At 45.2% G+C, this 72,089-nt stretch overlaps 2 protein-coding genes across 2 annotated transcripts in view; both read left to right on the top strand.

The window, feature by feature from the left end:
* The first annotated feature begins 5,865 nt into the window (after positions 1–5,865).
* On the top strand, positions 5,866–57,777 carry LOC130371137 (serine-rich coiled-coil domain-containing protein 2-like). The gene is made up of 16 exons (XM_056576799.1): positions 5,866–6,057; positions 6,536–6,670; positions 22,495–23,900; positions 24,621–24,770; positions 25,213–25,395; positions 26,083–26,156; positions 26,556–26,735; positions 37,455–37,545; positions 38,244–38,325; positions 38,623–38,706; positions 38,841–39,006; positions 41,172–41,273; positions 42,085–42,171; positions 45,897–46,040; positions 49,834–49,936; positions 57,590–57,777. Exons 3-16 carry the CDS (start codon positions 22,538–22,540, stop codon positions 57,682–57,684), a joined length of 2,904 nt encoding a protein of 967 aa, XP_056432774.1. The 5' UTR covers positions 5,866–6,057; positions 6,536–6,670; positions 22,495–22,537; the 3' UTR covers positions 57,685–57,777.
* Positions 57,778–71,605: 13,828 nt separating this feature from the next.
* LOC130371601 (uncharacterized) overlaps positions 71,606–72,089 on the top strand; it is a 3,625-nt gene continuing 3,141 nt past the window's right edge. Inside the window, exons 1-2 of the mRNA XM_056577428.1 lie at positions 71,606–71,767; positions 71,935–72,089. The exon at positions 71,935–72,089 is cut by the window's right edge and continues 500 nt beyond it. The gene's annotated coding sequence lies outside the window, so the exon portion shown is untranslated. The remainder of the gene's footprint in view (positions 71,768–71,934) is intronic.

Here is a 72,089-nt window from a genome sequence, read left to right on the forward strand (position 1 = left end):
GCAGAACTGTTCTCCCAGTTGGACCTGTATGGTAACCTTACTAAAACGAGGAAACAACACATAAATCATGTTTTTTTTTTAATGTAAATGTGTTAAAGGTATTACGTGTTTTACACAATGTATTTTACCAATTGACACTTTCTACACAAAATGTGATCACATTTTTTTCTAGTACTGCTGGCATTTATAGATTAGGCAACATAGGACAGTATGGGAGAGTGGCACTTTTTTTTTGAAAGTTTCAATGGTCAAAAAGATTTGATTTATATATATTCAATAAATTATAATTTGTATTTAATAAACAGGATTTATGTGTAGCACTCGTACCATCCTGTGATCCAGTCAGCTGGCTCTTACTCAAAACAATATCAGGGGCCGTCGCAAGGGTTGTGCCAACCGAGCAGCACAGGGCCTCGCGGTGATTGGGCCTCGCTCCTGGCCAATAGAGGGCTGCAGATTGATGCCTATACTAGGACTGTTCTCCAAAATGAAGAGAAATTACCAGGATAACGCCCTGCAAGTTGCGCTGTTACAAGCCATTACAAGCTGCTCTGCAATTCTGCCTCTTCTGACATTACAAGTGGGTGTGACCACTTAGATGTGTGCTGGATAGGTCAGTCTTGTGTGGAGCAAACGTTGCTCCTCTATATGTCATACATCAGGGTGGACACGCCCGCTTGTGATGTCAGAAGAGACAGATTTTTTAAACTGCTTGTTACTGCTAATCACACTCGCACCTGGTGATATAAATGTCACCTTTAAAGCCTGAAACTGTTTCACATCGAATTTGAGTTACGTTTCTCTTGGTTGTTCACACATTAGTTAGGCTACGCCATCCCCTACTCAGATAATTTCGCTTTGCATTTATACAAAAAAACGGCGTGCACCATCAACGCAACATCAAACATTCTCTTGAAACTGTGTATTATTGTTATTGGCAAGATAAAATTTATTTTCTTTCATTATTGTTTTATAGGGACGAACATTAACAAATTTCTCCAATTGATAAAGATGTATCTATTGAACGGAGAGAGATACATCTGAACAAAGAACCCTACTTTACTTTACACAACTGACCACAGCATTAGCCTGCTTAATGCCAAAGATATATTTTAAGCATTGGACTGAATGCCACATAAATATAAAATTACGTTTTTGACCGTAAGGAAAACCGTGAGGAACTCGGATTAGAGCCGCTGCTCCTTTACTTAGAAAGGAGTCAGCTGAGGTGGTTCGGGCATCTGGCAAGGATGCCCACTGGGCGCCTCCCTTGGGAGGTGTTTCAGGCACGTCCAGTGGGGAGGAGACCTCGGGGAAGACCCAGGACTAGGTGGAGAGATTATATCTCAACACTGGCCTGGGAACGCCTCGGGATCCCCCCGTCAGAGCTGGTCAATGTGGCCCGGGAAAGGGAAGTCTGGGGCCCCCTGCTTGAGCTGCTCCCCCCCGACCCGACCCCGGATAAGCGGATGAGGATGAGGATGAGGTTTTTGACCGTTTGCAACGTTTAAACGGCCTTACAACCATTAACACGCCCAATCTCGTCTGATCTAGGAAGCTAATCATGGTCAGGCCTGGTTAGTACTTGGATGGGAGACCGCCTGGGAACACCGGTAAGTGGTGTCGGTTGGTGGGGAATAGGTGTCACTCTTCCCTCTGGCCTTAACATCAATCCCGATGCCCCAGTCCATTGACGGGGACACTGTGCTGTGGAAGGTGCCGTCCATCGGAGGAGACATAAAACCGAGGTCCTGACTCACTGAAGACATAAAACATTCCAGGGCACTTATCGCAAAGATTAGGGGGTTCCCCCGTGTCCTGGCCCAACCAGGCTAATTCAATCTGGCCCCCTAATAATCCTCCTGTATAATTCACTGACTCTTTTCTTCCCTCACTCTCCACCTCAAGCTGGTGGGTGGTGAGCATTCTGGCGCAGATTGGCTGCCGTGCATCACCCAAGTGGGTGCTACACACTGGTGGTGGTTAGTGAGGTCCTTCCCTTTACTGTAAGCGTCTTTGGGTCAAGCTGTGGAAGACATGCTGCAGTCGGGCGTTATTCAGCCTTATAACAGTCCTTGGGCATCTGCCGTCGTCATGGTCCCCAAAAAGAACAGCAAATGGCGGCTCTGCCCAGACTACAGGCCTGTGAACAGGGTGACCAGAAAAGACTTGTACTCCTGCCGCGCATTGACGAGTCCCTGGACATGGTCTCAGGATCATCCTGGTTCTCCGCCTTGGACCTCAGTAGTAAGTACTATCAGGTGCCCCTCTCCCCAGAAGCAAGACCCATGACAGCTTTCTGCACAGGCCGGGGTTTGTGGCAGTTCAAGGTCCTTATTTTCGGACTGTGTAACGCCCCAGCCACATTCGCACGGCTGATGGACCGGGTTTTGTCAGGCATAACCCCACAACAGTGCCTGGTGTACCTGGATGATATCCTGGCACACTGCAGCTCCTTTGAATCCGCACTTGAGTCGCTGCGTCGGGTTCTTGAACGAATCCGTGCTGCAGGCCTGAAGCTACACCCAGAGAAGTGCCACTACATGCGCAGGGAGGTACAGTTCTTGGGACACACGTGGGGGGTGGGAGGGCATCAGCACAATGGAGGCAAAAGTGCAGGTGGTGGCATATTGCCCCTCCCCTACTAACCAGAAGCAGCTGAAGAGCTTCCTGGGCCTGGCTTCTTATTACACAAAGTTTGTACGGGGTTTTTCATGTTTGGCTGCGCCTCTTTATTGTCTGCTGCAAAAGAAAAAGAGACTGTGCGGACTGAGCTGTGCCAGGGGGCGCTTACCAGCCTTCAGCGCGCCCTGAGCGAGGCCCCCGTGCTAGCCCAAGCCGACCCCTCACTACCCTTCATGCTGGACACCGATGCTAGTGTCGTTGGGTTGGGAGGGGTTCTGTCCCAAGGGGGGCTTGATGGAGAGAGAGTTGCGGCGTACTTTAGCCGGGCCTTTAACAATGCGAAGCTGCGCTACTGCGCAGAGAACCGCAGAGAACTTTTGGCCGTGGTGCTCTCCCTCCGGCACTTCAAGTATTACCTCTGCGGCTACCCTTCACCGTGAGGATAGACCACTCAGCTCTCCAGTGGCTCATGACCTTCAAAGAGCTAGAAAGGCAGGTGGCTTGAGGAACTATAGGCCTACGTCTTCGGAGTGGGGCACACCAACGCCGACGCGCTTTCTCTGCAATCCTGCGCTGCAGAGGGGTGTCGTTGTTGCGACAGGAAGGAGGCCAGCAAGAGAGAACTGTGAGCAGAGGAAGAACGCTGCGCCAGGGTTCAGTGGATGGAGGTCGTCTGCCGGGAGCTGGTGACCATAGAGGGAGGCAATTGGAGACAGCAGCAGGAACAAGATACTGACCTTCGGCCAGTATTGCAGTGGGTGGAGGCACAGCAAAAACTGCCATGGGAAGAGGTGATAACTCTCTCCAAGGGACTGTGGGCCAAGTTTGGGGTCCTGCGTCTCTGCCTGGATGTGCTACAGCAGGCCTGGAAGGAGCCGGCCACAGACAAGGAGAGGTGGCAAGTGGTGGTCCCCAAAGGGCCTACAGGGGGCAGTGCTCAAGGCCATGCATAGACGCTCCGATGCCCACGAGTTTTTACTGCGGCTGGTCCCGGAGGGACGTCGAGGACTTTTGACAGCGGTGTGTGACACCCAAATCGCTCGTAAAGGTCCCACAGGAAAATCACATGCTCCCCTTCAGCAGTTTCTGGTGGGCGCACCCATGGAGAGGGTGGTGGTAGATAAAGTGGGGCCGCTGCCCTGCTCGGACAGGGGTAACCGCTATGTTCTCACGGCCATCGACTTCTTTACCAAGTGGCCAGAAGCCTATGCCATCACAGATCAGGAAGTGGATATCGTGGCAAATTCAGCCGTTTCGGGGTACCAGAGACCTTGCACAGCGACCCGCACCTCTCCCCATAGGCATCAGAGTGATGGGCTGGTGGAGCGGTTTCACTGCACTATGGGCCAACAGCTGGCCATTCTCACCGCACAGCACCAGAGAGACTGGGATAACCACCTACCCCTGTCTTGCAGTGAATATCATTGCAGGAATCTACGGCATGCACCCCGTCCCTTCTCATGCTGGGAAGAGAGCTGCATACACCTGGAGAGCTAGCGTTTGGTCGACCACCCGATTCCTCAGACAGTTCCCCAGGCCCGGAGTATGCCAAGAGACTCCAAAATCTCCTGGAGTCGGCCCACCTTTTTGCCCTGGAACAACAGCAGAGGGCGGGGATGAGGCAGAAGAGAAACTATGACTTGACAAGCGAAGGCCGGCACTTCCAGGCGATAGAACTAGTTTGTGTTTTCAATCCTAAAAGGACGAACTGGACAGTCCTTGGGTAGGTCCCTGTCGGGTTCTGGAGAGGCTGGGTGAGGTGGTGTACTGGTTGCACTTACCATCTAAAGGAAGGAGGGGGTGCAGCCCCTCTGGCCCAGGGGGGTTCAGTGTCTCCTCGCGGTCATTCTGCCTCCCCACAGCCCATATACCCAGCAGAGCCACGGAGTGTCTCCCTGCCCCCTGTAGGGCTACCACCCCTTCCCGGTATCTGATAACCTTGGCCCCCTAGACGCATTTCCCTCCCGCTCCCCAGTGACCGATCCCCTTTGCCGCCAGTCCCCCTGTCCCCTTCCAGTGACTGAAAACCTCATACCCGGCAATTACCCCTGATCCCGGATAGGGGGTCCTCGACAGCCAAGGAGGCCCCCAGGAGACTTAGAAGACTCTGTCTTGGACAATGTTGTAAAAAAAAATGTACCGTTGTGTGGCAATGAGCCGTTATGTTATTCTTATGGCCATTATTCAGTTGGTTCCTCGGGGCGAGGAACTTTGTGAGGAGGTGGTAATGTAGCGACACAGGGTTTGGGAGATGGGGGCGGGCCTTAGCCGGGGGAGCTCTCGTGGGGATTCGAATTTGCAGGGTTTATTGTTGTTACCGGTCTTGTGTGTGTTCCAACGGTTTATTAGCGGTGGTATCTTATAAATCGCAATAATTCATTCACTGTCTCTTCCGTGGTCATTACAATATTATAAATACGGCCCTGCGTCAAAGCAATGCATGGAAAACTAATTTGCTCCTTTGTTTTATTGTTGTTTTGGGCTCAGTATGACTCGGAGAGTGGTAATTGTTCAACACATGGTTTATTCAGAGACACAAGGTTAACACGTTTGTGTTCTGGAGGTTGTTCATGAGCATCTCTCGAACACATAGGTAAGAATTCTGTTTATATTGGAAGCAGGGCGAATGGTAAATAAGCCACGCCCACATGACACCTTATATGGTGTTGTCCACTATGTGACGAAGAACCCATTCATAACTGATGTTAGCTTGAAACATGTCATCAAAATGAAGCCTATCATAACATCCCAACGCATGGTAAAGCAGAAGCCAAAAAAGACAGTGTGCACACGAGTTACCAGGATGACTTATGTCAGAACACAGAGCCTATACAATCTGAAGTCCATCTCATCCCGGGATGGGAAACATTGGTCAGACACTGCTTCTTTTAATGGGCAGAATTCAGACAATGAAGACTTTTGAAGTTTAACAATGAACAACAATGACGTTTCTCTTTTTTACTGGTTTATTTTTAATTATTTTATGATATGGGTTTAATGTGGGTTTCCTTTTTATAATTCATTAGTCATCCTTTCACGTCAAGCGCATACTAAATTGAATTAATTATTTAATAATAATTTAATGAGTTTAGCCTACTATATTACAGAGGTCACCAGAGGAAAAGAGAGTTCTGTTTACAGTAGGCCGCTGACGTCAGAGTCAGCTGTGGGCTCAGGCACTGTGTGCGTGTGTGTGTGTGTGTGTCTGTGTGTGTGCGCGCGCGCTGAATGATTCAGCGCAGTACAGCAGCAGCAACGGGAGTAACCGTAGCGGAGGACCGTAGCAGCGGTAATAAAGCCTCGTTTAACCGGGGAGAAGGACCGTAGCAACGGTAATAAAGCCTCGTTTAACCGGGGAGAAGGACCGTAGCGGCGGGAATAAAGCCTCGTTTAACCGGGGAGAAGGACCGGATAGAAGGACCGTAGGACCCGGTAATGAAGCCTTGTTTAACCGGAGAGAAGGACCGTAGGACCCTGTAATAAAGCATTCTTTAACCGGAGAGAAGGACTGTAGAGAAGGACCGTAGAGGATAGCGGCGGTCACAGCCTTGTTTAACCGGACAAAGGGACTGTAGAGAAGGACCGTAGCGTTGGTAGAGGAGGACCATAGCGGCGGTAACAGCCTTGTCAAGCCTTGCTTGAAACCCATGCTCACGTCAGTCTCCGGCCCCGATACCCGCTCAGAGCTCGGCGGTGGAAGTGGAGAACGAGTTTTGACTGCTGCGATTTGGCCATATATATATATAAATATATACATTTATCTATAAATAGTATCTTTAAGGACTACAGACCTCCAGGTGTTGTCTGTACCGAGCTGCTATACCAGTAGCCTAGCTCTCCACCCTTGACTAATTTTTCCTTGTTTTCACCTTCATATTGTGTTTTTTAATTTTGTTTTCTGCCTTTTCAGGTTTTCATTGAATATCACGGTGTGTGTGAACGGGCTGACTGAATTAATAGCATTAGGAAAGTTCATCCTTTACACCTGAACTTCCGCCCGGAGACAGGCTGTCAATCATTCCAATGGTCATCTTATCTCACAAGGGTAAGCACACACACACACACACACACACACACACACACACACACACACACACACACACACACACACACACACACACACACACACACACACACACACACACACACACACACACACACACACACACTGTATGGACAACTGTTACATTGTTTTGTGAATATAGGACTTATAGGCCTAACTGTATGTTATGAAAGGTACGAGTGTACCGACCTTGCTTCATTTAACTCTAAATCGGTGGGACATTATGTCGATGTATAAGCCTACTCTGTGTGATAGTCTGGGCCACATTTCTTGTTGTTTTCCTTAACAAAATGACCACTTGCCCCACTGTGGAAGGACAACATTCCATGCTGTAGATGCATTTTTTGCAACTCATTCGGGCCATTGCGCATTCAGTTCTCCAGTGGTTATAAACCACCGTGGTGGTGGTCCTAGGAAGGCCTTTATGTTGTATCCTCCTGCCTTTGTACTGCACCCCACGAGCAGTTGAGAGCAGGACCTGTGTGTGTGTGTGTGTGTGTGTGTGTCCAGGACTGGGTGGGGTACCCATTAACACTTTTTCAATTTAATAATTTAGTTCCTCAGAATCCCAGTGTTTTTATATTCCTGTATCCATTGTGTGTGTGTTTTATAGTAAGTAGTATACATAGCAAAATATCTCCCTAGAAATGGTATATTCTTCTTCTCTTCCATGGTACTGTACCCCCCTCAGGATCACACCCTCAGAAAGATCACAGATCATCCGGAAGGGTAATCCGGTTAATCTGGCCTCTATTCTTGTGCCTTGTGGCCTGTAGTAGCATGTAGCCCAGAGGCTAACAGGGCGATCAATGGGAGTGTCTCTCTCTTTCCCTCCCTCTCCCTGCAGACATGGATGATGACAATGCAATGAGCGAAACATAGACAAACAGACAGAGAGAGAGAGATCTCAATTATTAGGTATTTATGATACAAAGCACTATCATAAAAGGAATTGGCAGGCATTCAGCAAATGCAGCTGATAGACTCTCGCATTCAAATACTGTATAATAGGCCATATATTGTAATAGGTTAATCATTCATCATAATTAATGTCTGTTCATATTAGGTGAAGTTGTATGACCCTTGACCTCTTGGTTAAATGGTCAAGCCTGGGAAGAGCTAACTTGTTTTACCTAACATAACTAATGGCAGTTTTGAGGGAATTATCTTAGATGGACAGAATAAATTAATGTTATTATCCAAGCAGCCAAAACGGCTTCTTATTAACATTTGCACAAAATTATTTCAGTTTTAATACTCACTTTTAAGACGGTGGTAATGACTTAAGAAACGCTGGAATAATTGTACATTATTTGTAATAATTGTTAGTCATTATGTTACGCAATGGTAATAGTAGTGAGTTTTTCAGAGAGAATTCGGCGCATTCTCAGCTGCTCAATCATATAGAAACGGTATGTCTGCTTTCTGAGACACTTTTATTTGAAAAGCCTTGAGAGTAGCCAGCTCAATACTGAGAATCTATGGTGTACTTGGACTTGTATGACTAACGATGTACTGGCTGTGAGTCACTCGAGCTTGTCTACGTAGTATATAGCCTAATGCCCTGTTTCCTAATGCCCTGTTTCGCCACTGACGATGCACTGGCAACCAGACACTGATAAGCTGTCTTGCTAATGCTAATCTGCTAAACAACTTGTTATGGTATTCCTCTATGTTAGAATAACACAATTATCCAATTGCTCATGCTTATTATGAAAACACATATTATTCACTCCGTTTGTTGAGTTTTTTTTCTACAACTGAAGTTTATGTAAAAAGTCTATTACCAGGCACATTAAGCTAACAGAAGCATGAATCATAGTTTGTTTGAGGTATAAAAGCAATCGGTATCATTAGTATCTGGGCCTCGCCTTCTGGGTGATGAGAATGGAATCCCTCATTAATCAACATACCCGTACAACACCACTGAAACACAACAAGAAATATCATTGACCATCGCCATAACTTTAACTTATCCGATATTGTTTGCAGTTGAAATGTAAGTGATTGACTGCTAAGCTCTCTTGACTACGACGACCTGTTTAATGCAATAACAGCACAAAGATCTCTGGTTAATGATTAATCTGTTTAAGGAGAGCCTCTTATCCACGCACACGCCCGCTGGCGGGTGGGCGTGTGCGTTCAGAACAATATCGTTGTCTTATGGGCCCAAGGACAAGATTTCACGCATACGCCCGCTGGCGGGCGGGCGTGTGCGTTCAGAACAATATCGTTGTCTTATGGGCCCAAGGACAAGATTTCTCTGGACCTTGGTGTATCCGACCCACCCTGTGAGATAACTGTTTATGATACAACTGATTAAGATATAAGCTGGTACTGCTAGAATATGCTTTGGTGCGCTGTGTGAGCCCGCGTCTTATGTTCTCTTGATCATACTCGGTAATTAGGACTCTTGTCGCACCATTTTTGGAGGCTAATTTATGGATTCAGTTTTGGTTAAGTTTCCGCCGCACTGTTTAAAGAATCATGAATAGGAAATGGTCTTCAGAACTAATTTCCTGTGCGACACTCATGTTTCAGTGGTCTATTTCACATCAGTCCACAAATCATATGGTACTCCTTTTAGAGAAAGCCTGATGCTGACAGATCAATGCTGGCTTGCTCCCTTGCATGTATGTGTCGTTTCACCCTGTCTTTATGCTGTTTATAGAGCTCACTTCCTCGCTAAAGATAACTGTATATTATGAGCGTGACAGATGTCAGATACCTCAGGAGGCCTACTAGCATCGCACTGCGTGTGTGGTCTGGTGAATAGCTTAGAAGCTTAGTTTAGCTTGGTTAGCTATTTTAGCTAGCCTCTATTCTTTTATAGCATTGCATCATTTAGCTAGCTTCTCTTTTATTTTATTTTTATCTTGGCCAAGCTGAGCTAAATTTATTTGAGTAAAGTTAAGCATTGCTTAGCTTAGCCTCCCTATCTGATCGGAGAGGAATTCCAGTACATAAGAAAAGGCAAATGCTGCTGATGATGGTAATGATGGTTATGCAAGCATTTGTCTCTCTTCTCTAAACGCTTCCTGCTTGGTGGGGCCATGAGGTCATCGCTTGTTCACATATTTAAATGATTGATTTCCTGTATTCTCCTTTTTGTTTATTTTACTGTTGATATGTTAATTTCTCTTTCTCTTTCTCCATCTCCCTATTTTATCATGTTGAGCCTCAGATGCTCTTCAATCTCAATCTTTATTTCCCCTCCATTTCCTTTTAGCTTCCTCCTCTCTGACTAGTTATTACGACACAGAGTCTATACTGAGGATGAGGTCTTGGTAAAATAGTGGATCATATCTGTATGGAGATGAAGTGTTTACTTGGGGTAAGAGCGTTGCATGGGTGTCGGCTGTGTACGCGTGGTGGGAGAGTGTGGCAGCGAAGGAGGCCGCAGCCAGAAAGAGCTGCTTTGTGTGTGATGTGTGAAGGGCATGCCTGTTAACTGGAGAGGGTATGGAACACACACACACACACACACACACACACACACACACACACACACACACACACACACACACACATCATAGTGGTCTTTAATAATTTCCCTCCTCCCTCTTCATTTAACAAACAAGCACACACTCCGGCCCCAGGCCCCCCAGTGCAACAGGGATTTTGTGCTGGTTGCTCCGAGCCCCAGGGGGCTGTATGAGGCTTTGGAGGGGTGAGCTACCGACCCTAAATAATAGAGGGCCTTTAGAGAGTGGTGCCAACCCCCTACTCCTAGTTAATTCAAAGCCAAAGAAAGACTTGTCTTAAAGGAGTACTGCCTTCGTTTAAAGCTCATATAGGTACTCTACAATAGAACTCGTAAGTCCGCCCCTTCCGATAGACCCCCATGGGACCTCTGAGATGGTACAATTTGAATGGGTTTCAATGGAGAGAAAGTCATTATTTTCTGGTCCCAGTCTTTATATGCCCTGGATTACACATATGTTGTTTGTGGATTTAAATGATAATCTTTCATGTAAAGAGTTTGACAGTTTATTGTGCAATTGTTCAGTTAGAGGCTGTAGAGAAAACAAAATGAGAAAGAATCCACGTCTCTTATGTGACGTCACGCTCCCTGCGACTGGCGTGGACAAGACAGACATAACTGAAAATCTACACATGCCCCGACTTATAATGGTTTTCACCTCTTTCGATGCTGTTATCCTCCCCTTGGAAAAAAGAAGTGGAGCAGAGAGATCGCCATGTCTGTACCAGAGTGGTGGTTACGTATATCATTCGCGTCGAGAGCACCGAGGGGCTGTAGTTCACAGAACAGCCTCACACAAAACCTAACATTATCAAACTTCTTCTTTGCATGAAAAATTATAAGTTAAATCCACAACCAACATATGTGTAATCCAGGGCATAAAGACTGGGACCAGAAAATAATTACTTTCTCGCCATTGAATCCCATTCTAATTTTCCGGTCCCATGGGGGTCTCCCGGAAGGGGCGGACTTACGAGCTCTATTAAAACATCATTCAGTTTTGGTCTTGAACTGTCTCTCACTCTCTCTCTTTCTCTATATCTCTCACGACTCTCTTCCATTCTCTCTCCTTTGCCCTCTCTCTTGCTCTTTCTCACTCTTGCTCTCCCAATCTTTCTCTCCCTCCCTATCTTTCTCTCTCTGGCTCTCCCCACCTTTCTCTCTCTTGCTCACCCCCATCTGTCTTTCTCTCACTCCTGCTTTCTTTCTCTAGCCTGCGGCCTGCTGAGCCCCTCATCAGGAGGTTAGGACAAATCATTAGATAAGGCAAACCTGTTATTCAATAATTAGGCCTTTTATAATACTAGGTCGTGCAAATCACTCATTACGTGGAGAAATTATCAGATAATATTATCTGTAATAGCATCCTTTTCGACATGGACTAGGTCTGTCTTGGGAGCTCTTCCTTCATAGCATACTTCGTTTGTGGAAAAAAAAGGTCCTCATTCCCTTTTTATGTAGCCTAGTTCCCTATCAAACAGTATGTTTTTCAATAGTAAATATTAAGGAAAGGACAAGCCACAAAAGTGAATGCATACTTTTTTGTTGCAAATTTTCACACTTCTCTCTTCTCTTTCGGCTTGTCATGGTGTTATGGAGTTATTTTATTGCCAATTACATTCGAAGGATAAAGCAAGATTTGAGACTGGGATTCACTTGACATACAGTTTGACACGTACAAAAAAATGTAGTTTTGACCAACTTCTAAATGAAACCGGCCATATCCTGGAGGAATTTGCTGGCACTAGCAAATTGTGACAATTTGTAAACAGAGTACATGTGTTCAGTGCTGCTGTAGTTTGCGGAGGAGGGTGTGTCTGTTGGTTCATGATTGACAGTTGTGTTTTGATGCGTCACCTTTCCCCAGGGTGAGGGTGTGTGGGGTTGGGGTTGGGGGTCGCATACACTATTATTTTCTTATGTACAGTAGGCATAGACATTATTGTTAAAAAGCATATTGAAAGTATAATTGAGGAGTCAGAACCATGTTACCCATAAAGCCTGATGTTTAGCAGGCTGTGGAGGGGAGGGGGGGGTATATATATCAGAGCAGCTGAGTCAGGAAAGTTCATGTTTCTTCTACCCTCTAGGGATGTTCTTACTGATCTGCGATGTGTGTGTGTGCGTGTGTGCATGAGGGAGTTGGCAGAAAGGCCACAGTTTTGAAGCTCGTCCTCTCGTGGGAGATGGATGGTTTGACAGGCTGCTGCTGTCCCTGGATGGTTTGACAGGCTGCTGCACTCCCTGGATGGTTTGACAGGCTGCTGCTGTCCCTGGAGGGTGTGACAGACTGCTGTACTTACCTAAGTGGTTGTAGTAGTTACCTAGTAGTTGTAGTACTTACCTAGTAGTTGTAGTAGTTACCTAGTAGTTGTGGCGTCACTGATGTAGCCTTTGTTGAACTCAAGTTCAACCCCTGGGAGGAGGGCGTAGAGAGCAGATGATCAATGCTGCCGGTATCCTGGTCTGATTTGATCAGGAACAGGCCAAAGGGGAGTTAGGAGAACACAAACAGATAAGCAGGACATGTATTTTTGCTATATTGGTCATGTTTTGCCTGTTACTATCAAGGGTAAATGCCTGGTTTATTAATAGTTTGAGAAATCTTCATATCGAGCTCTTGGAAATGAAAATGTCCCATTTATATATACAAATATCAATGTAAACATCAATGCAAGACTTGGATGCTGATATTTAATCCCGGTTTTCCAAGCCAGAAACGTTTATGTGCGTGCGTTAGGGCTGGGCGATATAGACAAAATCTTATATCACAATATGAGTAATTTTATATCACGATATGGGTATATATCACGACATGGTATTTTTGAAGTAAATTAAAATAATAAATGGCTTAAAATAACCATACTTCACATTTGATCAGTTTTTTCTTTTATTTTGAACTTGAATTTCCATGCTTACAAAGGAGTAAGTAGCGAACAATCTGTCATTAACTGCAGTGTCATATAGTGCAAACATCTTGTAAACATTGAACTGTTTTTTCAATAAAAAAAAAAAAAAAAATTTAAAGGTGTGCTTCACACCTGCCTGGCTGTCAGTCAGTGCAGTGTAATATAAAATAAAAATCACAGCATAACACAAATATTTTAAATACTAATTATACACTTAAATAAAGTTATGTGCTGTGCAAATAGCTGGTGGTAAAGTTTCTTCAATACAAATGAGATTTTCTTTCAAGTTAACAGGTGAGTATCACACCTGCCTTGCTTCAGTCAGTGCAGTGCAATATAATTAATTTTTTTCTTTTTTTTCTCTCTCGATATAAACGATATGGCCAAATCTCTCCCGGTAGACACTTTCAAACCGTCCACGGTATGATATCGTCATATCGCCCAGCCCTAGCGTGCGTGTTTTAGAAGAATATTGTGTATGTGCCACGAGGAACGGGTATATTACTGGTGGCCCTTTGACCCTCCAAAGCAGACGTCGTCTGTCCTCACAAAGAGGATTCTGACATATTTGTTTGTGGTTATCGTATGTTAGGAATTAAGCTTGTGTGGTATTTCCTATCTTGTGGTAAAGTATCTAGAAGAGTCTATCAATTTGAGATCAATTATGCTGCAGGCCAATACACAATTAGGGGGTATTACTAGAATAGGGTTACATGCCTGTATGTTAAAAATACTACTTATTATTCTCACAGTGATCATTTCTGCAAAACCAATTTCAACATCATTCAAAAGGTTTTTTCAAGTCTGTTTTGTGTCATGTTGCTTTAAGGACCAGGTCCCAGTCTGCTGTGATTGGTCAGCACACCCACTCTGTTGCGATTGGTTGAACGTGTCGGCAAATTCACCCCCTCCCCCCCGAGAAGTTTGAGCTTGAGGGTATTCGGGGCACAAATACCCCTGATTTCGATTTCATTATCTCAAAAGCATGATGTCACCCCTTTAAAATGTTTTACATGGGAAATATACCATGAACTTTATACAATAGCCTAATTGAAACCAATATTAGACAATAAACCATATGCTTTTAAAATTCCTGATTATACTTTTATATTATTACATCATACAGGTTAGGATCAGATTCCCAGTGGATGTTGTTGGTGTCTTGCTGAATCTCGCGCATGTGTCACCTCAAAGCCAAACCACTGACTACCTTCCCTGTGTGATGTCGTCCCCATCTCAGAGAGACGTCAGAGGCGTCCTATGTTGTTGGGCTGTCTTTGGTTTTTATCCCCGCTGCACGCAGTCATACTATATGCAGTATGTTTAGCTTGCCACTGTTATTTTTAATTTCCCAGTGAATGTGATCCTGACAGGGAGTGCTAGCAGCAGCCAGCGGGTCAACCGATCGATAGTCAACTGAGTGCTGGATCAGGTTACCGTTAAGTCACTTACCAGGGGGAGTGGGAGGTTTAGAAACACGAATCTTCCCTCTGATGCCCAGCACTCTGGAGCCTCTTTAATGGAGGTATTATGAGATCTGAATCCAGAGTGCCATATAGTGACTTCAGAGACTTAAGACTCTCCCATTTGGGGATCAAACCTTTTGGGATCAAACCTTTCAGCTGGGATCACCCGAAACGCTGCGCCCGCTTTTACCTTCTTTATCTCCTTCACCTTGTGATTGTGTTAGAATGGTCAAACAAACGGCTAGTTGGCGTCTACGGTCTAGTACTATCTGCTGCTCATATCTCCGAACCACCAGACCCCCACTGGCTCTTCTGTGCTCTGGCCCCCCCCAGACCCCCGCTGGTCCGTCTGTGTTCTGGCCCCCCCCGACCCCTGCTGGTCCGTCTGTGTTCTGGCCCCCCCAGACCCCCTCTGGCCCGTCTGTGCTCTGGCCCCATGACAGTCTGCTTCTCCGAAAGCCTTAAATTGAATTAGATACGATTTGTATATTTGTTTTTTTAAATGAGGGGCGGAGATACATGCGGATTGTATTTCTTAAATATAATTCAATCAATTATTGTATGTAGTGTATGTATTTCGGCGGTAATGATGCAAACCTACTTGCGTTAAATTAAACAATTTTGTTGGAACTATAAGTGATTTAAAGTGTTTTATTTCCATACACATTTAATTGAGTCAAGTTGATGACCAAAAATTCTGTTCAGGGTATTTCCCCTTGATGCTTGTGTTTGATTGTTTTGACCCTTGCTTGGATCACAGTTAAAATACAAATGTGCAAGTTTTTCAATATCAAGCCACACCCCCCTAATAATCTTTCTGAATAAAGCATATGGTTAAATGTTCTTTGTTTATATAGACGCACGATTTAAGACACACGTTATGTTCCCAACCACCTGTTTCATGCGGTTGGCGAACCACAACAGAAATCTTGTGGGGGCTTGGCTTGGCTTCGCTCACCTTGACGCCAAGCCAATTTAAATGTTACCCCTGGAACTCTATCAGAAATGGCACATGGTCAAACAGACAACGCTCAAGTTCACACCTTGAAGCCTGGACTTCTGGATCTGAGGATTGGTCGGACCAGATCCATCTTAGCCATCAGGCAGACATCTATTCTTCTGACCCCTCTCACATATTCAAAGTTTGTTTCAATCACAATTCATTAATCCTTCCAAATTATGAACTAGTCGAGCTGAAACCAAGGTGGCCCATGTTTATAAGAAGTTGGTGCTTTAATGGTTTAACTTCCTTTGCTCCTTGACCTAATTTCGTACATTGTTACTTCATTGTACTAAATATCCAAGAAGGGTAATGGAAATGCATTCAAGATGAAGGACCATCCATGTTTTTTACTAGTCTCTGCCCCTCTACCAAAGTGACAAATGCAGACCTTATTGTAGGTCTCTCACCTCACTAGGCTGGGAATTGGAGCAGAAATATTGATGTGCATGAACCCTACTGTAGTGGGAGGAGGTGGAGGTGAGGAGGGTGAGGAGATGGAGGAGGTCAGGCGTCAACAGAAGGGTGAAGGAGATGAGTAATCGAGAGCGAGAGATGAGGGCAAGAGAGGAAAATCGGGAAAGATGTGATTTGGGTGAAAACAAGGAATGGGAGGGTTGACTGAAAGGAAGACATAATTTTGATTGTCAACTTAAGGAGTGAATTAATAAATCTGAAGCCCAGTTTGATGCAGTGAGAGGAATCCCAGGCCGTTATCCCAGGAGACAAACTCATCATATATTTATGCGTTTGTTCTCTCAAAGCCTGCTGGAGAGTTGCATTTCTTATCTGTCTGGTGTTGATACAGAAAAATAGAAAACAACAAATTGTTGTTAGTATTTGGTTCATATGCCAATGTTTCTGGAAGCTGTTTACAGTCTGTTCCATTTGTTGCAGTGAATTTTGTGAGGAAAATGACCTAGTCCATCTCCTAAAAGGGTTTTGTGGTTTAGGGTGGCTTTCAAGGTATTCCTTTTAGACAAGGTCCTTCTTAGTCCTAGTGTTAGTGTTACGTCTAACTAATTGGTTGGTTAGACAAATAAACAGGAAACCCAATCAACAACACATGGGTAGTTGGAATATTGCTCTCATCTTAGTGGTGTCTTGTTTGTTTTAGAGTAGCCGTTTCTCAGGGCTATAGATTAAACCTAGTCACTCATTTAGTCAGACAATATCAATGCACTAGCAAAGGGCCAATTCAGCGACCAGGATTCAATTGACATCAACTGGGAATGTAACCAGGGCAAATAGACCTACTTGAGTTCTCCACATAGGTCAATGTGGATTTTATTTTCTTTGTAAATAATAAAGGATATATGAGCAGTTAATCTGACAAGGAGTGGACAAGGAGATGGCTTGAGTTTAAAACAATTTCCAACAGAAATAATCGTATCATGGGGGTGTAAGGCCTTTTCCTGGTGTTTGTAGCGTTTAAAAAATGAATATTCAATGAAGAAGATGTTTGACACATTGTTTAATTGACTTGTTCAGTCGCTTATTATTATTTTTCCCAGTACACATTTTACTTTGGTTCATAAGGAGCAGGATAGAGGATTGGCTTTTGTGTTTGCCATCAGCCCAAAGGTACTGGTTTTGATCCCCCATGTACAGTTTACCTTTAGGCCTTCTTGAGGGCGATGCCATAACTTGCTCGTTAATTAGATGTATCTTTATTCACTGTAAGTCGTTTTGGTCTTAAAATAGTAAAATAATAAACTGTTGTGTCATCCCCAAATCAGTCCATCATCTTTCTAAAGTCCTGACCCAGGACCAGGTCTCCACTGGTCCATCTCCAGTCCATGCTTTGGAGAGGCAGCAGTGGCTGTGGTCTGACGCTGAGATTGTGCTTGGGTAATGAGTTGCCTTGCTATTTCTTGAAGACTCCATTAGGGAGAGTGCCTGGTAAACGTGTTGTTGGAAGTCTTTGCTAATCATTCTGGGATGTACCATCATTCACAGCAGTGGACTTTGGCTCTGTGTTGTCGGTAAGGTTCCTTTCAACAGGAACCTCTAGAACACTCAGGTGCAGCAACTCTAATAGTCATTTTATTTTCAGTCATAGATGAGGTTATTTCTTCAATGCTTAAAGATAAATGAAATGATCTGCATAGCTAGTGCTATAGCTAGTGCTAGAGTTACCTGCTGAACAACATATCCTGAAATTTGTACCCTGAAAATCTAGCTCTGTACTATGGGGTAATACTACGCCTGAGGTAGTATTTACTCTGTTGGAATCTAAATTACCTTATATGTGAATGAGGAGTCGAAAATCTATTACTCACACCATTTGCATGTCATTGAGTGGCACCCTTAATAATAATCAGCCTGTTGTCTTTTGTTTGCTGAAAGGTTAAAAAATATTTACATTTTGGCACTGCTTTTCAGAGTCATTCGTGGTGAACGCTAAAAGATAGGTGATATCATAACCCTAAAGTACACATCATACAATAAATTACAATGCATGAGTTCACAGCTGCACGTGTATATAGAAAATGTTTATTTTATTATTATTATTATATACATTATTATTTTAACAGTTAGCTGAACATTATAGGGTCCCGGCCTTCCACTCCATGAAATCAATAATTTGTCCCAGTGTTTGTTATATGTGAAATTAAGCAAAAAAATACGCTCTCTTTCTCCGCTAACGCAGTCGTTCGCGACGCCTTTCTTTTTCATAATTTCTTCTATTTGTCTCCAACTCATGCTCTAATCTTTCATCGATCGATGCTTCGGATGTTGTAGATGCAACGGAATATATGATGCATCGTTGCAGTGACATTTAAGATGATCGCGATGAGTTTTGCCCGTTCTGCCTCCATGATGGCTGTGGTCATACCAAAACAAACTAGAGTGACAGCGGCTTCACTTATCCTTTCTCTTGCAAACTTAGTACCTACGCCATATCCCGCCCCTTGCAAGCTCACCCCCCTTACCAGGGCCGTGCAGCGACCCTTTGAGGGGCAGGGGCTCAAATTCAAAAAAGGGCACATGCAAAAACCACTACTGTCAGAGACACTGAGACAGAGTAGACATGAAACGGATTTGTCATGTCCAGTGGCGGCTGGTGATCAAAATTTTTGGTTTGGCACAGTAATAGACTGGGGGTCTGTTACTGTGGGGGGTCTGTACCGGATGACGTGCCCGGTACAAATTTGGCACCCGGTACAAATATGGTGTGACAGCGCCCTGGCGCCCTCTATTGACCCACCGCCACTGGCCATGTCATGTGGCCACGTAGTTACTACAGAGTAGCCTATACAGATTCAATATAACAATGTATGCTTTCCCTTTGCAATTTCAAAAGGTTTCCCAGATAGGTTTGCTGGTAGGCTATAGAAAATAAATCGAGTGGTAGCCAGCCAGTCACAGTCAGTTAAAACAATGCTTGTTGAAAAGCTTTTGCTGGCAAACATAGGCCTATACTTCAAAATGACGCTACAAAACGAGATAACTGTTACAGTTTATTTAGCATTATCAACTTAATGGTTTTGGAAACAACTGTCTGTGTCTGACTCTGTAGTGATCTTACCCTGCATTGTACCGTCTCTTAAAACAACAAGCGCATCGCGCAGGCAGGCAAAGGTGAAAAGTCACGTTGATAGCCTATGACGTCACCCAGCGGCAGCTGCGCACTGAGCGCCGGTAAACGAGGCTACAAAGTACAAACTTTACTTCTCGATTATTACTTTTAGACATTTTTATTCTCGAATAATTGATTCACATGTTAATGTTTAATTGTTCATGTGTAATTTTACAAAGCATTGAAAATGTAAATGACCACTCAAAAGGGCACTTTGGTCCTTCAGAGGGAAAAGGGCAGGGGCTCGGGCACCCATAGCCCCCCCCCTCTGCACGTGCCTGCCCCTTACCAACCTGGAGATTCTACTGATGTTCAATTCTGTCTGCATCTTGAGAATGTTCCCATTTTTCTATTTAATTATATTCAAATTCTTTTAAATTTATGTTTGCTTTGCTAGTCAAATGCTCACTTTGCTTGTATGCAACCGTTCTTGGGGTCCAGGTGTAGTTTGTATCCCATGATGCAGTTTACTTCTTAGGCAGTCACATACATTTTACCAGTCCATTAACACAGAGGACGGTAACGCAGCACAAACATTGTGTGTGTCTGTTGTGTTATACTTGCACATTTCATCCAAGTTATTGTACACATGATTTCCTTCATACCGCTCGCTCTCTCCCCAGGAATGCAAAGTAGGGCTTATCTTTGTGAAATGGGCCCAGAATGTCCCCCTATGTGCTGCTGGAAAATAACACAGGCAAGCATTTATAATGGATCAAGCACTTGCATAAGGTGGATATAATGGCCCTTTTCCACCGACAGTACCAGCTCAACTCGCCTCGACTTAGCCCGCCTTTTTTTGCGTTTCGATCACCAAAATGAGGTACCTGGTACGTTGTACTTTTTTTTTTGTCTCATCTCCGAGGTTCCAAGAGAGCTGATCTGATACTTTTGTGTGACGCAAACTAGCTGCTGGCCACTGATTGGCCAGAGAAAGACGCTACTGGACGAGTCATGATGAGCGAGATGTCGGAGCCTGACACCCGACACCCGGCATCTTTAAATAATAACATCAGTGTTCGGTCAACAATAGTGATTGATTATTGAACATGGCAGGATCAGCACGCAAGAACACTAGCATTCACCATTGCAACAAAGCCAATAATAACCAAAAACATTGTCTGTAATTCGTAAAATGAAATCACAATCTACAAATAATCCAGACAAAAAAACGCATAGAAATGATCTATCACATTGCCATTGTGTAAGGAGACTGGTGTGGGTCATTGAGAGCCAGATGGATCCATGTAGTCTTTCTATTGCTTAAGGATCCCATATCATGTTTTAAGGGTTAATAGGGTTAATGAGAGACTATAAAAGAAGACGCATTTTGAGATAATTAGCTGTTTGGGTGTGACACCTTGAGTCTACAATTTAGATATTTTTTTCGCATTATTCAAATTGTCTGAGATAGTGAATTTGGGGTTTTCATGAGCTGTAAGCCCCATCATCGAGATTAATACAAATAAAGGCTTGCAATATTTCACTTTGGGTGTAATGAATCTATATAGTATATGAGTTTCACTAAGTACATTCGCCACAATATTCAAATTCACTGAGATGCACCTGTATATATGAGGTGAAATGTAGGGTTGGAGTGGTTACAATGACTTATACCACAATTAAAATCTTGTTATTCCGAGTTTGACAACTGTTCAATACATTTTAAATAAAGCTGTTTTTTCCGAGTTCTGAGTGTTCTTGAAAGCAGTAGAACTGAACTCCCTACCCTGACTCAATGGATATGCAAAGCAGACCAACGGACAGACCACCAGCCTATCATAATCAAGGGCTTCCTTTCAAAGGACTTAACTTGATGTTGACGAAGTTGATTCGTTTATCAAGTTTTACAGCATCATCCATCATCCCTCTGTAATTCTTCATCCAGTTGCCTATTTCTCACATGGAATTGATTCCATTTTTGATAAATTAGCTCTTTGTTAATTGCCTCTAGGCGTGTCTGGTCTTCTGATCAGTTTCTTCTCGTGACACACAGACTCCATGTTGTATGATCACAAGTGTTGGTTGTGGAAAACTGATGATTGCCGTGTGATAATCTGATGCAGTGAACTGTGTCTATTTATGTTTTATTTTCATATCCTCAATCTTCTCCTCATCATGTGTCAAAGCTGGAGGGCAGGCCTTGAGTTGATGCCTTTTTATTTCTAGATTTTGTTTTTATCTTTGTTTTAATAATTTAATAATTGTATTGGTCATGAAGGAGGCATTATAGCTGCTCCTGACCAAATGAACAGACCTACTCTGTATGGTGGCTTTCAGCACAAAAAGGCCACCATCATTTGTTCACAATGCATTCATAATTGAAAAAGAAGATTTGTTATTACGGTACTCAAAGACAGGTCATTGACCAGATTGTTTTAATGTGGGTGCGAAAGCCGAATCAGACCATGCTATGTACAGTGAAACACCTACATTATAGCTGACGGTCAGGCACAGTGTGTGTGGGAGCAGGATTTGTGATGACTGTATGGGATGACAGTGATATGGGTGTGGCTTGGACGTACCCAGACTATCAACACCTGAATACCATGAGATGTGGATCTACTGCTGCTGTCTGGTGGAAAGTATTCAAGTCATTATGGACCAAGGACTTTCCTAAAGGGGTGTGTGTGTGTGTGTGTGTGTGTGTGTGTGTGTGTGTGTGTGTGTGTGTGTGTGTGTGTGTGTGTGTGTGTGTGTGTGTGTGTGTGTGTGTGTGTGTGTGTGTGTGTGTGTGTGTGTGTGAGAGACAATCCAAGACTCTGTGGTTGGCTTGTACAACTTCTGACTCACAGTGCACGCATGCATGCATGCACGCATACACTCACACCAGAGGAGGTTTTGATTGCAGCCCAAATATATAAAAAGGGATTATTAAATCATTGTGGAACTGTACAGTGTTGGGGAATTATTGGGTTTGCCAGTAACGTAGTATGGGAAAAAGATGAATACTATATAAAATACCACTTATATTTAAAAAGTGAATTGTAGACTGGTATAAAAAGTAAACCAGGAATGCGTGTCTTATCTACCTTCCGTTCTACTTCCAAGGGGACCACACCTGTTCTCAGAGAACCATACCAGTATTTCAGGATTCCTATATTCAGTAATGAGGTGTATTCTGCATTCCATTCATTACGAGCTATTATCCTTTTTACGCAAAGAAACGCTTTGCGTAAAAAAAAGGTGTATTCCCTCGGGATGCAAGTTATGATTGATCTCTACAGGTCTTTCAGAACCGATTTCAAATCTAATTTTCTTATTCTTTTGAGTGTGACCAAAGTCCTTATATATGTATTTGCTGTTTTTCCCTTGGTTCAATACCTCCCTCCCTCCCTACCTCTTCCTCTTCCTCTTCATCCAGAGTCTCCGACTCAGTGTCTCCATGGTAACGTTGGCGGGGTCTGATGTCGGCCTCTCCTTCAGCTCTCCTCGCCCCTCCCGCCATGCCCACCATGGTCTCCCGGCTGCCCAAGTTTGGCTTCCGGCCCTCCTCCTCCGGAGTGCCCCAGGCCAGCAACCCTCAGAGCGTCCCTACTGCTACAGCTCCAGGTGGGACCCCGATGGGCGGGGTCGACCTCTCTGCACCCCTCACCAACGGATCAAACCACCAGCCCCCAAACACCGTCTCCACCGCCGTCACAGGGGGCCTGGTCAAGAACAATGGTTTGCTCGGCATGCCCGCCCCTCTCTCCATAAGTTGGACCAAAAGAGGAAAGGTGGGGGTCAACAGGGCGGGCGTGCCAGGTAGGAAGATCGGGGCCGTGGCCCAGAGTGACGTCGTCACTCCGTGCCAACAGCTCCAACTCCCGCCAGCGCAACAGCAGCCGTCGCCGTCGACAACGCAGCGCTGGCTCAAGAAACCCAACCCCCCGGTAACCACGGCGCCGACGACAGTTGCCTCTAAAGTGCGCGTTTTTGGTTTGGGAGCAGCTTCAGCGTCCTCGCCACCATTGGGCCCTAAACTCCTCCCTGCTGTAAAGGGCGGAGCCGGCGGCACCCGACCGGGCCAGAAGGCTGTGCCGGGCCTCACCAACGGGACCAGACCAAACCTCAACGGCCCCGCCCAGCGGTTCGGGGCCCTCCGCCAGCGCGCCAGCTCGTCCGGCTCCGGCGGGCCGGGGGGCTCGCGGCCCAGCTCTCGGTCGGGCTCCCCCCTCCTCAGCAAGCAGCCGGCCGGCCGCTCGCAGTCCAGCGACAGCCTGAGGACCGGGGGTCTCGGCGGGGGCGGCCCGTCCGTCCGCCTGCTGTCGGAAAAGGACCGTCTTCGCTCCCGGAGCCTGAACCAGGTGCAGAAGCAGCCCTGGTCCACGCTGCCTGCCGCGCTGTCGGCCGCGCCGGCCTCCTCCAGGATCACGCGTTCATACTCCCTCAACAGGGCCGCCGAGCGGGGCTCCAAGGAGCCGCCACCGACCCCGCCCTCCTCCCGGCTGCTGCTCCTCCCAAAGGCCCCGGGGGGCCGGTCCCCCCTGGCCAAGCACGCCCCTTGGGGGGACGCAGACGGTGTGGTGGGTCTCGGGGGAGCCAAAGGCCTCCTCCCGGTCTCCCACCTGAAGAAGCCCCTCCTGCCCAGCACTCACCTGTCCTACAACGCCCTCGGAGCCCACCGCTCGCGGCCGTCGCTCATCAGGCAACCCCGCCCACTCCGCGTCACACCGGCCCCCGGAGCACAACACCACAGTCAGGAAGTGGAAGTCCAGGGAGCGGAAGCACGTAGGAACTCTCTGGAGTCGCCCTCGGTCACGCCCTCCACCACGGAGAACAGCCCCGGTATGATATGTTAATCTCATAACGTTATCCTGGAGGTTGTCAACCCCTTTATTTGTAGATTTGAACATGGCATTCATTTATGCATAGATGATGCAATGCACAACTATCTTTTTGCCATATATTCTACCTGGTATACATTTATATTTACATTAAGGTCATCTCAGACACACATCCAAAGTACATTGGACATTAAGTACAATGTCAGAAGGACATTGTACAAAAACAACAATTTACCGCTGTCGGTACAGGAAGGTTGTTTATAGAAGTGCCAAGCACCAACAACTGCTGGGTTAACCCATTCCCTGTATGCAACACAGATAGCTAGGATAAATCGCTAAACAACAAGGTACTTTATTTTTTATTTTTTTTGTGCCAGGGCGTACAACATACAATAAATGTGTAGGAGGGGTGGGAAGGGGTGGCTATGCAGAGTCTAGTTGAACTCTGAACAGGTGAGTCTTGAGTCTTTTGCGAATAGCGTTCCTCTTTAACTCAATGGATAAGAGTGTGGCATTAATAATGCAAGGGTTGGGGTTATATCCCGACTGGGGCTACCCATGTCTTTGCTGAGTCTAGTAGAGTCTAGCTCTTAGTCTCATATGTTGGATACATTCTCCCGGGTGGTCTTTCTGTGTTGTAACATCCGTCCCCTTCATGTACTTGACCCACATTGTAAACCCATTGAAACACACCAACGTGTCGGTGTTCCTCTGGTACCAGGCAGCACCCCTGAGGCGGTGGAGCGGGTGTCCCACGGCGAGGTCTCCCTCCTGGGGGAGACGCTGGAGGACATGTCCCTGTCGTCCACCTCCTCCCTGGAGCGACACAACGACACCAGCCAGGAGTACATGGACGACTTTGATAACCTCGGTATGAACGAACAGCATTCTCTAAATAATCGGCATGGATTTCAGGGGACTGGTAAATAACGGAAAAAGGGTTGCCAAGGGCAACCATGGCCTTCAGTTGAAACATGTGGTAAAGGTCTTTTCAAGATGCCATAACATTTACTAAGGTGTAGTTCTAGCTGTAGTAGTTTCAATTTTATAGTTCTTTATAAATGTCCATCGGTTCTGAAAATGGACCTTATAACAGCAAACATCACAAATGTAGAAAATAAATCTTAAATACGATTCAATCATACAAACACATATGATCTTTCTTTGAGTCTCAATGCTGAGACAACCCTCCACATGAAATAGTAAACAAGTTAAGCGCCCTTTTAGAGAACCAGAAAAACTGTCCCTCAAACCTGAAATGATTCATATTCAGACAAAACAACTAACAATATCCATCCACTTGCTCTTCCTAGGAAACGGTGGTGTTGGAATCCTGCTTCTCTCCACCAATGACGGTGGAGAGGACATGGCCATGAACCAATCGGAGTCCAGAACACATGATGTGAAAGTCCTCTGTAGCAGCGATGAGACGAGGATGTCAGGGATGCCCAGCTTCCTCGGGGACAGCATCGACTGGAGCGACGTGAGGCTCAGTGGTGAGTGAAGAGCAGCTGGGTTTGGTCCCCCAACGCCCCAAGCCTAACCTACCTCTTTGAGTAGGATTCCCTGCGCCTGATTTCCACCTTGTTACCTACAACCGAAAATATGTTTTGTGACTTACTTCTGGTAGACCATCTCTTAATTAACGGGCGGGGCTATATTGCTGTTAATTCTTTTGCTCTCTCACTCACACTTGCTACAATCTTATTTGGGGGGGTGAAGTCGTAATGTTTGGTTGACATGACTTAAGAAATTCATGTCAATCAAACGGCTAATAATAATAGCCCACGTAATAGTCCTACGGTTTTAAAACAATATGCATTTAGGTCAATATTTGGACCAGGATCAATCCCTTGTTTGAGTGTCTGGTTTTTCTTCCAATGACACGTCTCTGAATTTACTAAGTTGCTGTGGAGGAAGCATCTTGATAATGATTCAATAGAACACTCTTTAGACATACACCCCACTAAACCAGGTATCTATTTATTAGCCAAGTTCAAAAGAATGACATTATTTCTGAACTTTAAAATTGACTAGTTCAAGCCAACCCTGCTCAGTTATATCAAGATCTAGCATTGATACAAACTAAAATACTAAATATTGCCCCGACTTGTTCCATATCGTCAAGGAGGCGGAGTGTTATGAATGAGCAATGACTGACTTATTAGACCCCCCCCCACCAGGTGACCCAGAGGATTACCATTTGAGCAGGTTAACCAGGCAGAGGAGGACCAGCCAACAAGACTATCAGGAACAGGTAAAGACGGCCCGCCCCCAGCCTCCTTCAACCAATCACAGGCCAGGGTTCCTGTTTCCATAGCTCATCAATAATGAATGCAGGGATGAATAGAAACAGTAATGGGAGAGTGACAATGCCAAAGTGGGTTATAACGTGGAACGAATATTATGTCTAATATCTATTAGATATAATATCTAGCTATTAACAATTGTTTAAATAATAAGGAATTAAAAAAATATTTTTATGATAATAAAGTTATTCAAGAATGTATTTTACGTCAAAGTAAGGAATGCAAAACTAGAAGATATAATAATGAACATGTTTTAATTTTTCAAGTCCTTGCTACCTCCATGTCTTAAACCAACCTCCTGGGCTGATCTCTCTGGTTTCTGCTTCTCTGTGGTCCTCATCCACCAGGGCGGGTCGTCTCTGGACCTGTCCCCCTCGGACAGCTGTGGTTCTGGGGGAACGTACATGTGGGACGAGGAGGGTCTGGAGCCCCTGGGGGGGGCGGTGACCTCCGCCACCACCATCACGGCCAACACCGCCAGCACCGCCCATCACAGAGGGAGCTACGACTCAGACCTCAATAGCATTGTGAGGCCTGTGTGTGCGTGTGCATGCGTGTTATATTGGATTGGATTCCCTTTATTGTCATTGTGCAGAGTACAACGAAATTAGGTTTTGTGACCAACCAGAAGTGCAAAAGAGCAGTAAAGTGCAGTTTGTACATGAATTATACAGTATCAGAGCAGCATAGAGGTACAATAAGTGCAGTAAATATAAATATTGTATAATAAAATAGAGTACTATGGGTGTTGATACAGGGGATATGTACATTCAAGTAGAGGGATAATTGTGGGGGGGGGGGTGAGGAACCGATGATGCGTTGCACAGTTTTCACCACCCTCTGCTTTCTGGTCAGAGACAGAGCAGTTGCCATACCATACTGTGACACAGTTGGTAAGGATGCTCTCGATGATGCAGCGGTAGAAGTTCACCAGGATCTGAGGAGACAGATTGGCCTTTTTTAATTTCCTCAAGAAGAAGAGACGCTGGTGAGCCTTTTTGATCAGTGTAGAGGTGTTGAGGGTCCAAGAGAGGTCCTCTGAGATGTGGACACCCAGGAACCTATAGCTGGTGACACGCTCAACCTCCGTCCCGTTGATACGGATGGGGGTGTGTGTGCCACCTCTAGACTTCCTGAAGTCCACTATGAGCTCTTTCGTCTTCTTAGTGTTGAGAGCCAGGTTGTTGTTGGCGCACCATGCAGTTAGGTGCTGGACCTCCTCCCTATAGGCCGTCTCATCGTTGTTGCTGATCAGACCAATCACCGTAGTGTCGTCTGCAAACTTGACAATCGTATTGGAACCATGTATAGTTGTACAGTCGTAGGTGAAGAGGGAGTAGAGGAGGGGGCTCAGCACACAGCCCTGTGGAAAGCCAGTGTTCAGGGTGAGGGTTGAGGAAGTGTTGTTATCCAACCTGACAGACTGTGGTCTGTTGGTTAGGAAGTCCTGTATCCAGGTGCAGAGGGAGGTGTTGATGCCCAGATCAGTAAGCTTGGTGATCAGTTTGGAGGGGATGATGGTGTTGAACACATTCTGACATAGGTGTTGTTGTTGTCAAGGTGGGAGAGGGCGGAGTGGAGTGCTGTGGAGATGGCATCCTCTGTGCTCCTGTTCTGGCGGTAGGCGAATTGGAAAGGGTCCAGTGTGGGTGGCAGGCAGGTTTTGAGGTGAGCCAGGACCAGCCTCTAGAAGCACTTTGAGATGATGGGGGTAAGTGCAACTGGGCGGAAGTCATTCAGGCTCGCTGCAGTGGAGTGTTTTGGCACCGGAACGATGGAGGTGGTTTTGAGGCACACGGGGACAACTGCTTGGGCTAGTGACAGGTTGAAAATGTCAGTCCAGACCTCAGTCAGCTGCACAGCACAGGCCCTGAGAACCCGTCCGGGGATACCTTCAGGTCCAGCAGCCTTCCGTGCATTAGTCCTGCTCAGTGCTGCACACACGTCGATGGGGGAGAGAGTGAGGGGCTGGTGGTCTGCAGGGAGCACAGCCTTGATGGCCACCTCCCTGTTTTCCCTATCAAAGCGTCCATAAAAGTGGTTAAGCTCATCAGGAAGGGAGGCGTCACTGGATGGGGGGGAGATGTTGGCCGGTTTGTAATCCGTAATGGCCTGGATGCCCTGCCACATGCGTCGGGGGTCAGAGTTGCTCTTAAAGTGCTCCTCGATCCTCAGCTTGTAGCAGTGCCTGCCCGCTTTGATGCCTCTCTTCAGGTTAGCCCTGGATGAGCTATAGGCCCGAGCATCACCTGAACTGAAGGCGATGTCACGTGCCTTCAATAGGAGTAGGACCTCTCTGTTAATCCATGGCTTCTCGTTTGGGAATGTGGTAATCCGTTTGAGGGTGGTAACACTGTTGATTTCAGAGTTCATACGTTTCAGAACAGACACCCCCAGGACGTTAGGAACCATCAGGACGTTAGGAACCATCAACAGACACACAAAATGCCAACAGCCATCAGTGATCAGTATGAATAACTTATTTCAAGTATACCGGTAGAGTTTCTTGCTGTGGCCACAGTCAAGCCTCCACAGTGGTTGGGTGGATTCAGTCTGGTCCAGCACGGGGTGTCTGGAAGTCTGCAGATGGCCTGTGATGTGCTGGGTGTCCTCGGCTAGGCTACTGTAGCACTGTGTGTCCTCATAGGGACACATCCGAGCATGGGGCAGGATACTGTAGTGGTAAAGCAATTTTTTACTCTCATCAAAAATTGCAGCACTGTTTCACCTGAAGCCGTCTGCAGTGAAGGGTGAGATTTTGACAGTACCAGCTGATATTGAGCTTAATATCAGGGCTCATGGACAATTTCGGAACTTACTCATAAAGGAAAAGTATACAAACATGACGAAATGTGCTACCTCCTTGACTGCATTATTTGGCTCTACTTTTATGTCAGCCTTTTCCCACATTAAGTCTAAATGCCATTCCACCATGACTGATGAGCACGACCAACTGTCATTTGGAAGCTTGAGAATAGCTACCAGCAGCTACTGACCAGACTATGCAACCGTGGCTGACTCCATTCATTGCAAGTCATCAGTGTATGTACTCAGTATATATAAATAAATATATTTTTAGCATTTTTTAGGCAGGTACAGCATTTTGAAAGACGCTCACAGGTCGAAAGAGTGTGGGCACCCCTGCACTAGGCCCAAACCGGCCATCATGAGAGTCGAGGAGGAAACAAAGAAATAAAGAATCATATATTATATTATTATTTCTAAATAAAGAATCTGTGCCTTCCGGACTATGGGGTCCAGTGAAACCGCATGCCACACGGGAATCAAACCTCAGCATTGAACCACTGACGCCCTCCCCTACTCTCTCAGTGGTTCAAGGCTGAGGTTAGATTCCTGTGTGGTGTGGGTGGCATGCGGTTTCACTGGACCCCATAGTCCGGAAGGCACAGATTCTTTATATCCAGTTTGATATTGTCGGCCCGCGTGTACTGGGGGGGGTCTGGGACTGTAATCAGCGATTAAGGTGGCAACAGCCAATGGGAAGAACCCAGCACCAGTTCCTCGTCACGATGACTCGTATATCTGGAATCAAATGCTGACAATTGGACCTAACTCATGATTTTTTCCCTTCTATTTGAAATGGCTTAAAGTGCTGCTTAGCTATTTGACAGAGCAACAAGTCCTTGTGTCTTAAAATGTTGCTGAAAACATTCTGTTCAGTAAAACGGTGGAAAGGCAGTGGTTGACAATGTAGTTGACTGTCCAATCTGAACCACTGAGTTTATGCTGCACAGCGCGGCACGGACACGCGAAGGACTCAATGATCAGGTTTATCTAACACTGGACGTCTGGTGGATAGGTTTGGATTAGCAGCTTTCCACACGTTCTTCAGGGTCCTAGCAACATACCAGGATAGTTGTCTTGTGACACTTTCATCAACCTTTTTCTATGTTCATGTTGGTCACGAGACATGATTTAAAGCTTATTTGACTCTAAATCAATTATGTATCATACAATAGCGTCCTATTCTCTTTAGCCCCTAAAGGGAATAGAATAAGGGGCATTCTCAGTGGGCGCGAATACTACCTGGGGCTCGGACTTCGATTTTTCTAGCTTAGCAGACGTAAAACATACATACGTATACGTCATATAAAAGTCTAATGCAAAGGGAAAAGTAGCATTTAGTATTTAAAATGTGGGGTGGCGCTGGGCCCACATTACATTATCTACAGCTGTATGGCTAGTGGACTCATCCAATGGTAAGTTAGCAAGTTAACCTAAGGTTACTGGAAGCTATTTCATTAGAATGAAAGGACATTAAGTGAATTAATCGGACTAAAGTAACGTAAATTTTACTTAAATACGACGTCACAACATTATAAACTAAGTCTTTTGTTACCATTTTGATTGAGAGACCCCTAGCAGCAGAAATAACATAAACCACCTTTAGCTGTATGTATCAATTAAAAGCTTTCTTTAACCTAGAAAGATGGTGGAGGAGATATATAAACTCATGAACAGTATATATAAATGCTATATATTTACTCTATATAAAGCTACTGTAAATATAGCTACTCTATTCAGCCCTGAGGGGAAATGAAGGCGTTACATCAATAGTAGTATTAATAAGGTAAAGAGGTGGATAGAGAGACGGGGAGATAAATTGAGAATAGTAAAGCCAGGGTGCTTAATATTGCAGTAGGACGGGACACTGGCCTGCCACAGGATCTGGGATGAGGTCAGTCTCTGGGTCTGGTTCCATTCCCTCTTGGCCTTAAACGACCAGCAGCCTGCTGGCGTCATATTAAAGGGACCCCATGTGTGATGAGGATAATCCATTACTTTAACTGGTTCGTCGCTTGTCTCTGCAGCATGTGAGGGCTACCAATACAAGCAGTTACATTACTTGTTTGTATTGTTATTATTGCTAATATTCCAATAAATATAAAGGTATTTATATGATCTATTAATAATTGATGAAAGGCATGTATAATGTTAAAGGACCATAATTAGTGAACACACCCCAAACGCATGTTTTACATCCATCTGAATTTGCATGCTGACCAAAAAAAACTTTTTTATAATGATCTGAAAATGAAGAACATCAACCCGAACTCTACCGTTGTTTGCAACAAGTTGCAAACAATACATTTTTATTTTAATCATATCCATCCATCTATGCTTAGCTCAGCATTAAATGTAATGTCTCAGGTAGTATCTTGAAGCCTCCTTCACATCTTCTCTTGCCTTCAAACCATTTTATATCTGACTAATCTTCCAGGGTTAGCAGGGCTACCTTTTATAGATGACCCTGATTCTGCCCTAGAATCATCTGAGTGTCCTTTTAAAGGCTGCCTCCGTCTATTACAAACCTTATTTACAAATTTGACTGTAAAATATTGAATGTTAAAAATCGGTAGCTAAATAAACAAATAATGAGTCAGTACGTTTGATTTGGAGAATAAAATATTATAATCTATTTAAATAACAATTAATCTCTGCGAGTGCAAGAGTAATGCCTAACGTCTGAATGTATGTAGCGCCATCATGTGGATAATCAGCAATGTACACCCATTTAACACAAATATTAAAGGTCCCATGACATGCTATTTTATGTATTCTTTAATATAGGTATTAGTGGGCAACTAACACAGTATTCAAAGCCTTTCCCGAAATTCAGCCGTGGTGCAGAGTTACAGCCACTCCGAGCCAGTCGCACATTGAGCTTCCCCCAAATGCGCTGTTTTGGTGTCTGTAACTATAATGCAAATGAGAAGGAGCGAGGCGGGTCAAGGAGGAGGGTGGGGGTGTGGCCCTGAGCAGCTTGCAGCCACGGTACCATGCGCTCTATTTACAGTGGATGTATCGCAATGGCGAGGCGCACACAGCCTTTAGCTGTGTTCTGTGAATATTCTAGAACACACGGGAGTCCTGGAGCTCTATATCTAAATATTATCATATAGCCTACATAGATATCTATATCATATAATATATATTATCACGGCCAAAAGTTGTGTGAGCCGATATTATGAATCTCAAACGACCGCGTTGGGTTCTCCGACGTTCCTGGTTCTTCAACGTCCTCATCAATGTGAAGTAGACTCAACCGTGACAAGGAGGAGAAAGAGATTGTTGCCGGGCAGCGCTTAGGCACCTCCGCCTCCGGCGGTGGTCCCTCAGCGGGGCTCAAGCGGAGACATTCGCCGCCAACAATCCCTTTCTCCTCCATGTCGTGGTTCATGTTCTTGAGGGAGTCAAAGCCAAAGTTCCTTCCCCCCAATTCATTCTCAACCTTGGCTGAGATAACCCCCAATGTGAGTCTCGTTGTAGAAATACCAGAGACGAGAGTCCGACGTGTTATGCGCCATAACAACAAAAGCAGAACGGTTATCCAAATAACAAGGAAGTGTACAACACTTGCGTTACAATTGCCTCAATTGCCCCCTGGGGACAAATAACGTTTTTTTTAATTTAATTTAATTGAATTACAGTACTGGAGCTCTATATCTAAATAATATCATATAATACATAGAAATCTATATCATTTCATACATATTATCACGGCCAAAAGCTGTGTGCGCCTCCAGACGATATTATGAATCACAAACGACTTCGTCGGGTTCTGCGACGTCTCTGGTTCTTCCACTTTCACATTAACCTGAAGTCGACTGAACCGCGCGCTGCCCGCTGCCGACTGCCCGCTGCCGGGCGATGGTGCCTCGCGGCAACCGGCGGCATGTCGCAGTTCATGTACTTCAGCGAGTCAAAGCTAAAGTTCCTTTCCCCCAATTCCTACTCAACCATGGCTCAGATAACTCCCAATACGAGTCTCGTTGTGGAAATACAAGACACGTCAAAGAACCGACAAGAAACACTTGCGTTACAGTGTGTGTATTCACACACACACACACACACACACACACACACACACACACACACACACACACACGTGGCGCTCGCACGGTCGAGTCTCATTGGCGGGCCAACGTCTCTGGGCGGGCCAGGCAGAGTAAGGGGAGGAGCTGAGATTCTTGGTGACGTCATGAATACAGACATTCCAAATCAGCGCGCTTGAGCCTCCGTTTTTTCAAAGGCGAGCAGAACAGCTAGTGCTCGTTTTACACCAAACGCAAGTTTTAGCCACTGGGGGACCATAGGCAGGCTAGGGGAACTCATATTTATGTTAGAAAACCTCATAAAGTGAGATTTTCATGTCATGGGACCTTTAAGAACTCCATCCTATTATTCACAATGTGTAGCCTGACCCAACAGAGGAGGAGAACCATTCTAGAAAGACTACCATGTCTGAGTGGCACTAAAGTGTTGGTTGCACTATTGCTGGCGGGCAGGGGAGACGGAGGGGACATGTTTTAGATGGCTTAAGGAGTAACAACGATGAATTCTTTTAGATCATCTTGCTTGACTTGCATTAAAGATAATTTCAATTGTATCAGCCCATCTTTCACATGCTTTTCTAGTGATCACGCTGTGTGAACTCAAAAAACGAATTTCTTTCTTCTGAATTAATTCCACAGTACTAGCTATCAAACTTGAATTCGACAACAAATCATAATTGACTGTCATTTCAAAATGAAGTCTTACCTGTCGAATATTTTAAATTCACAGGTTGTCGTCTCTAATACCACAACCAGTGTAGTCTTTATTAATGTGCTGAAGTGCCAATATGAAAGAGATTTGATTATGATCATAGCTTATCTTTCCCCCCCTTCAACAAAGACTTAAATGGAAACAATTGTAATGAATATATTTGGTACGATCCATTGAGATCCCAAACTGTGTCGCATTCCTCCTTTGTCTTTTTTTGGTTTGTAATTACTGTTTTTACACAGAAAGTCTCCATAATACTGAAGCATCTCAAAAATGTACACCTTTTCTTCACTGGCCACTAGGGGTCAGTGTTGGTCTTGGTTGATACCTATCGATGCACACTGTGTGTGTGTGTGTGTGTGTGTGTGTGTGTGTGTGTGTGTGTGTGTGTGTGTGTGTGTGTGTGTGTGTGTGTGTGTGTGTGTGTGTGTGTGTGTGTGTGTGTGTGTGTGTGTGTGTGTGTGTGTGTGTGTGTGTGTGTGTGTGTGTGTGTGTGTGTGTGTGTGTGTGTGTGTGTGTGTGTGTGTGTTCGTTCAGTAGTTGTGTCAGCTGGCTGGTCATGCGGTCTATTTGTGATCAGTCACTAAGCCCCTGACTCAGGTGATAAAGGAGCCACAGAGATAGAGAGAGATGAGGTTGTGTGTTGTTGTACTTAGCTATGGTCCGCGGGACATGGGAGAACTCCGGGTTAGGTTTTTCTCCTGACAGCAGAGGATTCATCCCTCTGTGGTGTCTTACCTAGTGGAACTGCGGAACCTTGTTCACAGGGAGAGGAGAGGGAGGTGGGGGGAGGAGAGGAAGGAGAAGAGAGAAGAGAGGAAGGAGGAGAGGAACGAGAACAGAGGAGAGAGGGAGGTGGGCAGAGGGTATGTGGAGGCGTTGAGAGGAGAGGGTGGTGGAGGAGAGGGAGGTGGAGGAGAGGAAGGTGGAGGAGAGGAGAGGAAGGTGGAGGAGAGGGAGGTGGAGGAGAGGAGAGGGAGGTGGAGGAGAGGGAGGTGGAGGAGAGGAGAGGAAGGTGGAGGAGAGGGAGGTGGAGGAGAGGGAGGTGGAAGAGAGGGAGGTGGGCAGAAGGTAGTTGGAGCAGGGCAGAGGAGAGTTGGGGAAGAAGGAGAAATGGGTAGATGAGAGGGATAGAGAGGAAAAGGGGAGAGGAGAGAAGAGAGATTGGAGGCGGGAAGAGGAGAGGGAGTTTGGGAGAGCAGACGGATATGTGGAGGGTGGAGAGGTGAGGGGGAGAGTTAGGAGCAGGGGAGGCTGAGATGAGACTAAAGGAGAAGGAAAGCACATGGAGATGGAAAGAAAAGGAAAAATAAGGATTTGGAGTGATCTAAGTCCCTAAACAAAGATACAGAGGAATTGATAGAAGAGTAGAGAGCAGAGGATAGATTAGAGGAAGGGAAAGGGGAGAGAGAGGGGGAGCCATGAGAGGTAAAGAGAGAGGGAGGGGATGCATGACTAGAGTGAGGAGCAGAGGGAGAGGAGAGTAAGGGGAGGCTCTGGAGAGAAACGCAGAGGGTAGAGAAGAACCGATGAGGAGAGAAAGAGAGAGATGAGGGAAGCAGTGTAGAACGGGAGGAGGGGGGATTAGTGGTAATGTGTGCATGTGGACCACCAACTCTCTCTGAGGGGAAAGTGCCTCCACACACCTGTGTGTGTGTGTGTGTGTGTGTGTGTGTGTGTGTTTCTTGGCTGTTATTCAAAGGGAATGTTTGGTTTCCTCAAGGGTCAAAGCAGTGTGACTAAACTTCAAGCAAGAAAGGTTGGTGTGTGTGTGTGTGTCTGTGCACCAATGTGTGCGCGTGCATGCGTGTCGTCCCCAAGCAGAATGGTGAGGAGGAGGAGGAGGATGAGGAGGAGGAGGAGGAGGAAGAACCCTCCACAGATGTATTGTAGTACCAAAGTGCTCTCCAACTCCTGTCCTAGTTTAGCAGAAACCTTCCTAAACTTTTACCACGTTTCTTTTGATGGGAACTGATTGTCATTGCGCACAAAACATGTGCTTGCTGTGTTTCCATGGTGACTCTTGAATGGATTTCTTCATGAATAATTTTAGAGGGGGTATTTCCTTTCTGTTTTTTTGGTTTAAATAGATACAGATCTATCCCCATTGATGGGGTCTCGCTCTTGCTCTCGCTCTCTCTAGCTCTCGCTCACACTAATATATAAAAGGAATTATCATTGATCTCATAAAATGAAGGGCATCGATGTAAAGTCTCAACTTATGAGAGCTCTGACCTTATCAAAGCAACCTTCACCCTACATTTGTTTTATATTTTGTACTTATTTATATATATTTATATTATGCATTCTTTTTTCGCTTATCTTGAGCTGAGCAATGATCAATGATCAATGACGATTTGATGCTTTCATCCAGCAAACACTTTTAGCGACCGACAGTGAATTCAGTTTCATGTCATTAAGGAGCATCTATTTCAGAGGCATTTTGCTCAAGGATGTATACAAGTTAGGCTGCAGGCATCAGGAACCCAGTACCTTTCATCTGGAACACCCTAGCCACCGATTACCACCCTGCCTCCATCAGGGTTTAGCTCCCATGCCCCAGATGGTTCCACTGGCTTGATGTAAGTGTTCTCTCTCAGGCACTTTCATCAATTTAAACATAGAAAACAATTCGTCAAATGTTTCAAGTTTAGGGAAAGATGTTTCTCTCTCTCTCCATTCCTCTCTCACTCTCCGTTTCTCTCTCTCTCTATCTCTCTCTATCTGTCCGTTTCTCTTCTCCGTCTGTCTCTCTCTTCGTTTCCCTCTCTCTCCTTCCGTTGTTCTCTCTCTCTCCCCCGTTTCTTTCTCTCTTCCCCGTCTCTCTCTCTCTCTCTCTCTCTCTCTCTCTCTCTCTCTGAATTTTTAAACTGCTAAACCGGTACCGTCGCGGATTGGCACACCCTGCAATTTCACTGCCTTGCCTGTGTAAAACCTAAGGGGTATATTCCGCCTTCGTCAAGGAGCCGGCTTTCTTGGTTCGTTGGAGTAGGCAGGAAGACGCACAGCGATCTCTTTAGAATAATTTGCATATTCTAAATATTTTTTTATTCAAGACACTTGCATGCAAGAATGATTAGACGATATCTGAGTGTAGGCTACAAACTCGAATAAGTATTTACGATTTCCAAAACACCAACATATTCTTTATTTGACTGACCCCCGACAAAAGCCCCTTGTATCGCAATGCCGTCTAATCGCATATGCATGAAAAAGAAACCCCCAATATGTGTAGGGTGTGAAAAGGGAAATTGGGGTGCGAAATCAAGCCGGTATTTTAACTCAGTCAGTAATCGTTTTACCCTGCCAAATATGCCTGTCTTATGCCCGCCTTTTTCCCGGCATGGTTCTCCCAAATTTACCCTCTCGGACACTACACATATTGGAGGTTTCATTTTCATGGAAATGCGATTGGACAGCTTTGCAGTTCCAGGGCAGACTTGGGTAGAGGTGTTGCTGCGTTGTCTCTACCACAGAGACAACACATCAACATGAGCAGTTCTAACTGGAGAGACGGTGAAATCCAGGCTTGGCAGTGTAAAAATGCCTGGTGTAAACGCGCGGACCATGCCGGGAATGAGACGGCATATTTTGCCGTATAAAACCTCTATCTCTCTGACTCTGTCTCTGTCTATCTCTACATTTTGTTACTTTGAACTGTGTGTGTGTCCCTCCAGGACCTACTGAACAATCTGGACTCGTGTGATCTTGACGACGATGACCTCATGCTTGACGACGAGCTCCCTGAAGACCCGTTGCTGCACGGCGGTATGTGTGTTTTTGTTTTTCTGTGTGCACATATAAATAGAGGTTGTTAAGAAAATAGAATTGGTCATAGGGGTGTGACGAGATCTCGTGCAACGAGATCTCGCGAGATTAAACTCGACGATATTACCCGTCGCGTTAAAAATCTGTCTCGCGAGATTTCAAAAAAAATAAAAATAAAAAATAAAAAAAAATACCGGTATTACCGTCGAAGATGCCCCCGCCACTTTTAAATGATTTGTTTGTCAGCATTTTGGGTACCCGGCGGAAATTATGAATGGCAGTAGAGTGACTGATAAGACACGGACAATACCAAGTTGTCAGTGACATACTTGGTCAGACTCTCTGTTTGCGCTATTTGCACTCTGTATTGACGGAGTAGAACTTTGATTTGGTTTTGCACATAATATTGTTTGCACTTGAAAAAAAAGAGAATTATTTAATTTACTTCAACTTTTATAAATTTTAGTTTTAGTTTCAATTTCATGAATGTTAAGAGTTATAATAAAACATTACAAAATGCATGTGCAACTCGGTTAAATAAAAGTCTGTTGGTCCAGTCATATATTTTGTCATTGTAGTTTTCTTAAAATCTCGTCTCGTCTCGATCTCGTGAACCGAATATCGTGTCTCGTCTCGTCTCATAACCTTTTCATAACCTCTATTTCCTTTGCTTGATTTGTTTGGTCCGATTAATACAGATGGGGATGGGATCACCCACATGGCCCAGTGGAGGATGCCACAGCTCTGCTGGGGAACACAGGATATCCACAATGACAACAGGCAGGATACAACAACCAGTTGTGCTTTGTTCGATCCATTACACCAATGAATTATTTAGATAACTTTTCTATAACTGTATATTACTTCCACACTCACCTCACTAACTTGCATCCTTTGCAGCACTACCCCTTTTAGCTAGCGTCAGTCAAAGCGCTAACCGTACAAGCTAACCTATGTTACTACACTCACCTCACTAACTTAATTACTTAACAACAGTTACTTTGCCAACCCAACTAGTTAAAATCCCTCACAGCCCTAGCTCCTCACACTTACATCAGCCTCTCCTGTCCCTCCCAGTGAGTTCCAGTCCTACCATCTGACCGAGGACCCTGGGAACCAAAGGAGCGACAAGGAGCTCCTCCTGGGTCTGTCGACTGCAAGGTAACTGTCCTCCGTAAAGTCACTGAGGCTAAGGTCGCTTTTGGAAGTGATGGTATCTTATTGTCTTAGCAAAGCATCACTAGACTGCAGAGGGTCCCGATAGTATATGATGTTACCCTGGTTCTCCTTCATAGATCTGCTGGTACCAGTACTGGTCTGAGTCTATCCCTGAACCGGGACCTGGACCTTGATTTGAGTCTGGGTATGGATCTCGGTCTTGGGATGGATGTGGAGGAGCTGGCTGATAACTGCTCTGCTGTCCGAGCTCAGCTGGAACACCTGCAGAGACTCCTGCTACAGGTGACTTCATCTGTTCCATCCACTCACTCTCTTATTTCTAGCAACGCACTGTGTTCAGACACTGTTCTCCAAAGGTCCTTGCACCTGGTCCTTGCACCTATAAGGAGTTCATTGGGCAATATTATAGACAGTGGAAATCTGAAGTCTGAAACCTGCTGTCTATTTATGTACTCCACTGTGAAGCCTAGAAGGTTTGTCAGATTTAATTGTAGTACTAATGGCACTTCCTGGTCTATAAATGTATGTTTACCATGAGTGGCAGTTCTCTTGAGTGATTCCAAGATATCAGGGACAAAGTAGAAGAAGAAACATGTTGCAATTCTCAAAAGAACATCTGAAATCACAGTATAGCTTTCTCAAAGAGAACATCCACAAGGAAAGAGGATAGCGTGGTGGGAAGGGAAAACCCTTTTCTTAAGAAAGGATAAGCTCTGGATATACTATACATCAGAGGATGGACGAACCCACATCGTTTCACCATACATTTCAGAATCATTGAGTTGAATTGTCTGTCTGTCTGTCTGTCTGTCTGTCTGTCTGTCTGTCTGTCTGTCTGTCTGTCTGTCTGTCTGTCTGTCTGTCTGTCTGTCTGTCTGCATCATGATGTAAACAGGCCCTTTATCACAGTTAATAGTTTAAAGCAGTGGTTTTCAAACTGAGGGCGCGCCCCCCCTGGGGGGCGCCAGAGTTCTTCAGGGTGGGCGCGACGTGAGAAAAAAATAAACCTGAAGAAAAAGTCGATGATTCAAATCATCAATCGTACTTCAACTGTAGAAGTAACCTAACTAAATCAATTTTCAACCGTTTATCTTCGTGCAAACCATTTAACAAATCTACACATTTGTATCTTCAATCATATCGAAAGAGAATTTCGTTATCATTTAAAATTTCTTCAGAATCACAGTTTTAGTTTCATACCGCTTCGTTTTCAGCTGTTTTCATTGAAGACGTCAGCCCATTCTGATACACCTACTTCTAGACATCGTAACTCATTCATTTTTCAACCGTTTACCATCGTTCAAACCATTGAACAAATCTACACACTTGTATCTTCAATACTATCCAAATGGAATTTTGATAGCATTTATACTTTTTTCAGAATCACAGTTTTAGTTTCAAACCGGCATCGTTTTCAGTTGCTTAAAATAATTTAGGTCACCATAGCAACGCCGGTAAACAAACCCCGCCGAATAGTCGAATCTCTTGACTGAAAAAGCAGATCAGATTCGACTCTGAAAATTCAGAGTCGGGGACCCTGAATGAATCTGTGTAAACTGGCAGTTTACACAGATTAAGATGTTCAAATGTATTTAAAAAAGGTTAAGCTAAAACATGCTTAGATAAAGTTGTTAAATTGTGTTGGGAAATGTGTTTAAAAACGCACAAAGAAGTTGTAATGTTTCAGAAATATGTTTAAAATGTTTAAAAAATATGTTTCAAATGTTTAAAAAATATGTTTCAAATGTTTAAAAATTATGATCAGAGATGTTTAAAATGTGTAAAATAATTAAGATAGCTTTCAAAACACAGGTCTTTAGAACTTTTTTTTTTGGGGGGGGGGGGGGGGGGCTCAGCTGAATTATTTTCTCTGAGGGGGGGCTCACTCTCTCACACTTTGAAAACCCCTGGTTTAAAGTATCAAAGCATTTTCTGGACTGATGTTATGACCAACGCACCAGCAAACAGGGGGATCAAAGTAAACAACACATCTCTACCTTGTCAATGTGATTGCACACAATCGCTATGCACAATTGTGTGTGTGTGTGTGTGTGTGTGTGTGTGTGTGTGTGTGTGTGTGTGTGTGTGTGTGTGTGTGTGTGTGTGTGTGTGTGTGTGTGTGTGTGTGTGTGTGTGTGTGTGTGTGTGTGTGTGTGTGTGAACATGTTGACAATGGCAGTTCATGCCAATGAGCTCCTGTGGGGTTAGCTCCCAAGCAGAGATGTGACTTCATCACACCACCAGCATCATGCTGCAGAACATGTGTTGGAATCCAAGCCTCCACACATTCAATAGAAATAGAGAATGACCATGAGATCTGATTTTGTGTGTGTGTGTGTGTGTGTGTGTGTGTGTGTGTGTGTGTGTGTGTGTGTGTGTGTGTGTGTGTGTGTGTGTGTGTGTGTGTGTGTGTGTGTGTGTGTGTGTGTGTGTGTGTGTGTGTGCAGGAGGGAGGGGGTGAGGAGGAGGATCTAGAGGACACCCTGACCACAGACACCCTTAGCCCAGAGGACTCCAACAGCTCAGAGGAGCAGCCCCTCAACAAACAGGTGTGTGATTAAACCTGTGATGGGATACCTTTCTCTCTCCCCTCCTCTCTTTTCTCGCTCAGATCTTTATCTTCCATCTTTCTAATTTCTCTTTCCTCCCTCTTTTTCTCTCTTCTTTGATCTTCTTTTCTTTCTTGACTATCTTGCTGAAATCTCTCCTCATTTTGCACCTCCTGAGTCCTAACATGTCTGTTCTTCATAATTAAACATTCTCAATAAGCAGTGGGAGGGACAGAGAGATAAACAATCTATCACTCTCTCAGACTCAATAAAATCCCCCTCTTCCTAAATCCCTACCCATCTATCTGTCCGTTAGTGTGTATGCGTGTGTGTTATCTCTTAGATGATGCAAGTCAAATGAAATGAGGGAAGGATTGTTGTTAACCCTAAAAGAACCATTGAACCCACAGTTTCAGCTGGAATTCAAAAACTGAGATTTAGCATAAATGTTCTGAGAGTTTATGAAAGAATGTTATCCCCATGGTTACGACCCACGCCAACTTTGTGAGAGTTTTCTAGTACCATTGTTGTCTATGATGTTAAAACCACGTATATGAAATGCGGCACACACCATAGCATTATACAATCATGATATACAAACAAATTACCACGTTTAAAACAAAGAACATATGGTTTTGGGTTTACTGGCTTTTTTAGTAACAAACTTCTAAGTGTCTAGGATTATGTTTGTGTGTGTGTGTGTGTGTGTGTGTGTGTGTGTGTGTGTGTGTGTGTGTGTGTGTGTGTGTGTGTGTGTGTGTGTGTGTGTGTGTGTGTGTGTGTGTGTGTGTGTGTGTGTGTGTGTGTGTAGGTGGCAGAGCTGTTTTGCGAGGTGCAGCAGCTAAGGGAGGACGTGAGGAGGAGGGATCAAACCATCGCACAGCTAACACAGCAACTGGTGGGTGTCGCTGTCTGTCTTTAGGTCTGTCTGTGTATCTGTCCCTCTCTCTCCCCTCCTGCTCTCTGTCTCTCTCTCGCTCTCTCTCTCTCTTCTGTCTCTTTTTCCTGTCTATCTCCTCTCTGTCACTGTTTATCGCTCTCTCTCTTGTCTCTGTCTCTGTCTCTCTCTCCTGTCTCTATCACTCTCTCTCTCCCCCTCCCTCCCCAAACATATTCGTTGGGGTTTGCAATCTCATTTTTTGCAGCTAACACAGCAACTGGTGGGTGTCGCTGTCTGTCTTTAGGTCTGTCTGTGTATCTGTCTCTCTCTCTCCCCTCCTGCTCTCTGTCTCTCTCTCGCTCTCTCTCTCTCTTCTGTCTCTTTTTCCTGTCTATCTCCTCTCTGTCACTGTTTATCGCTCTCTCTCTTGTCTCTGTCTCTGTCTCTCTCTCCTGCCTCTATCACTCTCTCTCTCCCCCTCCCTCCCCAAACATATTCGTTGGGGTTTGCAATCTCATTTTTTTTGTGGTTTTGTGTTTAGCATTTATGAGTAGTTTCCATTGTGCCGAATAATTAGAATTGAGCTTCGGGGATCATGGGTTTCGTTGTTCTTTCCGACAGCCCACAGCGATTATTTTTATTTTTTTTCTGTTTTGGACAACTTGTGTGACAGATGAAAATGGTTCCTTTTAGGTTGTAAATCAGCACCTTTGAAATGTGTGGTGTCCTTTAGGAGACATGTGTTGATGCCTTTAATGGACAGTGCCAGTGTTTTGTTTAAGATGAATGACTTTCATTACACTGGGTCTCCCACCTCGTGGACAATGTGGGGTACGATGGACATTTAATGCATCCTTCCTGCCCTGAAGGAGAGGTTGTGAGGAAACGGCTGGCCTCTACAGCAGCCTCTGGTCGTGTGGAGAAGCAGAGGGCTGAGCAGAGCAAGGATCCATCTAAGTACTGCCACTCCAAAACCAATTTAGCACAGAAGACAATCTCACAACAGAAAATAAAAACAAATACTTCATGCTGTGAGCAGAAACTCAGGATCAAGCTCAACTTGGATTAAGACAAGGAAATATGAATCTAGAGATTATTGGCCAAATAAGACAGAGGAGTCGTGAATCCCAATGAAAACCAAGACAGTGACAATGTCTAGAATCCCCCGTCCAGTCAGGTTGGTCTGAAAATAGGAATACATCTTTCCATATCCCAAACAATTTATAGATTATGTTAAGGAGACACAATTGAGAGCCAGAGATATTTCCCTTAGCAAGAATTGTGCCAGCTTAAATCAAAAAGAAGCCATCCTCACTTTATTTCTTTAATGATAACTTGTATATTTCTTCTTCTCAGCTCCCTCTTTATGTGTGAAATGGAAATAGCCAATTTAAACATAAAAGGAGTCAGAGATGACTTTACAAGGCCACGCTGTTCAGATTGAAGTTAATATGGCCTTCCTGCGTGAATATCTTAAATATTTGATGATATGACCAGGTAAGAATGCTGAAAAGCAGCACAAAATTAGAAGTGGGGTTTATTCAGTACAACTGTAGTGAAAGTAGTTTAAATAATATTATTCAAAGATTCAGCACAGAGGAATATTACAATTTGTTATCAGGGTGTGATTTTATTTACAATGAAAAAGCAGAGCATATCATTAAGCACCACATACTGTCTCTTTAAACACTGAACAGTGGAGGAGGAATAGCTCTAGGCTGTATGGAGAGGGATTTAGTAAGGCAGAAGTAAGACATGAGTTAGACAGTAGTAAGACATGGAGTAAGACATGGGGCTCTATCTTGCATCCGGCGCAAGTGACTTAGTCACTGGCGCATGTGTCGTTGCTAGTTTACAACTGGCGCAGAGCGTTCTTTTCCCACCAGCGCCACTCGCCGGTAAATTAGGGATTGATCATGCGCCGCAAGGGGCGGTTCGGCGGAAGGAGGAGGCGTGTTCTGGCGCAAACGGTATTTTGCCGTCTCTGAATACCATTAAGCTACTGACCAGGAAATACCTGGTTTAAAGTCAGTGGCGCGTTGTTCAGACGCTATTTTAAGGGCGCATGCATACATGCGCATGCGATGCATACGGATTGCTTGTGCACCTCGCGCATACACTTTGCTTCTCTCATCTACCTAGCCGCACATTCTTGGTAAATTATTTGGGAAAGAACAGCTGATGCAGCGGTAATAAGTTGTAGCCTACTTTTAAATCAATGCATCTGCAAACACCGTACAGCAAACACATATTTTCTACATGCCCATAACTTTTAGGATTGATGAGTAGGCCTATTTGATCGTGAAAAGCATTGTTTTACCGCGAGTGAGTGTTAAAAAGAATGAATGAATGCGGGCGCGCGTGTGTGCTCTGTAAGGCGCCCAGTTTCCAACCTCGAAATTTCACTTCATTTAAATTTAATTTGCATGGTATTTCTTATCCTTACCAGATGCCCGAACCACCTCAGCTGACTCCTCTCTAAGTAAAGGAGCAGCGGCTCTAATCCGAGTTCCTCACGGATGGCTGAGCTTCTCACCCTATCCCTAAGGGAGACGCCAGCCACCATTCTGAGAAAACTCATCTCGGCCGCTTGTACCCGCGATCTCGTCCTTTCGGTCATCACCCAACCCTCATGACCATAGGTGAGGATAGGAACGAAGATCGACCGGTAGATCGAGAGCTTTGCCTTGCGGCTGAGCTCTCTTTTCGTAACAACGGTGCGGTAAAGCGAACGCAATACCGCCCCCGCTGCTCCGATTCTCCGGCCAATCTCACGCTCCATAGTTCCCTCACTCGCGAACAAGACCCCGAGGTACTTGAACTCCTTCACTTGGGCAAACTAAACACGTAACGCATAATACAATCAATGGCAATGTCTATTACCGCGGGGACACATGCATATTAGGATAGCATACAATACTGATAAGAAACAATGTTTATAATGTATTGCGTATATCATTAAATAGAACCACAGTTACCGCATATCATATGTTATAGCCTATCATACGTTTTCTTTGCCGAAATTTATTTGAGGACTCAGTATATTCCATGTGTGAATTAGGCCATATTATTTGGCAATAAACTAAGCCATTTGCAGTTTGAAATTCTCGGAGACTGCAGACGCGCTGTCAAAATATCAAGTCGTCCGATTCAAATGCGCTCATGGCTCTTAAAGGGGATGGGAGCTGGCACTCTCATTGGTTTGTGGCACGTTACGCCCAAACCACACCTACGGGTAATTAGGCTGCTTCAGACCAACCCTTTTGACACTTGCGCCGTGGCGCAAGCGTCATTTATCCGCCTGTAAAATAGCGATAGCGCCGTAGAACCGCCCACAAAACTACTTGCGCTTTGCGCTTCCTACTTGCGTTTCAGACCGTTAAAATAGGGCCCATGGAGTAAGACATGGAGTAAGACTCGGAGTAGGACACGGAGTAGGACACTGAGTATGACACGGAGTAGGACAAGGAGTAGGACACGGAGTATGACACGGAGTAGGACATGGAGTAGGACATGGCGTAAGACATGGACACTCACTCCACATAGTCGTAAGCTGGAACGACGGTCAGAGTCACAGGACATCCAGTCCAAAAGCGTTGTTCGTGGCAGCCCAGACGGCTGATCTCAGTTCAACCAACGTCTGAGTCAGACCATCACAGCTCTTTATTCAGAAAATGTGTTTTTCATTTTCTTTGTTCTCTGTTATAATAAATGATTGTGTGTGTTTGTGTGTTTGAACGCAGACTGTTCCCGTGGCGACTAGCAGGTGTCACTGCCGGGAGACGGGGACGGAGAGGCGGACGGACGGACAGACGCAGACGACGGTAGCGGACGGAGGGCGGGCATGGCTGCACCAGGCCTCACAGACACCCTGGAGGGAACACAATGTGAGTGGGACCACACGCTGGCACCACATTATGGATGACCGTAAGGGTCAAAATCACGCCTAATAGTAGCATTGATTTAAATCAACTTAAATCACAGCGTTCTGCAGTCATAACGTTTTACAGTAAGAAAGGCGAAGGTTGCGTTTTAAACAATGTTTTTCACGCCTGTTCCTGAATGTTGGCACGGCGCTATTGGGGGTTTAATGGCCCTGAGCAGCTTGCAGCCACGGTACCATGCGCTCTGTTTACAGTGGATGTATCGCAATGGCGAGGCGCCCACAGCCTTTAGCCGTGTTCTGTAAATATTCTAGAACACAAAGGAGTCCTGGAGCTCTATATCTAAATGATATCATATTTTACATAGATATCTATATCATAAAATATGTATTATCACGGCCAAAAGCTGTGTGAGCCTCCAGACGATATTATGAATCTCGAACGACCGCGTCGGGCTCTCCGACGTCTCTGGTTCTTCCACGTCCACATCAATCTGAAGTAGACTGAACCACGACATGGAGGAGAAAGGGATTGTTGCCCACGATTGTTGACCGCGGTTGTCTCCCGCCGGAGCCTCGCTGCCGAGGGACCTCCGCCTCGGTCAGCGGTCAGCCCTTAGGGTTAGCCTATTGCAGCGCCGAGGCGGTGGTCCCTCGGCAGCGGTAATGGGGGCTCAAGCGGGAGACATTCGCGGCCAACAATTCCTTTCTCCTCCATGTCGTGGTTCATGTACTTCAGGGAGTCAAAGCCAAAGTTCCTGTCCCCCAATTAATTCTCAACCATGGCTGAGATAATCCCCACTATGAGTCTCGTTGTGGAAATACCAGAGACGAGAGTCCGACGTGTTATGCACCATAACACCAACAGCAGAACGGTTATCCAAATAACAAGGAAGTGTACAGCACTTGCGTTACAGTCCTGGAGCTCTATATCTGAATAATATCATACAATAGATAGATATCTATATTACCACGGTGAAAAGTTGTGTGCGCCTCCAGAAGATATTATGAATCACAAACGACTTTGTCGGGTTCTCCGACGTCTCTGGTTCTTCCACTTCCACATCAATCTGAAGTAGACTGAACCGCGCGCTGCCTGCGGCCCGTTGCCTGCGGCCCGCTGCCCGCTGCCGGGCGGTGGTGCCTCGGGAAGACCGGCGGCAGCTAGCATGTCGCAGTTCATGTACCTCAGGGAGTCAAAGCAAAAGTTCCTTACCCCCAATTCCTTCTCAACCATGGCTGAGATAACCCCCAAGACTACAGTCTTGTTGTGGAAATACAAGAGACGTCAAAGAACCGACGTGTTATGCGCCATAACACCAACACCCTGTAACTTGCGTTACAGGGTGTGTAATCACACACACACACATGTGGCGGGCGGCCAATGCAGAGAAAGGGGAGGTGCTTAGATACTTTATGACGACATATGGGACCACATTCCAAATCAGCGCGCTTGAGCCTCTGTTTTTTCAAAGGCGAGCAGAACACCTACTGCTCGTTTTACACCGAAAGCAAGTTTTAGCCACTGGGGGACCATAGGCAGGCTAGGGTAACTCATATTTATGTTAGAAAACCTCATAAAGTGAGATATTCATGCCATAGGACCTTTAACATTGTATGATGGACAGGGGGCATTTCCCCCGAGACTGATATATGACATTTATTTTGAAGATGGACAGAAAAATCTATTAAATATAGCTTTTCATTTGGTTGCCTTATAAACATAGCACAAACAAACTACTCAAAGATATGGGGTACTTAAACGAGTGGTAAATGCACATCACTATAGGCAGGCACATGGAAGCCAATCAAAGCCATCATGTTTTCAATCTTAAAAGACTTTGAATTTTGTAAATGGAAATATAAACATCATTGAATTCAACATTTAAATATGAGGCTTTCAAAACAAGGTCATCTGAATTCCTAAGATGTGTATTCAAAACTAATAAATTCAAAGATTGCATTTCAAGTTGTACTATTTCAATAACTAATCCATGTTCCCTAATCCATGTTCTCTAATTCAGATACAAAATTCTGGTAATTTATTACTCGTATTCACGTTGTCATAACCTACAGCAGGAGCAGGGCATTCCAACACAGGCCTAAGCCGACTGCCGGCCTATCAGAGCGCAATCTGTCAGTCATGTGATCAGAGACATCTGCTCTAGAATTAAACTCAGTAACGGCGAACAGGGAGAATAATGGGCTAAGTCGTCTGGTTTATGTCCCTTATTCAACCTCGGACCTCAATGAGCTCAGGGGTTCTGATGAAAATAAATGTATTCTATGCCCTATGAGACAGCACGATATTAAAGCAAACACTATCCCCTCATTGAACCATACATTTGTGGTGCTCTGAGCCCACTGGCCACTTCACCTCTCATACCAATACAGACTGAAGGCTTACCTGGTGACTGAGCCTGTAGGCGAGGCCTCTTCACCCCTCATACCACTAGAGACTGAAGGCTTACCTGGGGACTGAGCCTGTAGGCGAGGCCTCTTCAGCTCTCAGACCACTAGAGACTGAAGGCTTACCTGGTGACTGAGCCCGTGGCTTCTTCACGACCCCTCTCATACAAATATCTACATTTTTACTTGGATTCTAGAGATGCTTCATGAACCGCCTTCAGAGTGCATGTCAGTTTACCTTTACCTTCATTCACTCTCAAGACATGCACACACTCCATAATTGATCACAGCTTCATCCGTGAACAATCACAGGCAGTGTATTAGCGTGTGTGTGTGTTCATCTCAAGTCCGTCCCTCCTCTCACTAACTTAAACCTTTGACCGTGGAGGAGCTTGTCTGGGTAGGGAGAGGAGCAGGAGAGATAAGGAGAGATAAGGAGGAACATGGTGGAGTATTTGGTCGTCTCCGACGGGGCCGACTCAGGCAGTTCTGTTGTTCACCTGCACGGATGGGCTGCACTACCCACGTCTGCACGCACGCACACGCACGCACAAGGGCGGCCCTCTTCATTCTTAACGGCGGTCGACAGCATGTGTGAAGATAACCAACACACGTTGATCCTCGCTCTACACATCGGGCTGCCTCTCTGCAGCTCTGTCTGGATCCTCCCATACCTCCTCTGGTTATCTCCCTACTGCTTTGGTTCTGTGGCCTAGTACATCTCTCTCTCTCTCTCTCTCTCTCTCTCTCTCTTTGATGACCTGCTCATTTCCTCTTTATGGTTTCCTTATTCATTATTCTCTCGCTCTCCGTCTCCCGATGTCTCTCTCCCTCTCTGTTCTCTCTCTTGTGTTGCAGGACGTTGCACGATAGCTTTGGCATTTCTGTTTGACTACTGCGGTTTTCAAAGGTTATCACTGTGGAAGATGCTGTGTGTGTGTGTGTGTGTGTGTGTGTGTGTGTGTGTGTGTGTGTGTGTGTGTGTGTGTGTGTGTGTGTGTGTGTGTGTGTGTGTGTGTGTGTGTGTGTGTGTGTGTGTGTGTGTGTGTGTGTGAAAGAGAAAACACCCACACCCACAAACACCCACTAAAATGGCCTGCACATTCACACAAGAAAGCTCACATGAGAAACAGGAGGCATCTATTCTGGGAGGCTGAGTTTTGATATATCTGTGTCATGATTTCATGGGTTCATATCATCTCCATCCTATCGTTTCCTATGTTGTTTCCAACCTCATCACCTTTCTCCTCCAAGTTGTTCTATCTACCCTTTAACCTATCACCTTTTAAACCGTTACCTATTATTTCTCTCTCTCTCTCTGTCTCTGTCTCTGTCTCTGTCTCTGCCTCTGCCTCTGCCTCTGCCTCTGCCTCTCTCTGTCTCTCCAGGGCTCTCCTCCCGTTCCTTTCCTCTCTCCTCCGTGGCAGTACCAGCGCTCCAGACCCTACAGGGGGAGGCAGCGACCGTGCGTCCCCCACTGCGGTCCACAGAGTGAGTCTCTTATTGGTGCCCTTCCCTAATACCCCCCATACCTCCATGAACCGCTAAATGCTCGCCTTCACCACCCTCCTCTCGGGGGAGATGGTGAATCCTAACATCCATTTTCCCCTTTATCATCATCATTTTCATATCTGATGCTACCATCATAGTCTTCTTATCCAGAGCGAGAGAGGGACTCTGCATCCTGTTTTTAATGATGACCTGATCTTGTGTTAAAAAAATTAAAAATCACAGAACCCACTTAGGGAAAAACAAAGGATGTTATTTGTCCAACGCCCCACTCATTTCTGCTACGAAACCCCACAATTCAATGATGTGCTCATTACCATGCCACTCCCTTTCGCGCTCCCTCCATCCCTTCCTCTCCCTCAAGTTATGCCACTATCCCTCGAAGTAGTTCAACTAAATAGCATGGAGCAATGCATTACACGTTCTCCACTTTGAGTACCATTAATTCAGAGTGTTTCATTGGCTGTGTCCTATCTCTGTATCTCTGTGTTCTCTCTGTTCCTGTTCATCTCATTCTTGTGTTCGTCTCTTTGAGTTCTTTACGGGTTGTGTTGCATAGATTCTGTCAACAACTTAATTTTCTGTCGTTTGGGATGGTTAAGCATTCAGTCTCCCCCTTAAACAATTATTGAAAAAAGAAAAAAAGGTAAATCTGTTTACTTCAAGGGAGACTTTTTTAAGAGTGACAAAGTTATTTAGCTAAAAATAAGATAGCAAACACGAAATCAATTAGAGAATCTGAGCCAGACGTGGGCTTTTCACCGCTTTCAACCGCAAGGGGACACCAAGCTTTGAATAAATATCAAAGGATTTCCATCTTTGTAATTCGCTAAAAGCCCCTTTCTCATTAATCTCTCTGCGGGCGGTATTGCTGTTGAGACCGCTGCCGGGGCCTTTATTTTGTAGGTTGTCCTCTTCCTGTTTGACTGTGTGCTTCCATTAGCTTCTCAATGGGATTATGTCGTATAAAGTATATTAGCTAATATAATACTAATGACACTTTTCAGGTTAAAGCTTAAAGTCCCACAATAGACATTTCGTCCTTTCATTTGGTAATAAGTACACATGTTTCACCACATCAGCTGGTCCTCAGTTCAGCAATTGGTTATATTCATCTTCTGATTTCAGATATTAATATATCTCCCTCTTATCTCCCCACTATCTCACATGTCCGGCGCTTTCGTTGGTTTTTGTTTTTCATAATTGTCTGGGCATTATTTTTTATGAACGAATGATATACACTCACTGTGTGTATGAATCATTCGTTCATAAAAAAGCCTAAGACAATTATTACACATGTTTAGTATACATGTTTCAACGGTTCCAACACAACGGTTATCAAACCTTCCTGACTTATCCCGCCCCCTGTAAGTGGAAGCACAATAAATAAACAATGCTTTTGATTCTGCTCATCCATCTCCATTATCTTTGTTCGGTCTTTGTTTTTCTTCTCGCCATTCATTTCCTCAACACCTAATCTTCTATTTAAATGTCTGTCTGTAAATCTGTCAATGTGTCTGTGCTCCTCTCTGTCTGTCCTTCCACTGGCTTATCTGACTGTCCACCTGTCTTTCATCCATCTGTATGTTTACAGATGTAAGACGGACACAATGCCTCACTTTCAGCACCCTCGCAGCTTTCGTCTGTTTACAACCAAACCACCTCAGTGTGTGTGTGTGTGTGTGTGTGTGTGTGTGTGTGTGTGTGTGTGTGTGTGTGTGTGTGTGTGTGTGTGTGTGTGTCTGTGCATACTCTGTCTGAATAACACTGATGTTGTTTCCTCTAACCACCACTCCTGTCCCCTCTCTCCCCCATCACCCCCCCCCCCCTCTCTCCCCTTCTCTCCCTCTGCCTCCTTTAACCCTGCCTTGGCAAGGAGTGGAAACGCTAGTGCATTACTTCAGTGACAAAGCATGGTATGGTGGAACCTTTTCAAAATGTCTTCCTCCTCCTCGTCCTCCTCTCGTTGTATACTCTTCCTCCGCCGCACCCCTCCCCTTCCACACAACCCTCTCCCCCCTACAGACACACCTCACCAACACACACCCTTCTCTCCCCCACACCACTCTCCCCCAAATACAGCCCTCTACGACACACACACACCCCTCTCTCCCCCACACCCCTCTCTCCAACACACACCCCTCTCTCCCCCACACCCCTCTCTCCAACACACACCCCGCTCTCCCCCACACCCCTCTCTCCAACACACACCCCGCTCTCCCACACACACCCCTATCTCCAACACACCCCTATCTCCAACACACCCCTCTCTCAAACACACCCCTCTCTCAAACACACCCCTCTCTCAAACACACCCCTTTCTCAAACACACCCCTCTCTCAAACACAACCCTCTATCCCACACACGCCCCTCTTTCAAACACAACCCTCTATCCCTCACACGCCCCTCTTTCAAACACACCCCTCGCCCAACGACACCCCTCTCCCCCACACACCCCTCTCCCCTACAGTTAGTTACAACCGTTTTTACCATAAACATGTTGTGTACATTCCTGTATAAAGTGAACTCAGAAGTGAACTTGGATATGTAGTGATCCTCATTAGGGTTCGTCCAGTCGTCTAGAGCAGGGCTTCACAACCTTTTTTGTTCCATAGACCGGCATATTCATAAAAACATTTGGATGACCAAATAAATATTAATGCCTTCATTGTAAGATGCATCATTTCTAAACAAAGGATGTGGCTGTTATTCAAGATGGTTTATTTGTCATATTCAATTAAACAATTATAGCAACAGAAATGAAATGCTTGAGCCTTATGCTGCCTTCAACAATGCAATAATATAAAATACTTTTTTTTTGATAAAAGAAACAAAAGAAAATAACTATTTTTTTACGGAAATTTTTCAAGGCCCGGTTCTGACAGGTCCACGACCCGGCTCCAGTCCAGGGACCTGGGGTTGGGAATCGATGCCCTAAACTAGAGTCTTAATAAGATCAGTTTGGATCCCACATAGCATTTTTTGGATTAAAAGCTTCAATTTATATAAACTATAGTGTATTTTAAGTATTTCTACTATTTAAAATGTTTCACAGGACAATGATGCCAACCTACTGCATGTACCCTCTCTGACCCTGTGTCTTAGCACTTCGTCCCTGTACCCTTGTTCCGGTGCAGTAGTAGACAGACTTTTTAGACACAAACAGACACAGACGGACACTAACAGATCTCAGACTAGTTTGTGAGCACTTGATTACAGTGACGTTATCTACACTGCAGTTTACTCAGTAGTTATTGTACATGGTTTACACTGATACTACTGTGTATGCATCACCTAAACTACTGCTCAACGTTAAGTTGATGTCCAATGGATTTTGAAGGGTTACACTGGGAGGTTAAGTTAAGGCTTGCCTTTATTGGGACATCAGTAAATTTAGCTTGAGAGCTTAACTGGGTTTGCGTTCTGTTTGTGTGTTTCGTAAGGCGAGAAAACCTGTTAAAAAATCAGATTTCCAACGAGACGGTACATTCTGGAAATGTCCGTATTCTAAGGCACACACACACACACACACACACACACACACACACACACACACACACACACACACACACACACACACACACACACACACACACACACACACACACACACACAGCCAGCCAAAGACAGCCGGCGAAGGTGAATCCCTCCTTCAAAGCACCTGCCAGCCATTACTCCTTTTCTCTTTCTCGTCCCTTCTTTCCTCTCTCTCCGTCTTCCAGTCTTCTCCCCTCTGCCGTATCATTTGATAACCTTTAGCTCGCAGTTTGTCCTCTTTCTTTCTACTCTCTATTCTGTCCTTCTCCTCGCACTTAGTATGTCTCTGTCTCTCTCTCTCTCTACCGTCCAACTTCTGTCTCTCACTCTCTCTGCCCTACCTTATGTCTCTCTCTCCTCACCCTCTCGCGTGCTGAGTCATTCAGTGTATAACGTTATCCCTCCCTCCCTCATCTCTTATTCATGATGAAGGAGGGGTTAGAGGACAGAACAGGGACAAAGGGAGGAAGACAGAATGAAAGAGAGAACAAAACAGTCACACCCAACCTCCCACCTACTTTACTTGTTCATGCACAGACAGACACGCACAGATAAAACACACAGCAGACAGCCAAAGACAGACCGACAGACCGACAGACACAGAGATACATACTCAGACAGACACACAATCAGACACACAGACACATACACAGACAGACACACAGACAGACACAGATACACACACACACGCACGCACGCACGCGCACACGCACGCGCGCGCGCAAACACACACAAGAGGATAGACAGTCAAATGGACAAGGGTTCAAGTAGATGATTCGAGAATCGAGCAGCCAGACAGACAGATGCCCAGGCAGATGGGTTGACATAAATCATTTAGACGCACAGACCGACTGCAGTACTGCCACCAGGTGCCACTGCGCACCACCAAAAGGCGCCCCTCAATGGGAATGAACGCCTGCTTGTATCTTCCGTTGGAACTGCCCCCGAAAAATGGGCTTTAAAGCCAACAATTTGAGCGGCCGGCAGATAGAGATAAAGTACAATAATGCTGGGGAATATACAATGCAGCGCCATAATCATTCCAAATGTAGAGGCAGGACTATAATAAACCATCTGTGGACCACTGTGTAACACTGATGACGCAAATGTCTTCTTAGTATATTTTCACTGCATGCGTCTCCGCTGACCCCTCCATAAAATGTGAATAGCTGTCCACAAGTGCATGCGTGTGTCTGTTTTTTGACAAATTCAATAACTGTGATTATTATCACACACATTGTGTGTGTTCCTGGCGCTTAACGTGTCAGTTAGATATGACATTATAGATGTTATTAAATAGTCTGTAATAGACGTGTCGGTTGTATAATTATCTGAAACAAACAAATGCAGGAGGAACCATACAAACAGTAGCTGCACACAGCATAGACACGGGCACACACACACACGCACACGCACACACACACACACACACACACACGTCATCCTGACCCATGTGTCCAAACCGATATTCATGAAGTCTTGTGATCAGTTCATCTTGTTTATTTTATTCACATTCATGTCATACACTCTCTTGACAACGTATGTATTCAAATACATTTTATACATTCATCAACATATATATATCATACGTTTATTTAGGCCCATTAAATACATTCATCAACATATGTATAATATTTACTAGCATGCATTATATATAATTTCATCAATGGATACCAATGTCAAACCTTCATTAACATACATCTTATATGTTCATCAAATATGTTTATACCTTCATTACCATACATTGTATACCTTCATAAATGTATATGTGTTCATACCTTCATTAACATGCATCATTTACGTTCATCATATATATGTTTGTATACAACGGGGGACCTAAATCCAGCGATCTGATTGGTTCCCAACTGTTGTATAATGAGCGTATACATAACTGCTATGACGCCCGATCATTTTGTGAAAGTTTGCATATCACTCCGCGCCTGGAAGTAGAAACAGTTACAAAGTAAAACATATGTTGGATGATGGAGAGGGTGTAAATGTTGTTACTCCGGGAGTGAGCAAGGCGATGGAGAGACTAACGAAAGCTTAGGCACACGGCGAGTGAACTGCTCCATAGGATAAATTGCCGGCGAACCGCTCTATCGGAGCCTTCTCTCGGAGGGACGCTAAAGTGTGTTGCATAGCGACCGTCGTTGCATAGCGGCAGCCAGGAGGGACTACTTTTTTGTATTCTTTAATAAAACGGCTATTTTGACTTTCTTGGTTTCTTTTTAAATGTGGTGTGTCTATGACTTACGTTTCGCCATAACAGTAACCGTTGTATAAAAGCAATAGATCACTTCAGTCAGTGGCATTAACATACATCATGTAGTTTCAGCAACATATCTATTTTTATACCTTCTTTAACATTCATCATATCCGTTCATCTTATACATGTATATATATGTTTATAGTGTCGAAGATTTTCATGTAAATAAATGTCTTAGGGGCCTAATGAGCGCCCCCAACTGCTGCATTCACATATGTTATTGACAGGCAAGATGAAATCCCCCAACCGATCCGGGAGGAGACGCCCTGATTGGTCCAGAATGAGCCAGTACTTGTCTAATATCGAAAGGCTCGAAGTCAACTACAACAGATATACGTCACACATCATTTCACAGCACTAACTGAGATGGCTCTTTCATACCTGACAAATTATGCTCAAATCAAGTTCTTAAACCTTACCTGCCACCCATTATACAACATACATTACTGTGGTTCATAACTTATTTTACATAAGCTCCCAGATCGGTCGTTTGGATAAGATGCATTATTTTGTACGCGTTTAGTATTCAACAACCATGTAGGCCCAGACTGAGGATTCTGGGTAATGTGGTGGTGTGTTGTGGGACAAGCAGGGTCTGGGCGTTTGGAGGCTAGAGGCGGGAGGCCGTATTGATGTTGTTCCACTCTCTGTGTGTGTGTGTGTGTGTGTGTGTGTGTGTGTGTGTGTGTGTGTGTGTGTGTGTGTGTGTGTGTGTGTGTGTGTGTGTGTGTGTTGGGGGAGGATTTAATGAGCTTGCCAAAGTTGTCGGTTAACACGCACCAACACAGGTGCACACAAGGACACACACGCAGAGCGGCAGATCAAACTGCAGCAGCACGGAAGCAGACACTCACACACTTATATACACACATGCACACACACACACACACACACACACACACTAATATACACACATGCAAAGTCACACACTAATATCAACACATAGACAGACAAACACACCAATATCCACATGTGTACACACAATCGTATCTACACACACACACACACACACACACACACATACAAACACACACACACACACACACACACACACACACACACACACACACACACACACACACACACACACACACACACACACACACACACAGATCAAAGCAGCCCTTATAAAGGGCATCTTTCCTGTGTCTCCTCTGGCCTGTTCGCCTCCAAAATTATGTGTCATCTGAGAGAATAACTGTGTCTCTCTGTCTCTCTCCTCTCTTCCTCCTCCCTCTCTCCACATCTCTCTGCTGCTTTTATTTCAGTCTGTTTCTTTACCATCTCTTCAACTGCTCTGTCCATCCCCATTCATCACCTCTGCCCTCCCCTGTTTCCCTCCCCTGTCTCTCCCTCCCTCCCTCTGTGTCCCTGTGTCCCGCTCTTTATTCTCCCTCAGCTCTTCTCCCGTCTTTCATGCTTTCTCCACCCCTCTGGTCTCTCTAAAATATGCATCAGTCTCTCTCTTGCCGTTTAATTTTTCTGTGTCCTGCTCTCCCTCTCCTGTCTGCTGTCTCTCATCTTCTTTTTAATATCTGCCTCTCCCTTTCTCTCTCCGTCCGCACATCGCCTCCGACCGGGCTGCCTGTGTCGTTTTATTCATACTGCACATTTATCGATGTGTATCTGAGGCGAGGTCAGGTCAGATTATAAGCAGAGTCACTTGATGGGACCCTCAGAAGATGGTAGAGACCTCCTTGGACCTGTGGACTCCACGGAGAGCTGATTTTGTTGAGCCATTGGAATCAAACTAAACACTAACGTCAACACTAACGTCTGTCTGTCTGTCTCTCTCTGTCTGTCTCTCTCTCTCTCCCTCCATCATTCAGCCTCAGGTACTACCGTCCCATATCCAGCTGGACCATCAGGGCCAACTGACCCGGACAGCCCCCGGCCTGGCCCGCCGGGCGCCCCCCCCCGCTGAACCCACCTCCCCCGTGGTACTCCAACACCGCCTGACTCTTTTAAGCAACGACACTCTGGAAAAGCCCGCCACCCCCGCTCACGCTGGCCCCAGCCCGTCTCCTCCTCTTCCTCCTCCTCCTCCTCCTCCTCCCATGGACGGCGGATGCGACGGCGGCAATGCGTCGGAGAGGAGCGTGCAGGGAGAGGAGAGGGGGAGGGTTCTGAAAAGAGGAGTGAGCGCTACGAGGAGGGGGTCCGAGGAGGAGAAGGGCGAGGCCTTTGAGCCGACGCCGGAGGGGAGGAGGAGACACAAGCAGCCGGGGAAGGAGGAGAAAGGAGGCGCACGAGGAGGGCAATCCCTCCTGCCGTCCTACAAACTGCGCCACCTCCCTCTCCTCACCTCCAAGATCCCCCTCTCCTCCTCCTCCGCCGCTACGCTTACCCCAGCCGGCCCAGCGGTCTACCCCAGCATGGCCAGCACCCCGCCGAGTCCCACCCGCACCCCCCAACCCCGGCCCAGGGCTCTCAGGCAGCCCTTGGCGCCCCACCATGCAGACCACAGCGCTGCTTCTTGGGCCAAAGTCAGAGCCGCTCCCCCATTGGCTGGCTCCTTGCACCTTCCCCAGCAAAAGAACCAAGGACCAATCCTGTGATCTTGTCCGTCTTTCATGCCTGATTGCCTCCCTGTTAGCGGGCCTGACCCTCCTAAACTGTTTGTCCCAGTCCTCTAGCTAACCGGTTAAGCTATTCTTTGTCTTCATTCTTTCTACAACCCACCTCCCCGCCTAAACTCTCTGTTCCCCCCCCACCCATGGCAACTTCACAGTCAGCATGGCCAACAACAACCAATCCCGACATATGAGTTCAAACACTTATCCACGCACTCATAACTTCCAGACTCGACGGCTGCCACAGCATCCTCTATGGCTCACCTAACACAAACCTCCATAAACTTCAGTACGTCCAGAAGCTCTCCGCACGCTCACCTCAACCCGCCGCCGAGATCACCTCAGCCCAGTCCTCCACAACCTCCCCTGGCTCCCATTTCAATTTACGATTAATTTCAAGGTACTACTCACCACACTAAAGTCCTAAATAACCTGGCCCCTCCCTACCTCTCCGACCTCCTCCACCTCCACACTTCCACCCATTGCCTCAGGTCTACGGACACACACACACTCAGAACCCCCAAGACCAAGCTCTGCACCTGGGGTTACAGGGCCTTCTCTCACACTCCCTCTGGAACTCCCTCCCCGACCACAACCGACCGGCCAAAACACTCCCTTCAGTTAAACCCTCAAAACCCACCTCTTTAAGAACGCTTTCACCACAGAACTTCCTTTCGTTCCCTCCCCTTTCCTCCTTTCTTATCTTGTTTTACTTTTTATTGAACCTTTATTTAACCAGGTAAAAGTCTCATTGTGATTAAAATCCCTTTTTCTTACTATTATACTTTCTTATTGAATGATTTATTTTTGGGTTCGCTCTGTAAAGCGTCTTTGAGACCCTAAAAAACGCTATATAAATCGAATGTATTATTATTATCAATATTATATATCTATGTGACTGTGGGTCCGACCCCTTGCTGCTATACACATGTACTCACAACGCTCAACCCTGATTGGTCCGTCCGTCTGTCCGTCACTTGAACGACCATGGAGGTAATGCTGGGAGGAGCTCACACTGGGAGGAGCCACTGGATTGTGGAAGGGGTTATAAGCTTTGAGACGGAGGCAGGAACACATCTTTGTCTGTATATATCTGCATCTGTACTTGTACGTGTTTCCATGAGCTTTTGGAGTCACTTCTGTTTATTATTTATAATTCTGAAAAAGGCACCTTAACATGAAGAAATCCAATCCCTGCTGTGTGTCCACCGATCCGTACGAGGTCGGGAGAACACTTGAGTTGAATTGCATTCTGAAATGCTGTCGAGAAAGAGCTTTTCTCCATCTGTACATCTAATTTAATGTTTGATAATACTTATGGGTATAACAAATTGTAGCCTATTTAAAAGTGTTGTTTCCTCATCCATTAATTTTAAGTTAAATTGTGTAATTTATATTTTGTTTATTTATTTACAATGTTGTGCTGTTAAGAAACTTGTTGAGAGAAGTGTTGCTTTTAAGCTTTTGAAAAGTTTGGTTTTGATCATCACATTTAATTAAAGATACACTGTCCTATTTGAACAAATTGGTGTCACACCTACAATCACTATAATCGTGTTCATAAAATCTCACCCAAAATGCGAGTCTGACCAAAAGCAATGTTATGCAGTTGCGTACTACTGAAAGGTTAGCTCTTACTAGTTAAATATGGTAAGGAGGGAGAACAGAAAGGTATGTCATGCCAACACACCAGATAAAATCGTTTAAGTAACGATGTGAAGCTCGAGGGTGTTAGGGGGGATGAGGATCCATTGATACCACTTGGTGAAATACTTTAACAGTTTCAAATGTTGTATGGCTATCCTTTTAACTGTAATCGATTTGTGATTTCAAAACAGAATCGTTTTTGGAGCTCAAACAAAAGGAGCTTAGCGAGCGTTGTGGTGTGATTAAAGAACTGACCCTTAATGTTTAAATGTTTATTATGACGTATATGCAATAATTGTATGGCTCATTGCCTGCTACAGCCATTAAACCTATCCCTTCCTTTTTGATCCGCAACTTCTCTGTCTTGTTTAATAAAACTGTGCTGCTAGAAATCCTTAATTGTACTAATAACTACGGCGTGTATGTTTTTGTCCCCACACAAATGCTGTTCATCAAAATAACTATATGCAATATCAAGTATGGCTAACGCTACAAGTTCGGAGTGTCAGAAAGACAGTCAAGTGATCACTAGGTTGCCGGTTCAATCCCCGTCCCTTCCAGTCCATTAGTGGTTATAATCCATATCCACTCAATCCACTTGTATCTGTTCCTTTAGTTGACTGCAATATGCTTGCGATGAGATCTACAGCGGATATGGTTAACTGACATTGAAACTATATAACATGTATGTTATTAATGTGGACGGTTTCTCTGGAGTTCAACTGTCAATCGATGGAATTCTGTTAAGCTGCTGCTTCACAACAAGCATGATTTACCGATAACGATTAAAACACAATTTCCTTCTGTTGAAAGCCACTGTGTTGGACTGTTGTTATTTTTTGGCTGCAAATTGTCATAGCGTATACACTGTCTAAATTATAATATAATTTTTGTGTTCCAGCATGTCAAGATCTGGTTAATTTGGTTAAAATCTGGTTCTGCAAGTAGGAACTGATTTGGTTACCCAATCGGGTTTGGCCTGTACAATGTAGTTTTGTTCGATATAGGCTGGCTTGGTCCAGTCATGTTTGTTTTGATAGTCAAGAATGTTCTGGAATGAGTTTGGCTTAGAGAAGGGCAACTCTTCGAGGTCGATCATTATTTTAAAGCATGTGCTGCTTTTCTTTCCATAAGCTTTTCAAAACCTTTTGTTGAGTTGATCTTTTACAACCTTCCCAACTTGTTATTTTATTTTGTGAGTTTGCAAACAAGGTCTGAGATTAAAAATAAATCCATGTTGCGGTTCCCTCTCCTCTCCATGTAGCAATAAACAGCTGCAATCCCAAAACGTTAACATTTTGCCAAAGGCAATCTATAATAAATTGAATACATTTTCGACATTTGATCACTCAACATTCATTATTTTATCAATCCAAGTAAGGAAACAGGTGCAATCAAATGAGTTGCACTTAAAAGGCAGGAAGCCAAACCAAGGCTTAATGATAAAGTTGGTGTAAAAGTTCTTAGACTAGAGGTATTGGCAGGTCCCTCCTAACCAATTGAGCAAAATAAAAGACATGCTGTGAATTGTCTTGGAAGACTATATTGGCTAACCCACTTCGTCCCAATAACAAATATCCAATGTTTTTAATGATGTTTCATTATACAATCAGTTAAGGTTTGCCTACGTTACGGCTACTGTTTGCGTTTGACCAAGAGGGTTTTAGCTGCCCTGGGATCAGTTCTATACTGAGATTGGGCGAACACCTCTGCTCTTGAGTTTTAAGTCTCCCTTCTCCGCTTCCATGTAAAGGACATGGTAAACATGTTTGAAGCTGATTCATGCTGATTCGGTCATTAGGATTACAAAACATGTGTGAAGGAGAGATGCTTAGAAATGTGAACAACTTTTCAATAGACGCCGACTAGCAGAGATTTTGTAATGAATTCCTCATGTATTTTTGGGACAAGAAATCTCTTGACAATCTGTTCATCATAAACGTGGCCTCTACTTGTTATGTATAAAAGTCCTGCTTTCTGCATCCGTGTGCATTTGTGTCTTTGTGCAGATGAGAAGAGAGATGAGCTTTCAACCATCTTTCTTTTGGGTTTCTTTTCATTGTGTCCGTGTTTGTCTGCGCGTGTGTGTGTGTAATCTACTTACTTCTTATTTTTTGCTATAGCATCAAAGGCAATCCTTGTTTATTAGGGAGCAGGGGGGGGAGTTGATGTCACTCTCTAATTCTTCAGCTCTCTTGGATGACCAACATGTTTTCTCTAGGCAGTCGTACAGATGCTGCTGCCTGCTCTCCTCTTCATCCCCATCACTGCCTGTGGAACAATCCACAGGTTGGCCTCGTTAAAGAAGGAAGCCTATATAAGGTTTGGGGTTGGGGCTAGAGGGCTCAATGTCTCCTCCCCTTACTGCTCCCTGCCGTCTGCCACAGTACGTGCAGCCACCATGTAGGACGTTTCTGTCTAAGTCCTTCAAAGGAAGATAAAAAAAAAATGTAGACACACTTATACACACAGTTATATCACCCAATGCGAGATGCAGTCCATTTTTAACCCACATCACCTCCTGAGCTACACTAGTTGTCTGGTTGCCATGGAAACACAGAGATGGTATTGAAATTGTCTCTCTGCCTTGTGTAAGGTCTCTTGCCCGACTCTTTTGGTTACAGGGACAAAACACGCCAAAGTGGCTTCAACCACCTCTTGTGTTTGAATGCCCTCCTCTCACAACCCTCCCTCTTACCTTCTCTCTTTGTCTCCTTCATTTTGTGTGTGTGTCTCTAGCTCTCTGTCTCTCGGTTACACACACACACACACACACACACACACACACACACACACACACACACACACACACACACACACACACACACACACACACACACACACACACAAACACACAAACACACCATATACCTTTCTTTATATTAATGTGAGTTTTTTGCGTTGGATTTGGCACACGCGTGTGTATTCACATAGACTCTCAGGCCAACAAAGCCCTGTTGAGGCGTTTAGGGACAAAAACGGTATCAAAGAAGAATGCAGTAATCTCCGAGCTTGGCGGGCGTAAAGCTTGGTCAAACAGAACCATGCCGTCTTCTGTGTTCAGCCGAGCGCTAACAAGCTCAGTCAATATCTGGCGAGAAAAAGTCCTTGATTTAACAAATGATCAACACATCCACCGCCAAACACATCAAGTGATTAATCGCGCTGTAACAGCAGATCCAACCGGATTTAACTAAAGATCTTCTCACCAGTAATGTACACTCAGCACAGCCGGATTTGCCACCTACTTTTTAGAAGGTCGATCTTCATCTGAAAGATGAACTCAGAAGATCTTTGAAGAAAACATATAACCTGCCGATTAAAGGCTGTATGAGTTAAAACACAAACATGAAGTCAAACACGACGATACCTGTTTGGATATTCACCTTCCCTCCGTCCTGTCAAAGTGTGTTTGAGCAGTTCAGCAAGCCAATTATTTTGAAGCCTACGGCCAAACCAGATGAAAATGCTATCGGGCAAGGATAGAAATTTAGTTTAGAAATTTGCTTTAAAGGCTTGTGCCCGGGTTTTGAATTGAAGCGTGAAGGTTGCTCAAAAAGAAGAGGAACAATGCGGTTTTCGCCCCGGACGTGGAACTACGGACCAGCTCTTCACTCTCGCAAGGATCCTGGAGGGGGCCTGGGAGTATGCCCATCCGGTCTACATGTGTTTTGTGGATCTGGAGAAGGCGTATGACCGGGTCCCCCGGGAGAAACTGTGGGAGGTGCTGCGGGAGTATGGGGTAAGGGGGTCTATCCTCAGGGCCATCCAATCTTTGTACTCCCAAAGCGAGAGCTGTGTTCGTGTTCTCGGCAGCCAGTCAGTTTCGTTCTCAGTGGGTGCTGGTCTCCGCCAGGGCTGCGCCTTGTCACCAATCCTGTTTGTGATATACATGGACAGGATATCGAGGCGTAGTCGTGGTGGGGAGGGGTTGCAGTTCGGTGGTCTGAGGATCTCGTCACTGCTTTTTGCAGATGATGTGGTCCTCATTGGATCATCGGCCTGTGACCTTCAGCACTCACTGTATCGGCGAGTGTGAAGCGGCTGGGATGAGGATCAGCACCGCTAAATCTGAGGCCATGACTCTTAGCAGGAAACCGGTGGATTGCTTACTCCGGGTAGGAAATGAGTCCTTAGCCCAAGTGAAGGAGTTCAAGTACCTCGGGGTCTTGTTCGCGAGTGAGGGTACTATGGAGCGTGAGATTGGCCGGAGAATCGGAGCAGCGGGGGCGGTATTGCGTTCGCTTTACCGCACCGTTGTAACGAAAAGAGAGCTGAGCCGCAAGGCAAAGCTCTCGATCTACCGGTCGATCTTCGTTCCTATCCTCACCTATGGTCATGAGGGCTGGGTGATGACCGAAAGGACGAGATCGCGGGTACAAGCGGCCGAGATGAGTTTTCTCAGAAGGGTGGCTGGCGTCTCCCTTAGGGATAGGGTGAGAAGCTCAGCCATCCGTGAGGAACTCGGATTAGAGCCGCTGCTCCTTTACTTAGAAAGGAGTCAGCTGAGGTGGTTCGGGCATCTGGTAAGGATGCCCACTGGGCGCCTTCCTTGGGAGGTGTTTCAGGCACGTCCAGTGGGGAGGAGACCTCGGGGAAGACCCAGGACTAGGTGGAGAGATTATATCTCAACACTGGCCTGGGAACGCCTCGGGATCCCCCCGTCAGAGCTGGTCAATGTGGCCCGGGAAAGGGAAGTCTGGGGCCCCCTGCTTGAGCTGCTCCCCCCGCGACCCGACCCCGGATAAGCGGATGACGATGAGGATGAGGATGAGGGGGTTGCTCAAAAAGCCTAATTCTCAGAGGGGTGGTCTTCATGTTGGGCCCTTTGTCAACACATCGTTAACAAAGACACAGAGACTTGTTTCCACACATATTAAGTCAGCCCTTGACTTCGACCCTTATGTCCTGTTTCATGCCTTCGTGCTATTCCTCGTGATACAACTCATCATGTTCTTTTGGTTCCGTGCAGCACTACCCTTCGTAAAGATAGAATCGCTTGTTCAAGCACAGTTATCTGCTGTCATCTATAGCGTTTTTTCTTCTTCTCATTCACAGATCCATGAAGCAACATAGACTTTCAAACAATAACACAAAGTTGCCTACGAGACTGTTCTCTCCTAAAGATTATTATTTTTATTATTAAGTTCTAATGCATTGTAATGCTGTATGATATGGATAGTTGCATTGCTATTCCCATGCCTCAGGGGGCGCTCTACGGAACCTGGTGCTGGTACATAAAACGGATATCAACGTCTCGACCTGCGTTCTTGTGTCACATTACTAAAAAGTTATCCTTATATTATATAAAGAACATAAAAGGGGTTTCTCCTGAACTCGTAGATTTGATCATGCCATTACCAGATGCTCATGACTTATTCAGCCCGTTCAGTTTGTCAAATATGCAAGACAAACCCAATTATTAGCAGACCTATGTGCACATTGCAATGTGTCTCATGGTGCTCAGTAGTGCACATTGACTTGATTGACAAATGCTTCGCTAGAGGTCGTAGTCTCCTCAAGGGTCATAGAGACAATGAATATTTTCCATACATTTATCGGTAACCTATTATTTTGAATGTAAATCTTAATCGTGTAACAATGGCCTAAATAACTTTTTGAATAGTTATATTTTATTTCTCAAAAGACAGACAAGCATACATTTTTTCAATTCACATTCTGCGAGAATTCCCCCCGCCCCCCCTAGTGCCAGCCCTCGGTTTTTGTTTCTACAATATGCCTGGTTCCCAGCCTCACCTCTGAGCTGCTTAGGAAAACTGTAGATATAATATCAAACAATGAAATAAAATCATATTTTCAAACTTTCCTTGTGCCCGCGATTCACTTTGGGCAAAACCGTGTCTGGAGCGTTCTAATTAGTTTTGGAGGTAAGCAACGGGACGAAGTACATACCTCTCCCCGGGGGGCGCGTTAAAAGCATGCTGGGACGGTTTTTGCTAAATCCAGTTACTGATATTATTGCATAATCAGTTGAAGTGTTGGGCGCAGACACACGCCCACTGGTGCGGCACACCAACTGTGAGTCACGCACACGTTGTGGGCGCCTGGTCTGAGCCGATTGAGCACGTGCTGGTAGATTGTGTTGGTCCCCTGCCGAAAACAAAGTCTGGTAACCAGTTCCTGTTGACGATTATGTTTGTAGCTACACGGTACCCTGAAACTATTCCTCTTAGGAAGATAACAACTCAGTCTGTAGCAAAAGACCTGATCAAGTTTTTCTCTACGTTTGGACTGCCTAAGTTAGTACAAACCGATCAAGGTACTAACTTCCTTTCAGGTATATTCGAACAGGTGTTAAAATCATTGTCCATCTCTCACAGAATCTCAAGTGCTTATCACCCTGAGTTGCAGGGTGCCCTTGAAAGGTGGCATCAGACCTTCAAGTCTGTTTTGCGCAAGTACTGTCCGGAGAGACTGGGATGAAGGTGTTTCCCTAGCTCTATTCGCAGTCCGAGAAACAGTTCAAGAGTCACTGGGTTTTAGCCCAGCTGAACTGGTGTATGGCCATGCAGTAGGAGGCCCGTTGAGAGGGTAAAAGGAGCAGCTTATGGAAGAGTCTCCACACACCAAACATGCCAAACGAAATGTGTTTTCTATGTGAGCAGGTTTAAAGAGCGGCTGCATGAGGCTTGCAGTGTCTCTAAGGAGAGGCTCTCTGCTGCTCAGAGCTCTATGAAACGGCAGTTTGATAGAAAGGCGCTTCAACGTTCTTTCCAGTCAGATGATATGGTTTTAGTTTTGCTCCCCATCCCTGGCTCTTCTATGTATGCTTGTTTTTTTGGTCCTTATTCTATTGAGAGGAGGTTAAGTGATACTGACTATGTTGTCAGGACTCCTGATAGGCGAAGGAAGTGTGTCATATAAACATGTTAAAACGTTACCATCCTAGAGGCGACATGCAGCCTGAGAGACGCAGTGCGAACCCTGCGGCCGCTGTGGGAGCTGCAGTGCCAGCAGCTGTGAGTTCTAGTCCTTCTACGCTCACAGTGAGTGATGAGGATGGTCTGAACGGTCACAAGGTCCAACAAAAAATTCCTCGGTTATCCAACCCTGAGATTTTGTTGAACCTTCCTTCCTTAATGCCACACTTGAGTAAAGAGCAGGAAGCTGACATGGTGGGGCTCATTCATAATTTTCCTTGTCTGTTTTGAGATGTTCCAACTCGCAATACTGTTTTGCAACATGACATAGATGTGGGTGATGCAAAGCCGATTAAGCAGCATCCCTATCGAGTGAACACAGTGAAGAGATCAGTGATGAAGCAGGAGGTTGCATATTTGTTGGAGCATCACTGGCACACCAGAGTTCAAGTCCATGGAGCTCCCCGTGTCTGTTGGTTCCAAGGCCTGATACCACGTCCCGTTTCTGCACGGATTATCCTAAGGTAAATGCGGTCACAATTCCCGATTCCTTTTCCATGCTGCGTATTGATGACTGTATAGATACCATTAGGTCCGCCTCCTATGTTACCAAACTGAATCTTTTGAAAGGTTATTGGCAGGTGCCACTTCCACCTAGAGCCTCAGAAATATCTGCCTTTGCCATTTCCTCCAATATTCAGTTATGGCGTTTGGAATGCGAAATGCTCCTGCAACATTCCAACGGCTAGTAACTATAGTGCTGGGAGAGGTGCCCAACTGTACAGCATACCTTGACGATGTGGTGGTACACTCAAGAGAGTGGTCTGCTCACATGGGCTCACTGAGAAAAATGTTCCGGCGGTTCGCAGACGCTTCTCTGACCTTGAACTTGGCCAAATGTGAGTTTGGGAAAGCAACAGTGACCTACTTGGGAAAACAGGTCGGCAGTGGAAAAGTGCGTCCCCTTGAGGCCAAGGTAGAGGCCATCACATCTTTCCCAGTGCCAACCACACGGCGGGAGTTGCGCCTTTTTTTTCGGGATGACCGGTTACTACAGAGGGTTCTGTAGGAACTTCTCCTCGGTTATAGCCCCTCTGACTGACCTGATCAGTCCCTTAGTATCGTTTGTGTGGTCAGATAGGTGTCAGCTTTTGAAGTAAAGCCCTTTTGTGCAATGCTCCAGTCCTTAGCGCTCCTTATTTTGATGAACCCTTTTCTGTTGAAGTTGATGCTAGTCAGGTTGGGGCAGGTGCAGTTCTAACCCAGAAGGGTTCCGAGGGTTTGGTACATCCTGTAGGGTACTTCTCAAAGAAGTTCAACAGCAGCCAGACACACTACTCTACAATAGAGCAGGAGACTTGGGCCTTACTGCTTGCCTTGCAGTTCTTTGAGGTATATGTGGGGTCTAGTGTGGAGCCTGTGGTTGTATACACAGACCACAACCAACTGGTTTTTCTGCACCGTATGTATAACCACAACCACCATTTAATGCGGTGGTCTCTAAATTATAATTTAGTAATCCGCCATAAGAAAGGCGCTGATAATGTTTTTGCTGATGCCCTTTCTCGTGTTTAGCCTGTTGCAGGTGGTTATTTTGTGAAAGGGGAACAATGATGGAACATGGTTACATGGGGATGGTGTCAGTTATCGTCAGCCATGGGCTGACTCTTTATGGGGGGGAGTGTTACGTCTGGGGTTTATGTATGCTGTACGTTTTTTAGACATGTCTTGTTTGGTTCTGTTTTGTGGTGTTTTTGTCTCTTTTCGCAGATCTACCCCTCTTTTCGCAGTTCATCATTCGCCCCACCTGTTCCTGATCAGCAATCAAGCTTCCCCTCACCTGATATATAGTCCCCTTTGTGTTCATTTCGGAGCGGCTGTATTTGGGGAGCAAGTGAGAACAGGAGGATACCCTGGGTTCTACATCTTGCAACACGTAGGTTTACCTGTTGTTACAACCCTAGATTAGAGTGTGCACCACCCACTGTATTTATGGGTGCTTAGCACCTGTCCAGGGGGGGGGTGGGTGGGTTATTATTTCCTTTTGTTTTCTTTGGTGCCACTGTTAGTCCTCCTTGACCCCTGGGTTGCTTGTTTTTTTTTGTAAATAAATATTACTGTTGGTAGTGGTACCTGGTTTTGCGGTTTTGTGCCGCGAAACCTGCACCCTCACCCTACGTCTGTTGACTTATGTTGCACCCTTCTAATGAGTCACCACCAGGAGGCGTAACAGCGAATGTATGAATAATTTCAAGTAAAATTACCTTAAACTTCCAAGTTTTGTTACACCACGCCTCTTTTCAAATCCACTGAGTTGAGACGCCGCAGTTGCAGACCGCGACCGCGTTCGACAGTCCAAGCCAGGCCGCAGTGCTGAGTCCGACAGCTCTCCGACCATACTATAACCGTTAATGCTGTTGCGTGACTTCGAGGAACTACTGGTGAGCAACTGGACTTTTTGTGTTTTTTTCTTTGTGGGGTAAAGACGTTTAATGTTAACAGGTCCGACCGACATTTTAAGGCGCTAGCTGGCTATCCACTAGCCGATGATAGAGCTAGTTTTCTCACTCTAGTAGCTTTATGAGAGCGATGAAACATCACAGTAAAGACTTTCACCATCTAGTTACCACACCGGGATCTGGACTGAGACGGCGGTGGGCTCTTTGCGTGCAGGGAGAGAGGTAACGCCGTCCAGTCGCTTTTCTGTGCTGTGCTACTGCAACTAAGTTCATAAATTTGCCCATATTGGTCCTCAAAAGGACATTTAGGGTATTTTCGGCTAATTAGGGAACATTAGAAACAGTTTCAATGTTCAGACGCTACGGAAAAACTGTTCAAAGCAGAAATCAAACAATAATGATGTGGAAGTTCAAGTATTGTGCTTTTAGCTGTGAAAAGAGAGCAAAGCTGTTTAAACATTATAGGCTCAAACATGCCATTTTCTTGTTTACATCATGAATGTCTGTGTATGTTTAAATCACTCATCTGCATTCTGTGCATCTAAAAGTAAACCATAAGGTCAGATGTCCTTATAAAGACTGTAACTTTGAAAGCAGTGTTTACTCCACGTTCAAAGCACACAAGAGCAAAGTACATAAAGAACAAAACTGGAGGAGGTTTAAGTCAGAAATCGTTGGTGATGATGTTTAAGTCATGATGGTGATGCTGCACAAGAGCAAATGTCAGATGCAGATGATATTGAAGACATAGATGAGGTCAGTTAAAGGGATAGTTCACCGGTGGGAATATGAAGGTTTTATGAATTAAATAATTCAATGTATTATAAATGTGAAAAATAAATTGAAATTGGTTCATCCTAGCCTGAAAAAAGGCAGAAAGAGTGTTTTCATGGTCTCTCTGGTTCAAAGTGAGAAAACCTCCAACTACCACAGTGCATTGCGCTCGCTGCCCCGCCCACCTGTTTCCGTTTAAAAGGGGGAAGGACCCATGCGAGCAAACAAACTTTATTCACGAAGTTATTCACGAACCGTCGTTGACTAGTTTTGGCTCGTTTTTCCAAAAGCAATCATGCCCAGTGGTTGTTTGGTACCCGGTTGCACCGAAAAGTCGAGGTTGGGACAGAGTGTAAGTTTTCACGGTTTGCCAGTGAAAGACGCTCGTTGCAAACTATGGCTGCGGGCGATAAACAACCCCAGAGTTGGAGAAGACACCGGTACGGAAATTATAAAAGGAAAAACGATATGCAGTCTCCATTTCAAACTGGAGGATTTTGATGGAAGACTTTTCGGCAAGATAAGGTCCGCACTCAAACCAACTGCTGTTCCGTCCGTCTTCGCTGTGGGCCCGTTCCCAGATGAAAAAAACAGGCCGGGGCTTCTAATGCACCTCCTGCAGCGAAACGCAGTCGCCTACAGGTAAGACTGTCGTAATATTCTACTATATTTCTGTGCTGCTACTAGTGAGCACTTCAGTTTACTGCTAGAGCTCACTAGCAGTGAAAAGGGTCCTATGTTCCCCGTGCCGTTTGCGACTCCCGGAGCTCTTAGTATATAATATAATTTGTATAATAATATCACGGCCAAAGGCTCTGCGCATCTGGTTGGCCGTAGCGCGGGGAGCTCTCGTAGGGATTGGGCTTCTCGGGGTTTGTTTACCGGCGTATGAAAAGACTGCATCAGGTTCTCCGACGTCTCCCTCTTCCACAAAAGGTAAACACATGCAATGGTAGTTTTCTCGGCCGGTATTTGGCAGTAATGGTGGAAAAACTAACATATCGGGGAACATAGGACCCTTTTTGGGAAAAGCGGTCCTTTGTTCCCCAGTCTCATACAAAGAGGGGAACATAGGACCCGGGGAACATAGGATCCGGGATCATAGATACGCTCCCTCGGCTGCTACCTGGGTCTCTGTGTGCTTAGCTTAGCTTAGCATACTGTCGATTTCGCTATGGACGCCGGGGAGTTTTGAATGAGCATTGCCCGTTGCCTTGCGCTAGGTATGTAGTATGCACTGTTGTGCCCACTGCACAACAAATTGCCGGCATGAGTTACCACTGAAATCAATGGGTTAGTGGGTGAGATCGGTCGTCAAGATGGTGGCGCAAAGCTACAGTGACGTCACGTGACCCAAACGAATAGCAGCTATCGGGGCAAATTGCTAAAATAGTTCAAAAACAAAGTAAAGCAGAAAAAAGCCTTTTCAGTGAGTGATATAATCTAACATTATACTAGGAAGCAAATGCATATTGAGCAGTTTTATTCTTGTCCCTACATTACATTTTTGTGTGTGTGGTACCAAAAACATGACAAACTAAATGCCTGTGTCATTACAGAACGCTGAAAGTGGTCATGGCCCATTGACTCTCTCTGCATCCTCCAACCCGCTGAAGACCTTCCCTTTGACATCCACACCAGTGAAAACCTTTCCCTCGGACCAAGGACTATCGGTAAGATTCTGAAAAGGCTACTTTACAAATGATCTGAATCAAATATTTTGCCAATATATTACTTACACAAGATAACACTTTCTAACTTTCAACTAATCATTCTAAAGGAATAATATTTATATAATTGGTCATCTTTACAATTAAAAATAAACCTCTTTGTTTTGCAGACATCGTGCCCCGACACACCTGGGACCCTTGATTCAAGTTTTATCACTGTGGGTGAAGCAGACAAACTATCAGCCCAAGACAACTGTCACCCCCACGTCAACGTCTTCATCAGAAGATGAAGGCATCAATGACTGGCATGGAAAGAAGATCATTG

The sequence above is a fragment of the Gadus chalcogrammus genome, chromosome 18, assembly GCF_026213295.1.
Source record: "Gadus chalcogrammus isolate NIFS_2021 chromosome 18, NIFS_Gcha_1.0, whole genome shotgun sequence".
NCBI lineage: Eukaryota > Metazoa > Chordata > Actinopteri > Gadiformes > Gadidae > Gadus > Gadus chalcogrammus.

Bases quoted from the DNA above. Each gene is read 5' to 3' on its own strand.
- LOC130371137 (XM_056576799.1), top strand. From the start codon at position 22,538: ATGTCGGCCTCTCCTTCAGCTCTCCTCGCCCCTCCCGCCATGCCCACC. The intron at 37,546-38,243 runs GTATGTGTGTTT...CGATTAATACAG, and splicing joins AGACCCGTTGCTGCACGGCG to ATGGGGATGGGATCACCCAC. The intron at 39,007-41,171 runs GTGACTTCATCT...GTGTGTGTGCAG, and splicing joins TGCAGAGACTCCTGCTACAG to GAGGGAGGGGGTGAGGAGGA.